The sequence below is a fragment of the Euphorbia lathyris genome, chromosome 6 (assembly GCF_963576675.1).
Source record: "Euphorbia lathyris chromosome 6, ddEupLath1.1, whole genome shotgun sequence".
NCBI lineage: Eukaryota > Viridiplantae > Streptophyta > Magnoliopsida > Malpighiales > Euphorbiaceae > Euphorbia > Euphorbia lathyris.
The window spans coordinates 65,077,841-65,149,929 of NC_088915.1; the positions used below are offsets into that span (position 1 = coordinate 65,077,841).

Genomic DNA, 72,089 nt, shown 5'->3' on the forward strand with positions numbered 1-72,089 from the left:
ACGAGAACAATGATATATTGAAAAAAAAATTTATCTAAAGTATGTAACAATAACTCATATGTTATCACTAAAGAAAAAAATTACAATATTAACATTATATTTTAAACTCTCGTTCATAAATTTTGTAAAAAATATTATATAGCTCGTGCAACGCGCGGGTATTCCGCTAGTTATAATAATTTTCGTGCACTTTTTACTTAAATTGCAACCATTTTCAGAATTCTATAATCTTATTCTTAAGCAGAATAAAAATAAATCGAAAATGAAAAATCACAATTTGTCATGACAAAAGCGAACAAGTGTTGTGGCAAGAGATTATTTTCACTATTTGGCAAGTCTAACATTCCAAACTTGTTGCTCAGCACCAAACCTGTTCATGGGCGATGACAAGTCGGGCTCGGGCCGGATTTAATCTTATTCAAGTCCAGCTCAACCAAGTCCGTATTATATTTACATCGGACTAGTTCAAAGTATAAACAAAAAAAATTGCAACAAATTAAATTCAATGAAAATGACAAAACTAATTTTATATAATCAAAAAATATTTAACAAAGTAATAAAAGTCAAATAAAGATAATAAATACATATATAAAATGTATAATATAAGAGCGGGTCTGGCTGAGTTAGGCTCGAGCTTTTGATACAAATCTCAAATTCAATCCATTTTACATAAAACTTAGCAAGTTTGGACCAGACTAAGCAGGTCATCCAACTCATGAACAGTTTGTAATGTTTCAAAGTAGAGAAAAAAAAGATTGTAACGTCTAAATAATAATAAATAATTTTTAATTTTTTAACAAATAATAAATATATATATTAAAAAATTAAATAAAAAGGAAAAAGTTAATTTCCAAAACTTGTAAAAGACATTCTGCAAAATATTAAGGATTTAAACACATTACCATTAGTTATATATTATGTATGTCCTTATCCTTAAGTTACAGCACATTAGCTATTCAATTGTAAATAGAATAGAACTCTTACAATCCTATTAACACTAGGATTATTCACAACGCCAACTAGGGTTAGGATCCTATGGCTATATATATACTTGTAACATTTGTAACTTTCACTCAAGCAAATACAAAGGTTTATATTTTCCTTCACCTTATAATCGTTAACATGGTATCAGTTGCCACGGCAAGCCCTTCCTCTTCCCCTTCCCCGCCACATGCTTCTGATGTACCCTCTGCTTCAATTCTCGCAGACTTTTCTGCATTCCCTTCCGTTGCTCCTCTTCAAAATTCTACTGCCCCTCTCTCTTTTTCCTCTATGCAAACAAATACTCAATTTACACTTATCACAGACACCGCATCATCCTTCCTCTCCCAACCTATGTCTCATCTCATTCAGTCAGTTCCGACAGCCACCACGGCACTGCCATCTTCAACCACACAGGTGCAATCTCTCACCGAATCTTATCCATTCCCTGCCCAAACCTTACTTCGACCTTCATATATCACACATGATTACCCTTCATCCTATCTCCCACCCCAAGCCACTATTGGTGCACCGGTTCCGACCTCCTCTATTCCGATCGGTGATAATTTTGGTCTTCCCCATCAGTACAGACCCGCTACAATTCCACCATATCCAAATTTCATACTTCCTCCCACTTCCAGGGGTGGCTATCAGCCAGCACAGCCCCAGTATCCTTCTCACACACCACATGAACCAGCTTTCATTCCCCAGATTGGGACATATACTGATTCTGTATCGCCTGCTAGTTAGTTTTCTTATCCAACCTCATCCTTCACATCCATTCCTGTCATTAGTGTCAAACTAACATCCAGAAACTATCGAACCTGGCACACCTATCTGGTTACAACTCTTGAGGCAATGCGGGTCTATGATGAAAACTGCATGTGGGTATTTCCACCACCTACTCAGTATATCCCACGATTTGCTGGTGCAGATCCAACTCAGTGTGCTGACTTTATGCTCAACCCGGCTTATGCAAACTGGGAACAACATGACCGCATTGCTCGTGCCACAATCTTGGGTTCTCTCAGTGAGGAAGTTGTAAGCACTGTAACCAATCTTACCTCTGCACGTGAGGTTTGGTATGCATTAGAACGTACATATGGTGCAGTATCTGAAAACAGACGTATTCAACTCACTCTTGAACTTAATTCACTTGAATGTCATGATATGAGTGTCTCGGCTTATCTTCAGAAAATTAAGCTCTTGTAGATGAACTTACATCAGCCGACAGTCCACCGTCCATCACTCAATTGATTGCTACCATCTATAAAAACATTAGGAAGGAGTATCATTCTGTCTTAACAGCTCTCAATGTCAGACGTGGAGATCCTGTTTACTGGTATGAATTATATGATAAGCTGACTCGGGAAGGACTATTACAGCACAGTGCAGATCCATCTCCCATGGCCAACTTTACTGTCAAAACCAATCCCTCTGACACTATGCTCAAACCAAAATGCAAACAGGGACACTGCTTCATCTGTCATGATACTCGACACTGGGCTGACAAATGCCCCCAGAAGAAAAATCGGGGTGCACTCCATAATGGGACGCCATCAAACAGAAGCTATCGCCCTCAGGCAAACATGAGCTGTATGGAGTTTCAGGGATACCCTCCTTTTGATGATGAAATCAGCCAGGCACAACTATGGTACCCTGATACAGGTGCCACTCATCATATGACCAACAATGCTCAGCAGATCAGAAATATGATTCTGTTCCAGGGTCATGACAATATTCAGTTTGGTAATGGACAAGGTTTGCCAATATCCCATATGGGATCTTCATCAATACATAAATTTAATCTTAAAGATGTCTTAGTTGTGCCTCGTTTAACTAAATCCTTGCTCTCTGTTCAACAATTTTCCCGTGACAACTCATGTTATTTTGAATTTTGGCCATCTTATTTTCTTATCAAGGACCAGGTCAGCAAGGAAATCCTCTTGCGAGGACCGAGTAGAAATGGACTATACATCATGTCGCGTGCTCTCAAGCAAGCTTTGGTTGGAGAACGGATTCCGTTTGCATAATGGCATGCTCGGCTTGGTCACTGTCATTCACAGACTATCTCCCGGATTGTCCGTCAACATCAGCTTCCTTCATCCAAGAGTACTCAGGCCTGTTCCTCTTGCCCAATGGGCAAATTATCCAAATCTCATTTAAATTCTGTTATTCGTTCTAGTACCTACATGTTTGAATCTATACATTCGGATGTTTGGGGTCCTTCCCCTATTTTATCAAATTTTGGACATCGTTTTTTTGTTATCTTCATTGATGAATTCACTCATTTTAGTTGGATTTATTGCTTAAAGCACAAAAGTGATGTTTATTCCATATTTCTTGAATTCTATGCTATGATTGTTCGTCAGTATCAGGCTAGGGTTAAAAACTTTTACTGAGATTTTGGTGGTGAATTTCAAAAACTTAAATCTTTTTTTGCCAAAGAAGGAATTTTGCATAAATTAGCATGTCCTCACACTCATGAACAAAACGAAATTTCTGAACGCTAATTAGACATATTATTGACACCGATTTAACTCTCCTAGCTCATGCTTCACTACCTTTAAAATATTGGAATTATGATGTCCTACATAGTGTGCACTTAATCAATCTTTTACCAACATCAGCTCTTGGTTTTGTGTCTCCATTTACCAAAGCTTTCAAAAAACATCCAAATTTTTCAACATTACGTATCTTCGGGTGTGGTATTCTACCTTTACTTCGTCCATACAATCGACACAAATTTGATTTTCGCTCACGAATGTGTGTTTATCTTGGGAATTCTCCAAATCATAATGGTCATCTTTGTCTTGATCCCGAGTCTAATCGTATTTATACTTGCAAACATGTTGTGTTCCGTGAAAATATATTTCCACTTCATGCCACTTTGACTATTGTGCATGCATCGGAATCCGTTCTGCCCACACCAAATATTGTTGTCTCGGTTCCGTCTCTGCTCGGGCCTTATCCAGGTACTTCTACTTCTATTTCTGGTCACAATCCAAAGAAATTATGCATGCATGCCCCTCACAAATACCCAATCAACAAATACCTGCTACTTCTACTTCTCCAATCAATTTACCTATTTTAGCCACCAACACTATTTCACACACAATCATTCCACCTTGTGATTCGGGTCCCACCTCCACTAATATTGCTTCCAAAAACCTTGCACCTAATTCTCCATTTTCTCGCCAATCACTCCCTGCTCCTGTTTTGAATTCCAACATCAATCAATTGGAACCCATCTCTCCTCCCTCACACTATATTAGACGCACCACTAATCTTTCTCCACCTTGTCCCATAAATAATTCCCTCATCATCCTTCCTCACTCACACACGCCTACTTCCCCTGACACAAATAATTTGCTAATCATTCCATATGCCACAAACACAAATTTGTCCCCTCATCCCTCATTCTCGCTTTCAATTCCTATGGACCCCACCTCATCTTCTACACCAGTAAATAACACATCTTCTCCCATTCCTGTGGACTCTTTTGGTCACAAAAATCTCATTCCTCCCTCTTCACATATACGGAAGTCACAATCTCCCTTTTCTCCAATTACCGATTATACCACTCCAACCATCAATTGCTCCACATCTTCTCAAAATTTGGAACCAATCAGACAACATCAGAGGCAACATCGCCATTCCTCAATTGATTCCAGAAATTTGGAACCAATCAGACAACATCAGATGCAGCTTCGCCATTCTTCACTTAATTCCAGAGGCAGATTTATGGCGCTTCAAGCTTCTGCTTCTCCTGACTACTCCAATCCCATATGTTTCACATCTGCTAATAAACATGAAAAATGGAGGGATGCTATGGCCTGTGAAATTCAAGCCTTAATTGACAATAATACTTGGGATCTGGTTCCTTGACCAAAAGACATAAACATTATTACCTCACGTTGTCTGTTTCGCACAAAGCTAAAAGCTAATGGAACCATTGAATGTCATAAGGCACGTCTTGTGGCTAGAGGCTTCAATCAACAATCAGGTCTCGACTACAAAGAAACCTTTAGCCCTGTAGTGAAAGCTACGACTGTTTGACTTATCTTTGCTCTTGCAGCTGCACACAAGTGGACCATCAATCAATTAGACGTTTCCAACGCCTTTCTTCATGGAAACTTGACAGAAACTATCTACATGGAGCAACCTTAAGGCTTTCGGGATAAAGACAAGCCTGATCATGTATGTCTACTTCGCAAATCATTGTATGGTCTTAAACAAGCACCTCGTGAATGGTTTCTTCGTCTCAAGACGTTTCTGGGTATAATTGGTTTTCTTATGTCTGGTGCTGACAATTCTCTTTTCATCAATCACACTACACATGACAAAACTTTCATTTTATGTTATGTGGATGACATTCTTGTCACTAGCACCAATTATTCTTTGATTCAACAAACCATTTTGTCCATTGAAAAGGAATTTCCAATACGGAATCTAGGGCGTGCTTCCTACTTCTTTGGTCTCGAGATTGTGTACTCAGATGACGGCATTCATCTCTCCCAAGAAAAATATGCTCGTGATATTCTTGAAAGAGTAAAAATGCTAGAATGCAAGCCTTGCTCTACACCAATGGCCACAACTCCCAATCTCTCTCGTGAACATGGGACTCAACTTCAATCTGGTGAACAGTATCGAAGCATTGTTGGTGCCCTTCAGTATTTAACACTCACTCGACCTGACATTGCTTTCTCAATCAACAAGTTGTGTCAATTTTTACATTGTCCAACGGATGAACATTGGAAAGGTGTAAAACGGGTACTGAGATACATCCATGGCTCTCAGAATTTTGGTATCACATTCTCAAGTTCACTAATTCAGGCTATACACTGTTATTCTGACAGTGGCTGGGGTGGGTGTCCTGATGATCGTCGTTCCACTGGTGCCTTTTGTATCTTCCTAGGCAAAAGCCTCATCTCATGGAATACACGAAAGCAACCAACCATTGCTCGTTCGTCAACTGAAAGTGAGTACAAAGCAGTTGCCAATGCCACGGCAAAACTTCTCTGGATTAAATCAGTACTTCAGGAACTTCGTTTCTCCATTCCCAGACCAGTGCGCCTATGGTGTGACAACGTCGGTGCAATTTATCTCACTGTTAACCCCGTATTTCATGCTCGCACCAAACATATAGAGCTGGATTACCACTTTGTTCATGAGCAAGTAGCCTCTGGTTTTCTGTCAGTTCGGTTCATTCCTACTGAAGATCAAGTTGCCGACATGCTTACAAAACCTCTGCCCAGTTCTCGATTCAACATCCTTCGCCAACGACTTACACTATGCTCCCGTCCTCGGCTTAAGGGGGGTATTAGTTATATATTATGTATATCCTTATCCTTAAGTTACAGCACATTAGCTATTCAATTGTAAATAGAATAGAACTCTTACAAATCCTATTAACACTAGGATTATTCACAACGCCAACTAGGGTTAGGATCCTATGGCTATATATACTTGTAACATCTGTAACTTTCACTCAAGCAAATACAAAGGTTTATATTTTCCTTCACCTTATAATCGTTAACAATTACATCCTACAAAACGAATTCTCAAATATTAAAAAATGAATTTCCAACTTTTTAAATTACGGAAACGTATCTCAAACGTTTCGTATAATGTTTTTCAAAACGTTTCGTATAATGTTTTTCAAATTGCTTTTGTGACGTGAAATGCTTTAAAGTTAAATTTTTCATACACAATATATATGTGAGTACTTGCAGAACAAAATTAGTCTCTGTCACATAACCTTTGCTGCATGAAGATATGATGCATTGTCTATGATAAAGTAAAGTCTAAAGACTATACCTCAAACTGTTATTTTTTATTTTTATATTACTCCCAGTTTGTTATAATGTAATGTGCATAAACTTATTTATTATTATTTATTTTCTTTTTTTAAAGAATGATAATTACGCCTTAATTTCTGACTTGTGTGAAACAAGAAGACTTGAGGCATGTTGACAATTAATAACATTATTATCTCCTATAAAGATCATGCTGTAATATAAAAAATGAAGATTGCTTTCCTACAAAGTTTGAGTTCTAATTGTCAACCGAGCAACATTCAACGTTGCATGTCTATGTAGCACTTTCTTCTGACTTTTGTGACAGCTGACTTACATAACTTTTGACATTCTTCATATAGAAAGAATAAAAGAAAACTGAAATATAGTATCGGGAACATTTGTTTTACATGCTATTTGCTGTTGGAAAAAAACTGATTAAGAAAAAACAGAAATTTTCTACTTTTGTAAAATGATATTTTTCAAGTCTAAAAGACAAACTAGAAATCCCTAACTAAATACCTCAAACTCTCCCTTTTAAAGTGAAAAGACAAATAGGAGCATGAACTAAGAATTTATTCTATCTTGTTAATTAGATGATAAAAGATAAAATATGTTTTAATAGGTAACTATTATTTAAATAACTCAAAATGAATGAGATTAATAATGTCAGACACCACTTTTAGTTTAGTAATGAATTTCTTCGTCCAAACCGTCTCCTTAGCTGCTTCTACCTCTGCAATGTAGTCTGATTTGTCCTTTGAGTTGAGTCTGCTACGGTACGCGAATGCCCCTTTGTCTTGAAGGGTGTACAATACAGGTTCATCCACCATGTGTTTAAATTCATCAATAAATGAAATTATCACAATTCGAACTCTCGACCGTTGATCTAAAAAGTCTCGACCGTTCAGTCCAATTATAAATCTCATATTAATTTCTCTATTAATATATCAGAGAAATATGTAGAACTCTTTTTTTTTTTTAAATGGATAACTTTAATTATTTTCTATTAAGAGAAAGAAAACACAAAAACAACTTCAATATGTGTCCAAATTACTACATTATTTAATTTTCTTAGAAGATGTTTTTTAATTTCATCTGAAATTGATGCCTACAATAAATAGGGAGAATAGGAAACAATTTGTGCAAATTTGTTTGAACATAGAAGATTTTTTATTATTAATTTAAGTTTGTGGCATTCATTGATTCACAACATGTGGATTTAATTGTAGACAGCCTTATCAGGAATTTTGGACGAAATGGCATTCCTTTCAAACTGGTTTTACCGGAGTTAATTTCTCATCTCTTATTTTGAAAGTATTGTAGACGCTACTAACTAAAGACCCATTTTTTTAGATTCTGAGAGAAGTATCCAACTAGAAATTTAAATGTTCTTTCTAACGTTAAATTACTTGGAACTCTCTTTGGTACATCACATAAAGTCCAGTCAAATATTTTCTGGAGAGATTCTTATGGTAATGGTTGGAACACCCAGGGGCGGAACTAGGGGGGTTGGGGTGGGCTCGAGCCCCTGCAGACCGCCGGAGAATTCAAAAAAAAAAAAAAAGAATTTTAGTAATATTTTGTAGAGAATTATATTGACTCTATGTAGTATTATTTCAATGTTTAAAGGCAGGTGACATAGTTAAGAATGCTTACCTTTATTTAAGAGGTCCTGTGAACATCAAACTAGGTGAATCATTTAAACATACTTTTTCTTAGAGACATTTAAACTTACGCATACTTTTTTCCTTAATTTTGTTTCAAACTTTTCTTTTTTTTAGAAAATTACAAAATAAAATTTACCTAGTTTAGTAAATAAATGTTGTACTTTTTATTGCAAAAAAAATAACAATGAATTCTTCATTTATCATCTCATCAAATCACGCATATCTTAGTTTTTCCAAAGTGTGAGTTTGAACACATTTTATTGTCATGTCATCAGATGTTTCATTGCCTCGTCGTGTTATTAAAGTCACAAAATCAACATGACACACTATTAAAATCAATTCATCATGTTATCAAACACTAACAAACTACACAAACAAATCACGTGGTTTTAACCATTGTAGTTTAAAAATTTATAAAAAGCTATCATATGATACGTCTCGTTAGCAAAAGCAGTTCGAATGGAAAATGACGTGAATTTTTATGATGTGGCAAATAAAGGCGCATAGTCTTGAGGGATATTTTTATCCAAAAAAAGTCATTTTTTAATATAAAAACATAAAAACTCGTCTATTTGAACTCTAACCCACTTCTCTACTTACAACCCTCTTTCTCTCTCAAATCAAACGAAATCATACCGTAATTTGATTTTGTACTGTAGAAATTCAGTATCTTGGCAAGTTCCTGAAAAAATCCATCTATTTTATACGAATAACAAACGAGAATCAAAAAAGCTCCGAGTTCAACAGTAAAACTTCAAGATCAACTCTTTCCATGCTTCATAAGATATGTAATCTGAACAAATTATTAATTGAATCTTCATCTAAAATCATTCTGTCCAACAGTTTGAGACCATTTTTTCCAAATTCATTTTGAGCCAACACATAAATCATTATGGAGACTTAATTGATGATTTTTGTTTAGTTCAATGATGTAATTGATAATTTTGTTAGTTTAAATTTCTAATTAATTTAAACTAACGAGTGTTATATCATAAAATATTAATGTGTAGTTAATTAATTAATTAATATTTTTTAGATAATTATATATATAAGCTTTTAAATCATAACAATGGATTTTTTTTATAGCATAACAATGGATTGTTAGATTCTAAATTATAAATTAGAAAAACCAAAATATACGAAATCACAACTCTGGTGTAATAGTAAAATTTCTCAATCCTTTCAGAGACTTTTGACCCATTCGACCAATTCCAAAATTATTATTCAATTGACGTGTAGGAATTGGTCGTTTCTTTCTTTCTTTCTCTCTTTCCACAGCCACAGCATCTAGAATATAATATTAAATTCTATATATCCATTTTCACAATACTCAAAACTAAACTGAAAAAACATGACGAAATGCTCTAAAGTGAAACCCCATCATCATCATCAACTGCCTTTCCCCATCATAATAATTTCAAGATTCTGTCTTGTTCATCTTTTATTCATCTCTTTCTTCCTCTTCCTTCCCTATGGAGCCAAATCCATCACTTCTAATGAACAACAACTCACCAAAATTGGTGCAATCATTGATTTCAATTCAAGAATTGGCCATGAAATCAAAATTGCTATGGAATTAGCACTTCTCAACTTCAACAATGAGTTAGGAAATCACAAGATATCCCTTCATTTTCAAAATCACCAAACCAACATCCTCCAAACTGCTAAATCTGGTATATATAGTTTGGTTTACAGTTGTTTGTTGTTCTTGTTCGCTATTTACTATTATACAACAGGGTTGGAATATTAATATATGATTGGACCTTAAACATCGTACTGATTATTTAATTTCTTCCCTTTACAGCTGAAAGATTGATTAAGGAGACAAGAGTGAAAGCAATCATTGGAATGGAGAGATGGGAAGAAGCAGCTTTAGTTGCAGAGATTGGAAGCCAAGCTGAAATTCCAGTTCTCTCACTTTCAGCACCAGCAATAACACCGCCATTAGCATCATCTCGTTGGCCATTCTTGGTAACCATGGCTTCCAATGATTCAGACCAAATGAGATGCATTGCGGACCTTAATCGTGCTTACAATTGGAGGAGAGTTGTTACAGTTCATGAAGATTATAGCTATGGCGGCGATTATGGAGAATTAACACTTTTATCTCAAGCTCTACAGGAAGTCGGATCGGAAATTGAGCACAGAATAGTTCTTCCGCCATTTTCTTCACTATCTAATCCCAAACAAGCTGTCAGAGATGAATTAGCAAAGCTAGAACAAGTGCAATCTCGGGTTTTTATAGTTCTTCAAACATCATTGCCATTGGTGATCCATTTGTTTACAGAAGCTAAGGAAATGGGATTTGTAGGGGAAGATACAGTGTGGCTATTGAAAGATACTGTTACAGGTTTTCTAGATTCGTTTGATACTTCTGTAATTTACTCAATGGAAGGTGCTCTTGGAATCAAGAGTTATTATTCTGAAACCAGTACTGATTACAGAAGTTTCTATTCACAATTCAGGCGGAATTTCCGGTCTAAGTATCCTGAAGAAGATAATTCTGAGCCCGGATTTTATGCTCTCCGAGCATATGACAGCATTGCTACTATCTCTAAGGCCGTCCAGAGAATGTTGTCTAGCAGCAGTCCAGAATCATTGTTGAATCATATAATTTCAAGTGATTTCAGTGGTTTAAGTGGTGAAATAGGCTTTAAAGAAGGGAAGCTATTGAATAGTCCTGAACTCAGAATAGTGAATGTAGTTGGAAAGAAGTATAAAGAGATAGACTTCTGGTCGCCCAGTTCCGGATTCATGAATGCAGATGGACCTGATTCCATTGGACTGCGAGGTCCTGTGAATTGGCCTGGGGATCTAAAGCGAGTTCCGAAAGGTTGGGCAATGCCTTCTGATGCGAAACCAATGATTATTGGTGTTCCGGGGAGAACCTCTTTTGAGAAATTTGTGAAAGTTGTGAATGCAAGTGAGGGCAGATATGATGGTTTTTGCATTCAACTTTTCTATAAGGTGTTAGAGATTTTGGATTATAACTTATCTTATAAATTTGTACCTTACAATGGCACCTATAATGACCTGGTCCATAATATGTATAACAAGGTAAAGACTTCATTTTTATTCACTGATTTAGCTTATGTAATTTTGGGTTGTTGTTTTATTTCTATAATCTGAGGCTGAAGGGGTTTTTTGCTTGTCTTTTGCACAAAATTAATTCAAGACTTATGATGCAATTGTGGGAGATATAACAATATTGGCAGAGAGATCAGAGAGAATGGAATTCACACAACCTTATGCAGAATCAGGATTGTCAATGATAGTTCCTGTGAAGTCGGAAGAGTCGGCTTGGATGTTTATGAAGCCTTTCACTTGGGAAATGTGGGTCGTTACAGGTTCCATCTTGATCTACACAATGTGCATAGTTTGGTTCCTGGAACACCAAACCAATCCTGAATTTAGAGGTCCTTTGAAGAATCAGATTGGAACAGCAGTCTTGTTCACTTTCTCTTCTCTATTCTTTGCTCATAGTAAGTGTTTCTTTCTCTATTTTATTTCGATTTTCCTGACAGGATTTTGTTGCACGGAAACACCTCTTCAGTTGTGTTTTGAATGAAATCTGAATTATTCTGATAGGATTCTATTTGCAATTGCAGGAGAGAAAATTTACAGCAATTTAACTCGGTTTGTACTTGTAGTGTGGCTATTTGTTGTGTTGATCTTGAATTCAAGCTATACTGCAAGTCTAACTTCAATGCTAACAATCCAACGGCTACAACCTAATGTTACCGATATTGATTGGTTAAAACGAAACAATCTACCAGTCGGATGTGATGGCGATTCGTTTGTAAGAAATTACTTGGAGAATGTGCTGGGATTCAAACCAGAGAACATACGAAATGTTATTAGTGAATATGATTATACTGGACTATTTCAAGAGAGAAGAATTTATGCTGCCTTTCTTGAACTCCCCTATCAGAAAGTTTTCAATAGTCATTACTGCAAGCAATATATTGCAACCGCAGCCACATATAGATTTGGAGGATTAGGCTTTGTAAGTAGTTTCCATGTCTTCATATATTGCCAAGTTTGTCAATATTTAGCATCCCGAAGACTCTGATCATTCTGATTTTGATCGTTTGAGTCCTCAGGAGCCTGATAATGCTTTTTGCCTATCTTTTTTTTTTACCTGAACTTCTGATTCAACAGGTATTTCAGAAAGGATCCCCAATTGCAGCAGATTTTTCCAAGGCCATACTGGAGCTATCAGAAGATGGGAAGCTAAAAAACTTGGAAGAAAAATGGTTTCATCCATCATCAGAATGTGAAGAGAATACCACTGGTGACAGAACTGAAAGCTTGAGGCTGAAAAGTTTCATGGGGCTCTTCCTTATATCCGCGGCTACTTCTACAATTTGCTTTCTAATTTTTCTAATTCGTTTGTTCAACAACTTTTGGCATCATCAGAAGGAAGAAGAAAATACGAGTATGTGGAAGAGGACAATAACTCTAGCAAAATATTTTTACCATGGAAAGACTTCAATTCTAGGAAGAGCTCCTGATATCCATGAATGGAACACTCCAAGATCGGAATCCTCCTGTTCTTCCATGAATCTTGAGGAGAATATTCCATCTTATTCTGTAGCTGATATTGAAGTTGTGAATATTCCTGAGAATCTTTCTAGTGATGATTCTACAGGTTCAACACTTATAGATATTCATATTCCAGATTCTGGTCATTCATAAGAAAGTGAAATTTGGATAGATGGGTACAAAATAGAAACTTTGGCTATTTAGAGAGTACATATTCAAACTTTTGTAAGCAAATGATAGATTTACTGATAACAAGGCAATTAATTTGTACATTCTATATATTTTTTTTTAACCTACATATATACTTTGTAGGTTAAATAAATTATCACAAAAGATATGTATAAGATGTTATTAATTGAAAATTTTCAGATTATTTATTCAAATAAATTGTTACTATAGACTTATTTAATTTGCCAACTTTTGTCAAAGAAAAAGGTATATAAATGTTATAATTAAATTTTAAATTCTATTTTCTCTATACATCTTGTAATTTTTATTTGACTACTATTTTCAATAAAATACATGGAAATATATCAGTAAAGAATACTGGTAAGTATATTCTTGGGTGACTAGTAGATCCTCGGTTTTCTTCGTGATGTTATGATGTACATTTTTCTTATTTTAATCCTATATTATTATCTGTTAATTAAACTCCAATATACAAGTGTCAACGGGGTTTTTGTTTCTTATTATTTGATAATATAGTTATTTAAAACTTATATGTAAAAATAATATCAAAGTCGTTGTAGTATAGTGGTAAGTATTCCCGCCTGTCACGCGGGTGACCCGGGTTCGATCCCCGGCAACGGCGATTTTTGGGGAAAAAAAATTAACGAAATTCTGTCGGTAATATATATTTAGTGACGGATATTTCCACCATGAAATATACTTTTTTTATATATTTTGACCCTCAATGTATAACCACCATATACATTTGATCCAATTTAGACGAAATTAGTGTATATATAAAAAGACTTGTTAAATGCTTGTGTTTGAAGATGGTTAATCGCAACATAACTATTATAATATTTCGTCAATCTGCTTAATTATTTCAATTTTCATATAATATTACAACATCAATCTTCTTAATTATTTCTACTGTTTTAAAACCTTGGAGAACTTAGTTAAGGAAGGCAGACTTAGAATCTGAAGATAGGAGAAGGTAGTGATTGTTTGGTTGACAACAATGCACCCAGTCCAAGCTAATTCCAGGAAGACCATAAAAGGAATAAATAAATCATCCAGACAGATAAAATCATCTTCCATTTCCCACTACAGTTCAAACAGGGGTATCTACTAATCACCGAAAAGAGTCATAAGAAAAATGTCTTAAAAACAAAAACTGTATACAAAGCTTTAGTTTTTTTTTTTTACAGAAACGCCTGAAACAATATCATTTGAACACCCATATTATTACCAAAAACACACCCATAGATTACAAAAAAGCATTCGGAACACCCATTTTGAAAATCCTGAATCAATCACTGGTTGCAAGCGGCAAGAGTTTGCCATCCACACATTAGTGCTACCATACAAAGCAATTATTGCTTTGCTACCACAGTTTCTAAGTTCTAACAACAAACCAACACATTCGACATATATAAAGATCATTCTCTTGAACTCAATGTTAAGTACCTAACAAAAATGAAATTACATAATATAATCTTTCTATAATGTAAAGAATATTCAGTGGCCAGTAACATAATACAGATCTATTAGCTTAAATTAATTCACGCTGGGAATACGAGATCCCCATTCGTACGACGAACAAGCTCCACATTAATAGTTTTTTTTTTTTGGGTGTTAGTCAACAATAAAATTCGAGAATGTATGTCAGCTCCCTCCATGTATGAGAAATCTCAATGCAACAAAAGTGAATTTTTTTTAATACATAATCAACTCCACTCGATCCACAGGTATACACTTCCAGATTCTGGTTATTATTTCCACTCTCAATCCACAGGCACAGATCTGCTCTTCCAGATCCTGGTTGTTGTCTTCGGGTGGATGCATCAAATTTACCAATAGTTTCTCCCTCTTCCTCTTCCCCGTCCACCCCACCCTCTTCCTCTCCCTCTGCCCCTTCCACCGCCCCTACCTCCATGAGATATACCTTCCAATGCTCTGTTAACTAGCTGATTTGGTAGCCCACCACCACCGCGGCCCTTTTTTGCGTTGTTGCCAGAGCCGTTAGCAGCAGCAGCTGCTGATCGTTTCCCTCTGCACAAATAAAAAAGTACATAAGGAACTATCCTATTAAAAGTATATAAGAAAAAACATAAAGATAAATACTGTATGCCAGTAGTTGGCATGGATCTTCTATAAGAAAATCCAATTTTTATGATATTAGTGCTTAATAAAATGAATAGACCAATGGTATTAAACATAGTCAGGCCAGCAGATAATAGAACTAAACAAAAATAATTATGATTCTCAGATAAAAAAAAATTAGGGATAAGGTACCAAAATAGGCTTATGGTTTTTGGGGAAGCATCAATTTAGGCTTCACTTACAAAATAGCATCAATATAGGCTTAATGTTTAAAAAAGGTACCAATTTAGGCCTCGTTAACGGAACGTGACACGTCATTCATATTAATACGTTAAGTTCTGATTTCTCTCTCCACATACAATTGATAGAACGTAACGGAGTAATATAAAGGAATTGTCACGTTCCGTTATCGAGGCCTAAATTGGTACCATTTTTTAAACATTAAGCATATAATGGTGCTATTTTGTAAATGGATCCTAAATTGATAATTCTCCAAAAACCATAGGGCTATTTTAGTACCTTATCCCAAAAAAATTAAACAGAAAAGAGAACAAAACTAAAGCATGGACATCCATCATAAAGCAGAGTGAGAATCTCTTGTACCCCGTAGCTGTCGCGGTGGAAGGCAATGAAGGTTTTACTGCTTCTTTCCAAGAGAGATTGACACTCTTATCTCCAATAAAAGAAGGTGTTTTTGAATGCAGAGGCTGGAAATTGTTAAAACAATGAGTATTAGTAAAATGTTGGTACATGAGTTCATATCTAATGAAATTTGAGTCTCGAAAATTGTGCTCTTCACCTTTGTCATTGCCAAAATGTTATTGCAAGTTCGCAAGCCAGTTGTTGTATTCTGTTTTTGAGTTTTCTGCAAATTTAGTGAGAAGTATCCTAATAAGATGCACATTATATGATTATAAGAAACTCCAAAATGTCAAATTCCATTGCCCAAGAATTCACTCACTATTGTATCCTTTGCTTCATCAGTCTTCGCAGCTGCCATTGCTTTATTGTGCTCGGCCATTCCCTGAGTTAATTTTTTAGACGTAGCCCTAGTTAGCTCTTCTACATTACTCAACCTGCATCATCCAAACAATAAATTGGAAAGCATATAAGAAAATGCAAATCAGAAAGGCATGACAGATAGAAACCTTTTCACGCAGCCAAGAAACCTGACCTACCAACAATCTAAAGTATTGTTTGGTAAAACTGAAATTAAGTGCTAAAAATATAAACACTGGATTTTAAGAGATAAATATTACAAATAAACAGTTTAATAGAACTGTATGGTAAATGCTAAAAATAAAGTACCGAATATAATGATATGAAAAGTCAAAATATATATTAAAGGTACAAAAATTAGCATTGATGAAAAATTTATGAGAAGTTACAAGGCAGAGATATTTTAAAGTAGAAAAGTCAGTTCTCATTCAAAATTTAAGAATAATTTCTTGATGATTTAAGTCAGTTCTACCTTAATTGAACCTTTTGAATCAGAGTGATCAAAAAAATTTAAAACAAATAAGCACCTAATTTTTTTAATGAAGTGCTTAATGGGGTTATCAAACAGCATCTAAGCCTCGTGTACTATTTCATAGAACATTACAACAACCTTTCCTCCATCCCATGTAACAGCCAAAAAGTTGGAAGTTCCGTTAAAGAAACCTTCATGAGACTCCATTTAATTTAACATAGAGAACCTCTATGACGAGCAGTACATTAGTTTGAGAATTTGCCTAGTGAATGAAGCAGCTTCAACGGTTCCTTGATCTAAATAGTCACAACTCGTACACAAACAGACTTGACTCAGTACTATCAACTGTATCCTCACACAAACAACTCAGACACCATTAAGCCAAAATCACAATAATTAATTGATCCAGTTTTACCAACTAGTTAAGTACAAAAATTCCCTTCCATTAAAAGAATCATGTCTTTGTGTCATTCTCAGACCAGAGGATCCAATTTCCAATACTAAACACGGTAATTGAGAATGTACTTTATATCTTTTAAAGGATCCTTGCCCACAACAAAGATTAAGAGCAGGACCTTTGCTTAACTTTATTATGAGAAGAATGCATTTTTTCACACTTATCTATCCATTGGCAACCTAAGTCAATAAGGTGTTACATACAAAAATTCTGTGACTCTTGACCAGAGACAATGCCCTATCACCAAATAAGCTCTGGAGATCAATTAACATTCACTAGTTAGCAGCCCCTAAAGTAACTAGCTGATCAAGGCTGAACTACGATAGATGATCCCATCGAAAAGATTTAACTAAACCACAAAGCAAATAACCTTCACAAATATCAATTTCCTCCTGAACCATAAATGATCAAGACTAATTTTACAATACTTCAGCTTAACTTATTCAGCAAGCAGAAAAGTAAACATCCTTCAAATATTATAATCCATGCGCAAGTAGATGAGGGTTTCTCTCTTTCTTGATGAACCAAGAATCTTTAATTTCCTCATATGAAACAACTAACCACTGCCGGAAAACCAGCAAATTAGTTTCTATAGGCAGCCCACAACGAAGGCAGTTATTATCACATATTTCAATACTCTCTTTTTTTCTCTCCAAATGCATATAAAGAGAGATGCAGTTTAATTTACATTCAAATCAACTGACAAAGGAGAGACAGAACTGCGTCATTTATATAATAATAATAAAAAATACCATCAAATTAGATATCTCATAGTTGACCCAGATTTATGTAATTAGAATTACAATGTATTTAACATGAGGTACAGAAGAATAAGAATCATTCAACACAAAATTGTTCAAGAAAATACTTAAGATGAAGTATCACCTCTCTGTGAAATCTTTATTTAGTTCAGAGAAGTCCTCTCCAAGCCTATCTGATGGCTGGCCAGTCACTATCTTGTAACCACATAAACAGTTCGTTGCATTCGGTGCCTTCACAATACAATACATTGCATGAACATCTGAACATAAAATACAATTATGTAGACTAAGGTCATCAAAGAATTACTACCTTATGAGCAAAATGGTGAAATGAGTATAACAAGCATTCAACATAAGTAAAATTCATCTCTTCTCCGGTCTTCTTCCGAGGCATGTAATTCTGCAGTGGAAAAGAATAAGTAAAAGTTACGTAATGAGGCACAGTTTATGCCACAAACCAAGATGCAAAATGTGTCTATATTATTCAAGAAAGAAGTCATCAATCAAACAAATAAATAAATAAAAAAGAAAACCAATTTGGTTATGCTAAATTGGTTCCATGTACCAACTAACAAAGCAGATGGGGGTCATATCCAAAACCCATTTCACAGAAAAAGATGAATAAATAAGACAAGAAAAATACTCCCAAAAATAGAAAAGGAATACCATATTTAAACTATGCTCCGATACAAACTAACTTCATTAATCAAGAAACACAATGTATACCTTTAACAGCTGGACAACAGAAGAAAGAATCTGGCGGGAATCCTGAGGCAAGCTGTAAGGCGAAATTTCTGCAAGTGCTTTGAGCAAATCAAGCTTTCGCTCCTCAGGAAGCTGGTGGAAAAAGAAGTCATTAAAATAGAAGAAAAAACAAATAAAAGTAGGCTTATATGTTGTATCTATTAAAGAACAGGTAATAAAATGGCCTCCAGAAAATAACCATACAGAAGAATAGAGGCATCCAGATCATAAATAAACATAACTCATCGAATTACCTTCTCAAAAACAGGTAAGATGAACTTGTTCAGATAACTTAGAAACCTGCTGCTAGATGCTCCTCTCTGTGCAAAGAATAAGAGTTCAAACTATCAATTCCGAGAAATACTGTACCAAGTATAAATTTTTTGGCCAAAAATCACAATCCCTACCACAAAAAAAGGAAGTGCCATATAGAGGCATGATATCAATCTGTCAATATGGTCAGCATCTTCAACCTGCATTTAATAACCAATAACATCATTTCCAAGGAATCAGCAGCAAGAGTTGACTCTTGCAACCGTACCATATAACAAATAGAAAGGAAACATATATCGTCCAAAAACGTAAATGACTAAAGAAATTGATTCAGAAAACTATTGCAGGAGATAAAAAAAACCCAATAAGTCAAGAGAATTCCCTGATCCAAAATAAAATAAAAAAATAGAACCATAATACATGTTCACGCAAGATGAAGATGGTGTGATCTTGTTAGCCTAACCTTCCACACTTTCCATACATAAACTTCAATTTTGCAACAACATATTCATTCTAGCAATATTGTATTTACTGAATGCCCAAGCACTATATATATATAGGAAAACCATTTGGCTAGACATCTGGCTCTTCCTAACATTCTGTTAGAATGTATGCCATCCGAGATAAAGATGATATCTGAGCTTTTGCTTTCATCAACTACACCAATATAATGAGCAGCAAATCATCCACAAAGACCAATTCATACAGAACTAGAAAACGTACAATTCCAAATTCCGTTGCAAAGCTATGAATCTCTAAGAAGAAAACAAACTATATGAAAATAGCATCTGATGATATGAAATTCAAGCTCACCAAAATACAGCCATTTTGGAACAAAAATGCAATAGTTCCACTCTTTTTTGCTGATAAACATATTGCACAGTTAAATCAGCAGAGAGATCAAAAATATTTAATTCATACACGATTTAATGCAGCAAAACAAACACTCACATTGAATTGAGCATCTAAATCAGCCTGCCCTTCAATAATTCCAATAAGTTCTTTCATGCGCTCAGGAGGAGCTTTATCTCCAAATATGCTCAAACTTCTCAGGAAGTCCATAAACATTCTAAACTCTGCCCCAGTTACATCTTCTAAGCCCTACAGAGGACCAAATCAAATGATTCATCAATCTTTCAGATATTAAACTAACACAAATCAATTCATGCAAAACAAATATGGAGAAGTAAATTGAATGAATATACCTTTTTAATCAAATCAGTTACATGTCGTTCCATTTCCTCCTGAGGTCTCAAAAGTTCAGCCTTAAGGGGGAAGACCTGTACATGCAGTCATTAATCCTCTATCCATCATTGAAAAAAAAAAGACAAAGACAATAAAAAATTATTAGGCATGAGGTCCCAACCTTGTCTCTTATGAAGCCAAGAACTTTCTCACGAAGATCATCTCCACTTTGTTCATCAGTACTGACAATGTGCTTGAATAAGGCAGTTAAAGAAGCTGCAAAGGGGGGAGAGAGAAAAAAAAACAAACTCTTGAGATATAACCATAAATGGGTGGGCAAAAAAAACATAGAGAACGATACATGCTCTGGTTATGGAAGTTAAAAATGCAATTCAATTAGCTGCACTAAAAATAAAATTGCAGCTTAATAGATGCACTAACTATAACACAGTATAATTCCCTTTTACTTATATTCAGTTTATCCTCAAGCTAACCCTAATAAGTTTAGGAGCATGCTTAAGTCTCCCTCTCTCTCTCTCTATATATATATATATATTTATACACATAAAAGCAACAGTGATTTTGTCAAGTTGGGACAAGGAAATTCACCCTTGACCTGGTCCACATATTTGCGTAGAGATTGAAACCATGACAACCCAAACTGTGGACTATGCGAGACAACAAGAACCTAAAAGAGGCAACATATGGAACTTAAGTTTGAGCATGCACAAGGTAAGCATAACAAAGCATATTAAATATGGTGCTACTTGAAAACAGAAGCAGCACATGCAAATGAGTGTTTAGGTCCAAATAAGGGTTATAGAGTTAAGAAAAGCCATCACTACATTGTTTCCGTAAACAATGGTTCGAGATTTTCAAAAGGAATAACCTAAAGAAAGTATTAATCATCCCTCATACTGGAAGGTCCAATTTATAATAAATAGTAGTTCTTTTTTATCTTTGTAGTGTATGGTTTAGGGTCTACTTTATACCTCTCTGTAATTTCTGTTCATTGATATTGCAATTTCGACAATCAGTTGGGGTTTGTCACAATGCCACTGCCTAATCCAAAACAAACACATGAATCATGATATCTATATACACAAAATTCCAAATAGTCTTACTGATCTCACAGCTTCATAGAATCAAGGAGCTTCAAGCAAGACTTCCAAATTAATATCCGTATATATCATGAGTAAGTACCATTATGATCATCTATCTTATTTTGTTGCTTGTAAGCAGGAAATTGTAGTTTCACCCCCTAAGACATTTACCACCAACACAGGTATAAGTTAGCATCATTTTAAATGCATGAATTTTTATAAGAACCATCTTTTAAAACAGAAATTACCCACAAACCCATGTAATGCAATTATTTGGAGATAAATACTAAATATATGTCATTCAATGTCCACGGCTGTGTATTATACATCTAAATAATTCACTAAGCAGATCACCTTTCACATCCTGCCTCATCAAGGACATAAGGGCTTTATGTACAGCATCCCGCTCCACAAATTCATCTAAAAACCATCATGAGAAGTAAATTAGATCCCTGGAAAAGAAGCAAATGTTCTGGAAAAGACAAACTAAATCTAACATACCAGATGAAAGAAGTTGCACAAGAATATCCACTATCTTAGAGAGATACTCCGGCGTATCCTTGCAGAATAAGGGCAGCCCTCTAATCGCTTGCACGCGGATCTGCAGTGACAATGTATACTTTAGTAATTCTTGTGCCAAAAGGAATAAGAAAACGGAAATGCTCCAAATGCAGAGATGGCAGCAAGCATAGTTGTTAAAGGTGCGCCTCAGTCAAGGCTCAGGGTCTTGAGCCTTGAACCTAGAAAATGAGGCTCTGTACAAAAGGCTCTCGCGTTGTGCGCCTTGCTCACGCATGGAGCCTGGTGCGCCTTGCGGTTTTTACTTTGGTTCTTATTACAGTTTTCTCTAAAATAACTGTTTGATTAATCTCAAGCGCTAATCTAACTTAAATAGATTAATGTTGGCCCTTAATTTAAATAAGAATATCAAGAGTCTCCATCATAGTTATTAAAGGCGCAAGGCGCACTAAGGCGCAAGGGGGGTCCTGGAGCCTTGGCGCAACTTAAGGCGCGCGCCCGAGCGACTCGAGGCGCACCAAAAAAATATTCAGAAATTCATAATACTAGTCACAAATAGTCAAATACCAACAATAAAACAATAAAATGCATGAGTTAAGTTCTAGTTAACTACTAAGGCATAATGTCCGCTGCGATATCTGTAGTAAAAACTTTCGATCTTTGTCTGTCTCTGTTTTTCTTTTATTTTTTGAACTTAAAAAACCCTAAAATACCCTAACCCTAAAACACCCTCAAAACCCTAAAATACCCTCAGCCCTAAAATACCCTAAATTACCCTAAGGTAGCCAAGGCGCACGCCTTACTGACCAAGGCGCTAAGGCTGGAGCCTTAGCCGAGGCGCGCCTTTAATAACTATGGTCTCCATCATAATCAAACATATAAAAAATACAGAAAGATTAGGAGAAGAAGTCACGTAAAGAAAGAAGTATCCTCCACTCCAGGCAAAAACAAACTTCCACATACACAGAGTGAAGAAGAAACAGAGTGATGATCTTGATGATGATGATTATTAGTTTTTGTTGTGTGTTCTTTTTGATTGAGAATAAATGGTTATTTTTTTAGTAGCATTAGTTATAGTTAGCTATTTTAGGTTAAGACGTTAAGTATATGTTAGTGTCTCTATGAAGTATGAACTTAATTTGGTGCTTTTGACATTTATGATTTAATATTATGTTTTTATGTGGTTTTGTTTTGTTTGTGTGGTCACAAGTGTTTTTTTTTTATGCTTAACTAATAAAAGAGTATATACTTGAGCCTAGGCTCCAGGACCCCTTGGAGCCTTCAAGGGCCTTGCGCCTTTAACAACTATGGCAGCAAGGATAATCTAGTCTTAGTTACTTAGCAAGACAATGTAGAAACAATTTTGAGTCACTCATGCACCTCCCATGAGATACAGAAAAAATTAATAACTTACCAACGTGTATAAACCCTAAACCTACTATTACCACAGAAAATCAAACATCAGTCAACGCAGACATAATTGTCTTTGTTGAGCTAACCATATGTAGCTGAACTGTTAAAGAAACGTATAAAATATAAATACGCATATGAGTGAATATATACAGACCCCAAGCTCCTCTTCCTCGATCAAATCAAGATGAGCATCGACTGCCTGGCTAGAGAGGTCAGGGAAGAACTTAAAAAACCTAGGAATGAGCTGAGCTGCCAATTGCTTTGCCTTAGTGCTCGTCTTTGCTGCATCAATAATCCCCTGGTAATCATTCACATTCTGCAAAAGGAAACCAAATAAATGAAATATATAAAAACAAAAAAGTTCAAAAATAAAAACAATTAGTTAAAAAAATTGCAAAAGTAAGAGAAAGACGGGAACCTGAGACTTATCCTTAGATTCACTGAGTCTTTCACCAAACTCGTAAAGCTTCTCGATATGCTTGGCGTCGTCGGCAGAATCACTCATTTGAAAATAATATATAATAATCCTCTTATGTCTGCAGAGCAGTGAAATTGAAGAAATTATTTAGACTGCATCTAAATATTTTGTAATTAGACTGAAGGTAAGGAAACGAAGAGATAATTAGCTTGAGATTGAAAAGGAAAGAAGACGTACAAGGATGCAACTCGGTTGAGACGAACTGAGTAAGAAGAGAGAGACGAAGAAGAAGAAGAGTGTAGATCAACGGTTATGGAAACACAGCTTTTTGGAAGGGGGAAACTCAGACCTAAACACTGCTAAAATATTTAATTTAATTAATTAATTTAGCGAACAAGGGAAGCGAGAGAGGGATTTCTTCTTCTCCGCGTTGGAGGGTTTATCTTCATGGACATGAACGACGACGCATTGTGGTTTTGTCTTATACGCATTTCCATCTTTGATCTTCAATTGGTTCGGGTTGGATTTTGGAATGGGTCGGGTTAAATTGAAACGTTTTCTTTTCTCTTTTTTAATCGAGAAATTTTCAATTTTAAAGTATTGGGCTGAACTATAGTAAATTTAGGCTTAATATATTATTTGTCCATGAATTTGTCCTTAAACTTTCAAAATATTTTAATAGTTTCTGAACTTACATAAAAAAATTCAGTTAGCTTCATGAATTTACATAAAATATAATCAATTAACCACTCGATTGCAAAAAAAAAAAATAATAATAAGTTAAATGCGGAAGATGTGTTGCACGCACCAAGTAATGTTATTACAGAATTCACGTAATAGATTAAAAAAAAAGTTCTTACTTGCTCAACTATAAAACTTATATTCTCTAATATTACAGCTGCATATATTGATCTTGGTCGTTTTACTTTTTTTAAGACGAGTGCAATAGATTTTCCACATTTAATTTACTTTTTTTCGCAACCGGGTGATTAATTCATTACATTTTACGCAAGTTCAAAATGCTAAATGAATATTGTATGCAAGCTCATAGGGCTATCAAGACACTTTGAAAGTTTAGAGGATCAATTAAATTTTTTGGACAAATTCATGGGACCAATGATGTATTAAACCTTTAGATGAAATATAGTCAAGAATCTTATTATTGCAATTATTATTATTATATTTATTTTGGATATAAAGGGTCATATATTAATTCAAGGAAAAAAGTCTACAAATAAATAAGATCTCAAATGATAGAGGGGTAATTTGTTATCATAATTGATAATGTGGAAGAAAATTATGACTACTTAAGAATCTGGACACTGATGAGAAGAGTTGAATGTTATGTTATGGATTAAAATAAGAAAATGACTGTCAAGACTTGTGTGAAAAGATATTTCTTCTTGTAAGATAAAAGAGAATTTGGGTAGGTCCCGACAAAACATACTCTAGCATTCAGGTCAGTTCGATTCTAAATAGAGAAAGCAAATAAGCTTAAAAAGAGAGGTCATGGGAGTTGTGGCCAGATTATAACTTTATGCGAGAGAGTTGGACCTCTTTATATAAGAGTGGACTCTCCTAGTCTAATAAGAGTGAAATGAACTCATTTATCCTATACGGAAAGGATGTCGAGAAAGCTGACATTCCTTATCAGAGGGTCGCCATCTACGCATGCTCAACACTCTTAAACCGGGTGAAATTTATGGACTTACATTATAGACGAACAAGCTTATAGAAGTCCGAATGTGGCATTCGATTACCGTGAAGGGATGATTTGATTAATTTTAGGACTGGTCTCCTATTTTCACTTATGTTATCAGAAGGCTCCCAATAAACCAAGTCTGGTTTTTTAAGGTTAAAGCATATGCTTTCTATTCTCCCAATTCACTTAAGGTTTTTCCTTCGATGAGAACGCGACATGTGTCAGATGTGTGCTCGGGAATGTAAAGCATTGTCATATACCTATAAAGGCAATGCGGGTGGGTGAGATTTCACTTCACCATTCTCATTTATTTTATTTTTGTTCTTTGCGACTCTAAGTTTCGTCAGTCTTTTTCATCTTCTCAAACAAGTAAGTTTTTCAAATTCCCTCTTCTTCCTTCTTACCTCTCCGAAATGGTAGAGAAAGTTTCTTTTTCGAAAGCTAGAAATAGGACCCCTAGGATTAACAAAATGTCCTCTGCCACAACCTCAGCTAAAATTACCAAATTGAAAGAGGAACACATAAGGATGAGGGACTATGATCACATTGTACCATCATGCACTCACATGGTGCACTATCACCGACATTTTAGTTTGCCATCTTCCTTATCCATATTATGAAAGAATTCTCTTACATGTTGTTGGAGCCAATCGTCACGTTCTGAATTACTTGGAGCTCTAACCTGTATAAATTCACCCTATTGGATGATTGAATTGATCTCCGTGTATTGAATCTGCAAACGGTTAGGTATTTCTTTGACAGGGGATTGTTTGGCAATATGATCTCTCTTGCCATCCAAATCAAGAGAGGAGATCAATTCTACTTCAACAGACTAAAGGAGTTCCAACATTTCTCTAATATGAAATAAAAATAAAAATATATATGTATATGCAAAATAAAATAAACTAGAGATTTCTATTACAAATCAAAATAAAGACAACAGAAATTTTGTATGAATCTATCACATACGTTAGACAATTTTTCCATAAATATATTTACCTAAAAATTTCCTTTTATCCATAAATTTACCTTCGGCCAACATTACAACTCGCAAAAAACCTTTTAATCGTGTTTATATTCGATTGTATTTGGTAAAGATTGGATGACCATGCAAATTTTTAACAATCAATGTTTTTATCGGATTTCAGTAAGAAATACAGTACCCTAAACACTTGAGTGTTAGAGTGATTTTCATATGATGTGCTTAAATTGGTTCAATTTTATTCAACACAATGAAAAATGTCTATTTAAAAAATAAGAGTACAAATCACAAAAACAAACCGTTTTGTTCTCAAGTAGTCCAAAATTTGAATATAGAATTTTCGTTTATTTTAAATTAAAATAATTCATGCTCTTAGTTAACTTATTCAACGATATAATTCTTTTTCAACTTTTCTTTGAGGAGAAGTAAAGCTTAAGTTCAGAGGTGTTGTAATCGTATCATTTTATAGTATATATTTAATTAGTATTTATTTCATGTTGTTTTGGTGTGGTTTCAGGTGTTTTCACAAGGTTTCGTTATAAATAACCAAAGTCGAGAGTGTCACATGATGATTCGGAAGTCCACGGAGCAATTTCAAGCTAACTTACAAGGCATCTTATCGAGTTTGTGTAACAGCTCATCGAGCTTGTGCTTCAACTCGAGGAGATGAAAATAGTTATAACTATTATTCATCCAAGTCTCTGCATCTCGATGAGATGCATAAGCAGCTCGACGAGATGAGTGCAGAAAGTCTGCTTAAACTTCCTCCACTCATGCGGTATCAACATCTCAATTGTAAAAAATCAGTGTTTAATTTCTCTAACTCGTAAACGAGAAGGTTTGCCAGTTAGGGACAACAGTAGACTTGGTTTTTGGTGATATCTGTGACTTATTGCTATAAAAGAAATCTTTGGGAGCTATTTGAAGACACACCAAGCTTAGGCTTACTCCCCCTATGCTATTTTTCTGATTCTTTCTTTAAGAATAAGTAGTATATGTTATTATTGTTGTAGTTTATGCTCATAGTTATAGTTTGTAATAATGTTCATCCAATAAAAAGTAAGTTTTCAATTCATCGAGAAATTTTCGTTCGACAATCGTCACTACGATTTCTTCTGATCCTTAATCTTATTTTATTGGCATGAACTCCATTATCTATCATTCTAAGAAGAGTTGTAATCTGTATGTGATAAAATCATCTTAACTAGAGCTAAAGTGGATCTTAACCTAAATTATATGGTAATTAACTTTTAACCTAATCAAGTTTCTTTCATTCACTTGAAAACTAATTATAATTCTTAATGATTGTTGGGGATGAACAAGTCCCAACTCAAATATAATTAATCGTTTATAATGACCGTGATTAAATTGATTAATCAAAATTTATAAAGTGGATCTAATGACCATTTAGTGTGGCGTATTGGTTTTTCAAAGTTTTTATAAAATTTAATGCTCATTTTGGTTAATTGTTTTAGTTGGACCAAGGTAAAATAATTAATCGGAAGTTTAGAACTAATAACTAGAAACCTCAGTATTAGTTTTACAAGAAAAATCGCCACCTCAAGTACGATAAAAGAACTTAAAAATGTTAAGTATTTTTACTATATAAAAGGTTAAGTATATAAAAGGTTAAGTGAAACTAAAAGTTCTAGCTTCCCATTGTAATCTCCCTTTCCATCATTTATGTAATTCTTATTTCATTTTGTTAAACTGGATTTCATCTGGTTACCTAACAATACTATTTTAGTCTTGTTACTTTGTACCTTATTCTACGTAATTTGGAAATATTTGGTGTTCATTTCATGTTTTTATCTTATACTTTATTTTAAGAGAAATGCTAGGTGTTTGGTGAAAAATCTGGAAATTTATAGCTTTTTGAAGCATTTTGAAGTATTTGCAAATTAGAGGCCAGTTTCAGTTAGGACGTAGGCACGTCATGTCTCACATTAAACTATAATCGGGAATCTGCCAACCAGTTTATGTTAAGGCGTGGGCACGTGGCTAGACGAATTTGTAAGAGAAAAGAAGATATTTCCAGCTTTGATTTGAGGATATTATCTTATTTAGTTGTATTTTATTTTAGTTAGGATTCGAATATGACTAAGAGATAAGGAAATAAATAACATTTAGTCTTTAATTAATATTTTCTTTTCTCTTCCAAATTCATTCAGTCACGTGCCCACGCCTTAACATAAACTGGATGACTGCTTCTAAATTATAACTTAATCTGAGACATGACGTGCTCACGCCTTAACTTAAACTAGTCTCTGGTTTGCAAATACTCCAAAATTCTCCAAAAAGCTATAAATTTCTCCAAGCACCTAAACTTTCTCTCAAAATAAAATATAAGATAAAAACATTAATGGAACACCAAATATTTTCAAATTACTTATAATAAGGTAGAGAGTAACAAGACTAAAATACTCTTGTCATTACCTCATAAATCTACCTATTGATCGTTTAAATAATAGAAAGTTAGTAAAAAGATTAGTAATTACGGTCATCATTCTCGTGAGAACGATACTTTACTTTCACTTTATTACTTGATACACGATAAATGTGTACTTATCTTCATAAGCATGTACACATAAAATACACATCAGATGGGATAAAAAGGCATGAGAGACAAAAAAAAAATAGCAGGCGATGTCCCTCTTTGTGACATTTGTTGCAGTCCGAATTCATGTAATATTTTAACAAAAAAAAGTAGGAGCAAGGAGCAATCGCAAACCTACTTCAAATAGTTATTCGTAAATAATTATTTTATTTGGTGCGCCTAGCATATTGTCTCGTACATCTTCATCGAGGACTACTAAATACTTCTCTAATCTATATAAGTTTTTTGGCTTGGGCGATCGAGGACTATAGTCAAACCTTTTTGCCTACGACCATATTTTCCTGCTTTTCCCTCGAGACCAATATTTTAAGTGGAGCCTCATGCGTGTCCCCTTCGGATCTAAACCATAATCAATTGTCGTTTTGGGTAAAATAACTATTAAAGAGTATTGATCAAAATTGGTACAACCAAAGCGGTTTCTCACAAGAAATACTATCTTTGGGAGCCGCTCCCTCTCTCATAAGTCACTTCTTCTGTCTCAAAACCAGATAATGACACCGATGCCTTTTGGGCTCTCAATGACATCTCCACTCAACTAAGCAATACACTAAAACTTTGTCACAGGAATGCTAAGAACCCCGAGAAACAAGACAAATAAAAATAAAATATATAAAAGTAAAGTATAACAAAGCCCAACCTCGTTCTTGGTATGACATCTTTTCAAAAAAAAAAAGAAAAGAAGATTGTCGGAACTTTTTCGATCTTCTTCCTAGGTGATTTCGACCTCTCAACCGAATAGCAAACGATCTCCGAGAAAAACAAGCCAAGTATAACATGACCGACGAAAGCAAATAGATTTAAAAGTCTTTTCTACATTCAAATATTGTTCATATTTATACTAAAAGATTAAGGAACCCAAACGGTATAAAACCCAAACATGGAGAATACCAGACATTCAATGCCTCAACAAAATATAGGGTCAAAAATACATGAATACCATAATTAAGTAGAAAATTACAACTAAGTCATATCACCAAACTTAATTCTTAATATGTCATTATTCTCCATATATTATGATTTTATATCATAATTTAAAAGTTTTACATTCCAATTCATTAATCATAAACCCTAAAAAATATATTTTAGACTTCTAATTTATAAATTCTAATTCTTAAAATATATTAAAAGTACTGATTTTACCAATTTTATATAATTCAAAATTATGACTTAACATAGTTGTAAAAATAGTTTTTAAAAGATGAATTTCTATGTAATTTTCCCCCTTCTGTTATGGATAAAGTCCAATAAGCACATAATTTTCACCTTGCCTGCATTAAGATTTAAAACTTGTCGTCAAAAAAAAGGCAATCAATCAGAAAAAAAAACTATGTAAATATCTGTTATGGATAAAGTCCAATAAGCACATATGGGCCCAAAACTCAAATGTAGAAAAGGAATGGAGGAGCTATCAGAGCCTAACAAGCAGAGGAGCCCAATCCCTCTAGGAAAGGGGTCGATGTATTATCACCATTTCACAAACTCTCCTAAACCGTTAAACATCTAGAAGACACTACTAAAATAATATGTAATGAGATGTGGAGAGTCATTAAGTTAGCTTACACAACTTCAAATTACTTCCCTGGATGCCCTTTTTTGGTAGCTAATTTTTTTAGTTCTTCTGAAAGTATTCATACACCTTCAGAAATTGTTATTGCCTATTGTCTTGTCGTCAGTTTAGCTCCTTTTCTCGTATTCGCGATTCTTTTATCAATAGATCTATGAATAGGATTACATATGTTCTTGCTCATGCAACTAAATCTTTGATATGCAGAGAAACTTGATTCAACTCTTGTCCATCTTTTATTTGAGTTGTATTTGGTGCAGATTTTAGTTGAAAGTTTTGATGATTACAGTTTAAAAAAAGGCATATATATATATGCTGAAACAGAGAAGTTCATTCAATGATAGTCACCAGCAATTACAGCACAAAATGAAAGGAAAAGAAAGAAAGATGGATATAAATCCAGGTCCCTATACATGACCAAGTGCTTATACTTCATACACAATATTCAGACAAACCAACTAGTCAATGTACATGCTAAATAAGATTCATAAATTCAATGTAATCATTTATTTCCCTTTTTTTTATAAATATCAGTAAGCTCAAAGCAAATGTTCATACAGGGAGTTACTTATTTGCAGAGGCAACTATCAATCCTCTCCAAGACTCCATGGAAGTTGTTACATGAGTCAAAATCCTGACATTTTCATGGATTAATCATAGAATAGGCATATCCAGGGCTCGCAAAACATCCTTGAATTCGAAATCCCGCGTTTCTTTGTTGAACCGTTCAACCAGTTTGTACCTCACATCATTCAGATAGAAAGATTGAGTAGCCTCTAAAAGACATTTAGCCTCTTCATCAGTAAGTTTGCTGGTAAAAACGATATCTCCACGGATGAGTACCAGATCTTTGGTATCTGCAAATTCAGTGTAAAAGGAGACAGTGAAGTAGGGTGCTGCTTGAGTTCCTCTTGCTTTGTAATCTTCAAGACCAGTGAAAATAATGTGTGGCATCTGTACTGCAAAAAAATGTTCAGATAAAAAGTTAAGCAAATAAAAAGTCACAGCAGAAAGCATATCTTTTACGCTTAATACATACTTAACCCGAAAAATCAACTGTCCTCTATACTTTGGAAACGTCTTATTTACCTCTGAACTTGCTTAAAGTTACCTATTGACTCCCTGAACTTTCTTAAAGTGACTTATAAGCCTCCCAGACTTGCTTACAATGATCTATTGGCCTTTGAACTTGCCTACAATGATACACACTTCAACTTGACCACAATCTCCCCTTGCTCTACCACGTGGACTTAGGAGGATCAATAAGTCATTTTAAGCAAGTTTAAGTGGGGGGGGGGGGGGGGTTAAATAGGATATTTCCAAAGTAAAGGGCAGTTGACTTCTCTGGACAAGTACATGGGAAACGTATTAGGCCTGTCTTTTATCTCCTTTACTAAGATCAAATAAAAGGGTTTGAAACTAGAATTCTGACCATCCTAGTGGATGCTGGATAGGCTTGATGTATCTTGTTAATGTTAATCAAGACGCTTAAAAATATGAAGGTCAGCTTGAAAGATCATACACAACTACAGTTACTACACACATGATAATCAGAATTTTCTGACCATTCACGGTGACAGCAATTAGTCTGTTCTCCCATTCATTCAGTTAATAAAACTATTAAAATATGTAGAACGTGAAAATTGTTCCACAATCTACAAATTTCTTCCCTAAATCAAGAGTACACAATTGTGTGATAGCCCATCAAACTGCTCACGGATCCAGAACAGAAGGACACATGACAGTACAATGAGAATGTTCATATCAATGCGTGGCTTAAAAAGATATGAATAACCAATGAACCTAATTAAAGAGAAACCTTTGCTGTTTACTAGAAAATCAAATGTTATAGAACTGCAAGCTCTAAGTCTCTAAGATTAGTAGTAAAAGCATGCATACAACTCAGAAACCTAACCTTGAGCAAACATTGTTGTATAGCCACTTCCTCTCCATATAGGGATTACAAAGTAGCGGCTGCAAAGTAAGTACGAAAAGTTAAAGTAAAAACAAGACAAAACTCCCACACAACACAAGAGCTATATTATTGAATTACCAATCGTTTGCTCTTTGCACCAACAACTGATACAATTTGGCTTTCATAGATGCACCAATATGACCTCTTCCCAAGTGATACTGGCATAACAAAAATTTCACCAATAACTAGACAATCAATGCTTCAAAATAATAGCATTCTATTGCTTCAGATTATATAACATCTTTCTTATGTAGGACTAAAAAAAAAGTGAACCTTATAGTGCCAATATGCTTAATCAAGATCCTTCTCAAATATCCAACCATGATAACTATGAACTATATATCATCCTATATGAACACACAGCTATACACATATTCAGAATTAGAACCATATAAATGGCAGGGGACATCATTAATTGCTAAATAGAAAATCAATTGCAAGGAATTAGTGATTAAATTACATACAAAATAAAAGGAAAAGATCCAAGAGATGATATAGGGCTTTAACGATCATTCTACACAGAACATAAAACATCCAAAATTCATAGTTCAACCAAGTTCAACACCAAGAAAATCAAATGAGCTACTCATCAGACACATACATATTTCCACAACTAGAATTCACATAACCTAACAAATGAGATTTCTAATCCAGGTAGGAAACAATAATCACTTTCTGTTAAGAATCTGTACATAGATCAATTTGAAATGAAGTGAAGCATCTTAAGAAATCATCGGACAATTCAAAATTCATAGCATTAATAACGAGCCACAGACAGATCATATAAATACAATCAAAGAATAAGGAAATTGATACTTTACATCGTCCCATATAGAAGCGAGGTCCTCAGAGGACTTATCCTTGGCCCGATTAATATCCATTATGGAATCAAGGGGTTTTGGCTGTAACGGAGTGAACCCGCTAGCAAATTTCGAAGTTCTGAAACAACCAAGAGCACTCCATTTGAGGAAATGAGGTGGAATGGCGGGCTCCTGTTTCCGTAGGTAGTGGGTGATCGTGTTGACAGAGCAGGAAGTGAAAGAACGCTGGTTTGAAGCATTGGTGGAGAGAATCGACAACGATAAGATTCTTGAGAGTCTTGACGACATCCGAAGCATAGTATAAATGTTGAGGTATCAGATGAAGGATCAAGTTGAGCTGTGAACAATTAAGGTATCTAGTGCAGAAGGGAATTCAGAGTGGCTTCTGAGTTCGTTCAAGACTTTTATCAAACACTTATAGTGCAACAGGAAACTGCCTCGCCTTTAGCTAAATCCTCATGTGCTATGTTCAATTTTACAAGTTGTTTGAAAACGCAGCGTTTTCAAATTTCGGAATTTCCATATTAATACTCGGAAGGCAAAAAGGCCGAAAACTCTCACATATGGGCTTACTGCCTATGTCCACTTTCTGCAACAAGCCCATGAGCAGTAGCTAGCAAAACAAAGAAGGGAAAATTACACAAAAATTCATCTTTGAAAAACTATTTACAACTATATCAAATCATAATTTTGAATTATGTCAAACTAGTACAATCCGTACTTTTAATATATTTTAAGGATTATAATTTATAAATTAGAAGTCTAGAATATATTTTCTAGGGTTTATGATTTATGAATTGCAGTCTAATTTTTTAAATTATGGTATAAAATCATAACATATAGAGAATAATGACATATTAAGAATTAAGTTTGGTGATATAACTTAGTTGTAATTTTGTAGTTAATTATGATATTCATGTATTTGACCCAACAAAGAATTATATACAAAATAGACCCAATACATTTCTAGTTCCATAGAGTTGTCCATAAAATTCAACTATCTTCTTGTATTTTTGAAAACGTTCTATTTATTATGAATTGGGTTAAAGTAATTTATTAACTTCCTAAAATTCATATGGCAGAGTAAAAAAGATTTTTGTGAAATTAAAATACGAACATTTTAAATAAGTTTAAAAGCTAATTGATCATTGTAAGCAAGTTCAGGTAATCAAAATGTTAATTTAAGAAAGTTCAAAGAGTCAACATTTCATTTTAAGCAAGTTGGGCAGACCAAAAGATTTTTTTTTTTTAAAAGTTCAAAGAGCTAACCAGTTAATTTAAGTAAACTCAAGGAGTAAATAAGAAGTTTTGAAAGTATAGACATCGATTAAATTTTTTTTTTTGGGTACCTACAAAGAGGTAGAGATGTATTATGCCAACAAAATACTTTAAAATCTATAACAACTCATAAAAAAAAATGGTAAAATGCATTGATGGTTATTGAAGTTTGGGGTCTATGTCGAATAAAGGTTAATGAACTTCATTTTATTTCTATAAAGTTCATTGAACTTTTCTTTTTATTTCAGTAAAGTCATTTTGATCGTTTCGGACAAAAAGTCACTAAACTAGTGACATGATAATCACTTTAGAAAAATATATTATAACTGGAACTAGAACAACCTAGTGCTTATTTATACATTTGCAACGGGCTTTGTTCTCATCGGATACAAATTTTCATATAATATAATGGGTATTCACCCAACACTTTACTTAAAATTACGTTTATAATAGTAGTAGTTCTCTCACATTACAACTAGTCATGTCAGCCAACCTAATATGTTCGACCTATTTGTATTGGTTTGATTGAGACTTGTTACAAATACTCGTATTAATTAACTTTTGTAATGGAGATTCAAAATAAACTGATACAAATATATGGAAAGATCAAACCACCCACAACTCAATCGTAAAACAAATGTTGCAACCAATTTGTAACTACACAATAATGTTATTTGATTTAATGTACATCAATGCATAAACTAATGCAACAAATATAACACTTCAAACGAAAAAAATTAACTTTATTAATTTTTTCAGAATTAAGGAAAGATGATACAACTAGTAATAATAATAAAAAGATAGGAAAATTATAGCACAATATTTCATCCCGCGGTAATGGTTTTCCTTAGTTGAAGTAATCTATGTTTCCTTGTTTCCAACAGAAACAACATGTGATTTTCCTTAATTATCCCGACTTTCATTGTAGAATATGGTGTAAGTATCAACAACTTCATCTAGACTTTTGAACGATCGGTTAATACTACCTCTAACTCCAACAATATAATTTGTACATTCCTCTCATGAAGAATATATTTTAGATTTTTTTTTTCTTTGAATGCAACATGAAACTTGCTTTGTTTCTTTTTGTTCGTCTTCTTCGTGTTCTTCTGCTTTATATTATTCTAAAAAAAGAAAAGGTTAAAACCATCATCTGTAAATTTTGAAGTTTCATAAGTATGACTCTTGATATATTTAGTCAACTTTTTTTCTATATTTGGAACCAGGACTCCGGATGACTTGGAGTTCAAACATATCAGTAAAAAAAATTCAAAACGTCAAAAAAAAAATCAAAATTAATTGTGCGGTTGACAGTAAATTTTCAAAGTTCAGCCATTAGGGCTGGGCAAAATTTTTTTAGCCTCCAACGCATTAAAACTGTAAAAATGTTATCATTTTTTTTAGAAACTAGCATTGAACTAATAGAAAATTAAACATGTTTACTTTTTTTTAATGGTAAAGACATAATAAAAATGAATATTAAATATGTTTACTTTTTTTTAATGGTAAAGACATATTAAAAATGAATTCAAAAGTGTTATCAAAATAAAAATAAAGAGTCTATTTAAATTAGACCTCCGCATGGGACGTTGAGCCGCCCGGCCCGAGCCTAGACCTATTTAGTCGGGCTTGGACACATAAAATTGGTGTCAGGCCCGGCCCACACCCGAATAAGTACCCGTCGGGACTGGCCCGGCCTGACCCGTTCTCTCTCTCTCTATATATATATATATTTATAAATTATATATAATATTTACCTACCCTCATATACATATACTCTGCAATCCATTTCCTCCTAACCCTAAATGCTGTAATTTTATTTCGAATTTAACTATTAGTTTATTATAATTTTCTAAGACTTATTAATTATTATGTTTATTATTTTTTATTAAAAAAAGTTAGTATTTCATTTTAATTGAAATTTTTTTAATATAGATATGGGCTTGGGCAGGCGGGCTTGGGATTCTTTTTTTAGGCCCGAGCCCGACTCTAATTAGTGTGAGTTTGGGCTTGTCAGGTTTTATTAAAAGCCCAACAGGTCCGGTCCGAGCCCGGCCCATGCCGAGGTCTAATTTAAATTAATTAATAATGGTAACATGTTTTTATAATTATTGAAAAATAAAATTAAAATAAATAAAAACTTTTTAAAAGAAAATGAGGTTGAACATAGGATCTCTAAAATAAAAGTAAGCATCCTTAATTATCTCATCTACCTTTAAACATTATAATAATACTACACAGAGTCAATATAATTCTCTCGAACATATTACCAGACATTATTACTAAAAAAAAAAATCAGTATGTTCATAAGTATGACTCTTGGTATATTTAGTCATCTTCTTTTCTATATTTGGGTTAAGGGAATGTTTACACCCCAAAAAGTATGTTTTGCATTCTTGAGAAAAAACAATTATTACAAGAGAGAAAATATTTTGAGAAAATTAGCAAATTACAATATACAGTTAATAAATTCTTATTTATTCAAGACACCATTTTTATGTCAATTAATTGTGACGAGCAATTACATAAATAAAAATTTGAGCTTGAATTTTCTAAAACAAAAAAAACAAACAAAAAAAGGCTTGGATTGGATGAGCATCAGTTATTACAATTTACAATACACAAGCATGCAGTCGTACGTTACACAATTAAGGCTGCTGCAGAAATGCCAAAATTAAAGCATAAGTGAATTAACTACATACATTTATGTCCATCACACAAGCAAGCAATATACCACTCAATTAACTCTTCAAATAAAGTGGGTGCCCACTAATCTCCACACAGATATTCTTTTTTTGAGTGGTTGGACCGGCAACCAGTCTGGATTTGATAATATTTTTTTTTTTATAGGTAAAATATAAAATTAGTATATAAATATTCAGAGAGAGGGCGAGCCTTGGCGCAACGGTAAAACGTTGTTGCCGTGTGACCAGAGGTCACGGGTTCGAGTCTTAAGAGCGGCCTCTTGCCAATTGGCAAGGGAAGGCTTGCCCCTAATACACCCTTGTGGTGGGACCCCTCCCTGGACCCTCGCTCAGCGGGGACGCGTAATGCGACCGGGCCGTCCTTTTTTTTTTTTTTTATATAAATATTCAGAGAGAACATATTTAGACCCTATAATTAAAAATTGAACAAAAACAAAATCTTAGAAGTTAGAAGAGATTAGTGGATAAATAAGATAATTATAATATTATTTATAATAGACTTAATACTTTAAAAGCCTCTGAACTTGGTTCAAAGAATTGGTAGATAACCCCTTGACTTGCTTAAATGACATGAGTAACGTGACAGAAGAAACAATCTAGACAAAATAAAAGTTATTGTTGGGGACTAATTATTTTTTTTTTTTTTTGTGTTTTAGTATAGGTTATAATTTTTATTCTATAGTTATTTTATTTTAATTAAATTCATTTTGCAACAAAATAAAAATGTGATAAAAAAATAGAAAATAATATCAAAAGATTATTATAAAAAAAAGAAAACAGAAATAACAAGAAAAGAAAAAGAAATAATAAAAATCAGAGGCAAATTTGCACCATTTTTCAGTAACCCGTCCAGCAACTTCGACGATGAAAACGGACCCCGAAAGAGTAAGATATCAGACAGCTATTATTTTTTTCAGAAAGCTCGGGATGTTAGCTTTCCGGAATGTCAAAAACGGAGCAAAACGGAGCTAAAACGAAGCCGGTAGAATTTTTGAAAGACAAGCAGTGCTGAAAAACGGGTTGAATATATCTACCTATTTGATGAACGTATTTCACGCCATTTCCTCCATTTTTCCAACTCCCAATTCTGCCATTTTATTTCTTCAACTTATGGGAAGGTAATGAGATCATGGGTGAGAAGTATTAGGGTCACTAACATGGGATTTGTTACTCAAAATCCTATAAATTGAGCTCAAATCCTTCATTCCAAACCCCACTCAAAAATCAATCAAACACAGAACTTAATTTTTCTCTCAAATCATCTGCCAAAAATCGGCCTTTTTATCAATCCTTAGATTCGTAGAAATCGTTCTTTAGCATCTAATTAGTCTAAACAAGGTCTCAATTCCCAGAATTAGTTCTTTAATCTTCCGTTCCTCAGAAAAGCTTCCAATTTTCAGAAACTTCAAATCGGAAATTCTCTTAGTTTAATCAACCAATCTTCAAATCGTTTCTTGCAATCTCTTAGTTAAGTCAGTAAAATCATCACACAATCCTCGGTTCAAGCTTTCTTAGTCTAAATCAAATTTCACCATTGTTATGTTCTTCAAAGCTTCAAACATTTTCCGTGAAATCAAGATCACCGAAACCCCATTTTCGAGTCATTCTTAGTTTACACACCTATTCCAAATCATGTTTACAAACTTTTTATTAATCCCAATCAATTAAAAAGACTCAGAAACAAGCTTTTGAGTTTTTCATCATTGAAAAATTCATCAAACAACTTTTCTGGTGAGCCGTTTTCCAAATTTTATTTCGAGTTCGTTAGTCGATCATCTTATCCCACATTAATTTTAATCTCTTTATTGACATCAATTCTCGAATTCTTAATTTTTATTTCGTAAAAAACGACATCCTACAGCCTTCAAAATTGCTCTTAAAGTACCCTCCACGATACAGAATCAAGATTTTGGTTTTTCAACCATCAAACAACTATTCTGTCAGGCCCGTTTTCAATAATTTATTCTGACTCCATTACTCGATGTTTTTCTAAAATTCCAGTTCCAGACCATTCCCTTGCACACTATGTTTAAATATTAGCATTCGTTTCGCTCCAATCCAACTTCTACAGCTCCCGAAATTGAGTCAGAAAGTCCCAAGAAATCACTGTTTTTGTTCCACAAAGTGCGGTTGATTTATTAGCTTGGTGGTAAATTTCCGTTTAAGTCCCTGAACTCTCCGAATTGCTTCGAATTTATCCAGAATTACCCGGACAACGCAACAGCCCCCGAGCCAATTTTTCAGAGTTCCAATCCTAAATTTCACGCATCCCAACGACATCAAAGAGATCAGTTTAATTTTATTTCATCCCGTACATATTTTTTTTCTGACTTATTTACATTTCTAGATTTAAAGTTATTATTTCCTTTTAAGTTGTAATTTTCATACTTTATTATTATTTGTAATACAAAAAACATTGAAAAATATTTACAAAATCAATAAAAATATAAAAGAAAATTAAAAAATTCATATCTTTGTGTTGTTTTATTGCCTTTATTTTTGGTACTTATCTTAAATTTTTTTTTTTCCGACCGACCTGTCAAATAACGTCGGGGCCCAAGATCGTTGTTTTTATTTTCAGTCCTTGTAACGGTCGTCAATCGCTTTTCGTTTAGAATTCAAGTAATTTAGCGCATTTTATTTATTTACTTTATTCAATTACCATTTTACCCTTTGAGAACTAGCTTCTCTGGCACGCTCGCATTATTTTTTACCATTTTTAATCCTCGCACTCGCGTATCAAGGTTGAAAATTGGAATATTTCGAAAATATCGCCAACAGTTATATTATTAAGCAAGTTTATATGATAACAGATTATTATAAGTAAATTTATGGGTCAATATATTAACCACGGGGAAGCCTTCTGCCCGCCTCTAGATTCGCCATCGACTAATATCCAAGTGTAACTAAAATTAGTGTTAAATATTGCACGGATTATTGGATTTGCCATTAATAAAATCAGAAATTGTTCTGTTTAGAATGTTAATTTTATGTGTGGTGTACCTAATCCTTATTGATATTTTCATGGGTTACTTTATTTTAAAGAGTTTATGTAATCCACTTGAATATTAAAATAAAATAAAGGCTTAATAGTTACCCAGCTTCCTAAATTTGTAACTTTTTTTCACCTGGCCCCCTCAATTTAGGGGACAATCTTTCAACCCTCTCAACTCTCCAAAAACATCACATACAACCCCTTACACCCTTATGTTCGGTCAAAATATTGATCCGTATAGAAAACGCACTTGACTGTTAACCACACAATTGTCACGTGTCACTTTTTTATTAAAATTTTCCATTCTTGCATAAGAATTCTGATCGAAATCCATCTGTGTTAGTTGCTCGCCGAGCAGGGGTCTCAATGGAAAAATCTAATAAAAAATGACACGTGGCATTAGTGTAGTCAACAGTCAAGCGCGTTTTCTACACGAGTCAATATTTTCGCCGAACATAGGGTTGTATGTGATGTTTTTGGAGAGTTTAGGGGGTTGAGAGGTTGTCCCCTAAGTTGAGGGGGCCAGGTGAAAAAAAGTTACAAATTTAGGGGGTTGGGTGCCTATTGAGCCTAAAATAAAATATATATGTGGTATATAATTTTATATATGTGGTATATAATTTGTTGTCATATTTTAGTATACAACTTTTAATTTTACATATAAAACTATATAATCTTTTGGTGACCACCGGTAATAATGATCAGTCAACACGTCACGTTGGTAATTTGACCTCTCTAAAAATCAAAATTGCCGACGTGACGCTCTAACTTTGCGTTGACCGGTCAAATTTTGATTTTAGGGAGGTCAAATTGCTAATGTGACGCGTTGATCGGTCATAATTACCGACTGAACACTTTAATAGGAATCACCAAAATATTATACAGTTTTGTATATAAAATTGAAGGTTATACAACAAATTTTGAAATAGGATAAAAATTGTATACCACGTATATAATTTATCTATGAGTTACCGTGTTATGTGCATTTATACGCACATAACATGTTAAGTTAAGTGGATTCTTTGTAGGCAAAAAGCATAATTAAGCCCCTAAACTTTACATGTTTTAAGGATCAAGTCTCTGATCAATTATTTTTCCACATTGAGCCCTTGATCATTGATTTTGTTATGGATTTGGCCCTTATTTAACTTTTCCGTCGAGTTTAGGAGATGAGAAAATCGTTTTGGCGATTCTAATGTTGAAAATCACAAAATGGGAGAGGAAAAAATCGAGTTTGGAAGAATATTATAGAAATTAATTTTTATAATTTCATTTTAGTTATTAATTTTTATCACTCCTAATCAAAAAATTCTTGTTTTTATTTGTCCATGTCAACAAGCCGAATCGCCCTAACAATGTATGCATTCCAAACTCGACGAAAAAGTTAAATAAAGACTTAATCCATAATAGAATTAATGATCAAGGGTTCAATGTGGAAAAATAAATGATCAGGAGCTTAATCCTTAAAACAGCCAAAGTTTAGGGGCTTAATTTTTTTTTTTTACCTTCTTTGTATAAATCATATTTTCTCGGAAAATTGAGAAAGCCGGACTGGAATGAATGTAATAATATTTGTTAGCCAATGAGGGTTGGTCCGAGTGGTAAGGCGTTGAACCTCTGCTTGACAGGTTTGAGGTTCGATTCCCAACTCCGTCAAAATTTAGCTCTCATTGGTAGGTGATCTGTAAATTCCACTGTAAACCCTCGTCGAGGTCTGTGGTTTGCCCTACCTAAACTTTTGTTCACCGAAAAAAAGATATTTGTTGGGCCCTCCTCCGCGTTTTACTGGGTTCAGTGAAGAAGACACAAGTGAAATGAGGCTGTGATTTGAAAGTAGTTGTGGAAAAGGTACGGTTGAGATTTGATGTAATGATGCCTCATCTTTTGCACATGCTCTGCATTTAACAAGTTACAAATCTGTTGAGGAAGTGGGACTCACTCTTTTCCACCCTCAATTACTCAGCTTTCCATTTTAATACTCCTCAAGGACTTGGCTGTGGTACTAGTATTTCTTACCCTTTCATACCTTTGCCTTTCACTTAATGATTTCTTTAATTATGCAAACTTTATGTATTTAATTCAAGGAATATTCAAACCAAGAACAAAGATAAACATTATGAGAATTGTGGGTTTTTCAATTTTTTTTACTAATTATGTTTTAAATATTTCATCTCGGATATATTGAAGATAGGTTTGGTTTAACTGTTGTTTGTTGTTGCTGTTTGAAAAATGTATTTTTCCAAAAAGCACATTACCGATGTGGTTACCGTCAGGGGCGGATCCAAAGGGGGCGGGGAGGGTCGGCCGACCCTCCGGTCCTTCGGAACACCCTTGAGGAATAGTGGTTCAGCCCCGAGCAGTCCCCAAGATAGTTAAAATTAGTAGTTATAATATAGGACGTGGTAAATTTACATAAAATTAAGTTTGCATAGTTGGTTTTAGTGGTAAGTAAATGAACTTCCACATCCAATTGGTCCCATGTTCGAATCTCCCTGGTATTTTTACACCTTATCCTTACTTTTTATTGAAGCTTAGTTGTTTTGCACCTTAACGTTTCCAATTAAGATCAAATTTACTCTTACATTATTAAAAATTTGAAAATTTTGATTTGACTACTGTGAATCAAAGCCTTAAATCGTTATTAAGAAAAAAAATCATGTAATGGAGCCCCTCCGAACTTTGAGCTCTGGCTCCGCCACTGGTTACCGTCAATGATAGATTTGTATAAATTAAATAGTGATGCTGCTTTCTCAATTGATTCCTATGTTGATAGTTTCAGTATGGTGGTTAGAGACTGTCATGGTTATGTTTCAATGTTTGGAGGAGGTCCTATTGGTTTCACAATTTCAGCGTTGCACGCAGAGCTCCTTGCGATTCTTTGTTCTTTACGTGTGGTTCGTGATTGTGGTTATCAAACAACTATGGTTGCATCTGACTCAATTTCTGCAAATCAACTACTTAAAGGAGATTATGTTCAATCAAATTGGTTAGGTGTTATTCTTGATGATATCCTTGATGTGGCACGTGCTTTTGTGTCAATCGAGTTTGTATTTGAGAGGCGACAAGCGAATTCTGTGGCACATGGTTTAGCAGCTTGGGCACGCTCTCTCTCTCTCTCTCAATTGGAAATTCTCATCGAAGATTTCCATCTTTGTGTTGCATATTGTGTTCAGAAAGATATTGTTTCTTTTGCTTAATATAAGTTTGCGTTTTCATTAAAAAAAAAAAACAGGAGTTGTCTAACCAAACATCTAAATCTCTTTATTTTAAAGTGAAAAGATAAACATGAGGAGAAAAATGAGCAACCAAACACATCCTGAGTTTGTAACTAATCATAGTTGAATCGGTATATGTTTAGTTTTTTTTTAGTTTTTTTTTTAGCTTTTTTTTTTATATTTTCTTTGTAAAACTTAGGTGGTGTTTTATAAAACAAAAAATTAAGTTTTGATAAATGAGTACTGAATTTTTAGTATTGAATTATAAATGTTTAAAATATTAAATAATGTAATTGTTTAATAAATATTTAAAAATAAGTACTAAATTTAAAAATATTATTTGATAATATCAACTTTAATTTTTAAATTAAACATTAAACCAATAAACATTTTTTAGAAGAATGATAATTGTTTCATTTATAAAAAAAAATAGTTCATCTCGATATAAGTAATTAAAAAATTACAATCCAGAAATATAGATCGTGAAGGGCCGGCTCTGGACCTAGGCCCGGGGTGCGGCCGCCCAGGACCCAAGGCTAAAAGGGGTCCAAATTTTTTAATTTTATTGAATATATACTATTTTTTTAGTTATAAATTTAGTTATAATACCCAATAGGTCTAAAAATTGACCAAATAATATGATCTTTTAGGTTAAAAATGGGCCTAAATTTCTATTTTTAGAAATTTAAGTACATTTTTTTTATTAAGGGCCCATTATCTCTTATTTCGCCTGGGGCCCCAAAATGTCAGGACCGACCCAGATCGTGATAGAGTAATAACAGACAATTATTGAAACAGTTTTTAGCATAGCAACGAAAAACGCGTTTATGTTTCTCTAGAAAGACTTCATCATCTTTTAATGGACTATATTTATGTGATGATAGATAAAATTAAATGTGTTATTGATGGAAAAATAAATATAAAATAGGCATTACACCTATTTAGGTCCCCAAACTAAAGTTTCAAAGTCAATTACGATCCTAAACTATCAAAATCATCAATTTGGTTCCTGAACTAAGCAAAAATCATCAACTTAGTCCTTATCTTATCCTTAAATCAGAAAGTGTGACTATTTGATATAGATTGTAATAGCATTTGTGTTGGTTCAAAATGAACTTAAGGAAAAGAGTTAAAACTGTTCAACTGAATAATTTTCAATAAGAATTTAATTGATGATTTTTATTTAAAATGGAACTCAATTAATAATTTTGGTTAATTCAAAGACTCTAATCGATGACTTTGATAGTTTAAAATTAAGTTTTAGTTTATCAGCCAAACGGGTAGTATGACTAGAAAATAAGAGGCTTGATAGAAAAACAGAAAAAAAAAAAAATAGTAGGGACATTTTCCCCCCAACAAAGAGTGATTAATGAGGATGATTTGTCCCACCTTTTGATGACAAAAACAATAATTTAGTTATGAATGAACACTCATAAATGATTAATACTTCCATCATCCATGCTTCCGTGATTTGATTCATTTTATAAGCTCTATTAAATTAGGTAATTTTCGAATAAAAACAGCAGCAGAAATTGTTTAATTCAAACAAACTGTTGTTTGTCAGTTTAGTTTATAGGAAATGGGCTTCACGGGCATTCAAACTCCTTTTCCTACACGGCGATCTTTTCCATACATCACTTAACTTCCACTTCTCCCTTTTTTTTTTTTTATATTCCCAACTACTGTTGGAATCTTTGTCCTAACCTAACCTAAACTAAACTAAACTCCACCATATCATATCATATACCCCCAAAACATGCCCTCTTCTTCTTCACCTATGTTCACCTGTTTAGTAGTTGTTATATTTTTAGGTACAAATCCTTCAAATTCCGTAGCCAAAACCGCTCGTCTTCCACGCCAATTATCAGCCAATTACTACGCAAGAACCTGCCCGCAGCTCGAGCAACTCGTCGGCTCTGTTACTTCCCAGCAGTTGAAAGAAACGCCTATTTCAGGGCCAGCCACCATTCGGCTTTTCTTCCATGACTGCTTCGTTGAAGTAAGTAATTTCATTTCTCGCAGAGCTACATTGCTTAGATTTTTTAATTAAAAAGATTGATTGAATGAAGGGGTGTGATGCGTCCATTTTGATATCAACGAAGGGTGGAACCAGAGAATTAGCAGAGAAAGATGCGGAGGATAATAAGGACTTGAGAGCAGAGGGATTTGATAGTATCAGAAAAGCTAAGGCACTTGTGGAAACTAAGTGTCCTGGTGTTGTTTCTTGTGCAGATATTCTTGCAATTTCAGCCAGAGATTTTATCCACCTGGTAATTTACATCTCTCTTTTTTCCTGACTTAAACCCGGAAAAAAACATTTTAAGAAAATTATTCTCAATCTGGTAATGATAAATAATTTCCATTCTCTGTTGTAACGGTACAAATTTGTACCGTTACGATGGACGGTTTTTAATTAGCTCATCCAATTTTTTTTGGGTGAACCCTTAAAATATTAAAATAGGTCTACGGTTTTTATAAAAGTATCAATTTAGGTTCTACATACCAAATACCATAAATATAGGCTTAACGTTTAAAAAATGTACCAATGTAAACCTCGATGGTGGAACGAGACACGTCATTGATATTACTCCGTTAAGTTCTGGCAATTGTACGTAGAGGGAGAAATCAAAACTTAACGGAGTAATATCAATGATGTGTCTTGTTCCGCTATCGATGTCTAAATTGGTACATTTTTTAAACGTTAAACCTCTATTGGTGCTATTTTGTACATTGAGCCAAGAGTGATACTTCACCAAAAACCAAGTACATTATCCCTTTATTTTATGCATTTAATTACTCAAATGTTACATTAAAGGGTTGCATAAAGATGTGAATGAAATGCATGTCCAATAATGAATAGTTAAATGTTTTATGGGCCAAATTTGCAATTGAATATAAGTAACAAGAAAGGACATTTTTCATTTCCGTTACCCTTCATTATCAGTTAGGCAGTTGTATATTCTGTGGGGCTATAATGGATCCAAAGTAGAAAGATAGGGAGGAAGATAGTTTTTGTCATTTTTGACAAATATATTTATTGGATAGAAATCATAATTCCATGTGCCTTATTTGTCTTTATAATCATAAACGTTATTTGAACAGCTAAGATTAATTTGTCCTCATCATTAACATCAATGTAAGAGTCAAAATTAATCAATTCCATCCTCATTACCATAGGATTAACTCTAGCTATATTATATAGGATATATGATATGGTCCCAGTACAGCAAGGACAATAACATTGTAATTTTGATTGTTTTTTTAATCTTTCTTGTGCTACTAATTGCCTCTCCTATACTTCCAGTAATCTTGGTTAATTAATATTGGCATAGAAAAAAGATTTTGCTTTTTTAGTTTTTAAAAAAAGTTTTAAAAATGGTTAATTAATTATAAACAATTAAGAGCGATTTAAGTAGTTAAAGGCCTCAAGTTGTTTAAATTAGAGATCTCGAGTTTGAATTATAACATAGCAGAAAGTTTTAATAGGAATATGATTAATTATATAAAATGTTAATTAAGTAGTGTAATTAGAAATAGAAGAAATTACATATAAAATCAAATTTTTATTTTTATTTACAATTATGAAAATCGTTTTTATGTATTTTATCATTATATGATTTTAAATCTTAAAATATCATAATATTATAACTTTACCCTTACAAATACGGGGTAGGCATGTTGATGGGCTATTGACCCACCCAAATCTGCTCACAGATTGAGTTTAAACATGCTTATTTCACATTTATTCTAGTCATTTTTTAAGATTGAAATTTGTTTCAAAAGCCTGAGTTGTCTGATAGGGTTTGCCCTTATATTATTTATATTATATATATATATATATATTTTTATCTATATTTGATTATTTTTTATTAATTAAGATTATATTTGTGGTTTATTAAATTAATTAAATAAATTTTAATTTATTGCATTTTTATTGTTTATAATTATAGTTTAATTTTAAATTTAATTTTTAGTTTATTTATGTAATACAATTAAATATTAGTTGGTGGATTGGACGATGTATGAGAATTACTTCTCGTAGCCGATATGAATATAGTGCAGACTAGGTTGGATTTAGACAAGATAGTTAAATATAAACTTGTTCATCGACCAGGTACCCACCTAACTTGCGTTTAATGTGCCGGGTTTGAGCAAGAAAAATTACATCAGGCCTAGTCCTACCTAAGCCCACCAAAGTTTGTCTATTTTTAGAACGGGTTTGTAATTTATACAAATAAGATGGGCTGGCCGGGATCGGCCGAGTGTATTAATATTAAATACTATATTTATGTTTTATGTATTTAAATTTAAATTTTTATTATTAAAATTATATATCTTTTCTAGGAGGTTTATCTGAGTTGGATTTGGAATTTAATTTTTAAACCCGAACTACAGTCAAATCTGGTTAACCTAAACCCGGTACGACCTAATCCATCAACAAGTCTAAATTATAAAGTGCACTAATAAACTCATGGCATACATATACAGTTAGGAGGACCTTATTACCAAGTAAAGAAAGGAAGATGGGATGGGAGAATATCAATGGCATCAAGAGTACCCAACAATCTCCCTCGTGCAAATTCAACCGTTGATCAGCTAATCAAAATCTTCAACTCCAAAGGATTAACAACAGAAGATCTAGTAGTCCTTTCAGGCGCACATACAATAGGTTTTGCTCATTGTAAGCAATTCTTAAACCGCCTCTACAATTATCATGGAACCAAGCAACCAGACCCAGCCATTGACCCAAGGCTACTAAAGGCACTCAAAATGTCATGCCCACAATTTGGTGGGAATGATGACATTGTGGCACCTTTTGATGTTACTACTCCTTTTTTGTTTGACCATGCTTATTATGGCAATTTAGAGGCTAAGTTGGGCTTGTTGGCTACTGATCAAGCCCTGTTTCTGGACCCAAGGACTAGGCCTGTGGTTCAGCAACTTGGGAAGGATAAGCAGAAGTTTTTTCAAGCATTTGCACTAGCAATGGATAAAATGGGCTCAATTGGGGTTAAGAGGGGAAGAAAACATGGTGAAAAGAGGAAAGATTGTAGTGTGCATTCTTTTTAATTTTCTTTTTCTTTTTCTTTTTGCCTTTTTATTCTTTTATGATTTTTTTTTTAAAAAAGGAGAGTTACTTACATTATTACCATTAAACTTCGTTTTATTACATAAAAATTTCTAAACTTTACATCACTGTTCGAAACGAAGGCCGCCTAGACCGTCTAGGCATCGCCTAGGCGGTCGAAATCGAGAATCCGCCCTGATTTACTACAATTAGTCCCTCTAGGCGTTTTATTGATTTCTAGGCGATTTTCAACCGCTTGGGCTCCGCTTAAGCCGCTTCGACACCGCCTAGACTACCTAGGTACCGCCTAAACGACAATGAACGAAAACATTTTTAACTGTGAATTTATTTTTTTGCTTTGTTATAATTCACTTTTAAGTTGTTTCAATGATATTGTTGTTGAAATATTGATGTTTGCACAATTTTAAGATACATGTTACAAATATATGTGTTTTTTTACATTAAATAATTTTATATTATGATTTTTAGATAGTATAATATATATTTTAATTGAATTTATACAATAATTTGTTGATTAATAAATAAAAAATACAAAAATACAAATCCGATTAATCCCCGATTAATCTCCGACTAATCACCGATTAATCCTCAAGGGCCCTGTCCGCCCAATTAGCCCCTAGCGCTTTTTACAACCTTGCATCATACTATATTCATTTTTTTAAGAAGGAAGGCAGAGCCCAAAGAAACAACAAAAGCAAAAATTAAATCCTTCTCTTCGTGGCTCGTCCATCACGGTCCTTGTTGAGAAGGTCCTGGAGGCCTATAGGAGGCACAACACACTCATGATAACCAAAGAGCATTTTCCTGTGAAATTTATCATCCAGTCAGCGATCTGATTTCCCTCCCGATAAATATGCGAGAATGAAACCTCACAATCTCTATCTATTAGGCATTGACACCTCACAATAAGTCCTGCATATTGAGCGTGGGTAACCCCATTATCCTGAATTGCTTGCACAACATCTTTCAAATCAGTTTCAACCACCACCTTTCGGAAACCCTTCTCCCAAGCCAGCCATAACCCATGAACAACCCCCCATAGCTTGGCAGAAAAGGTCGTTCCAATTCTCAAATTGACCATAAACCCACCTAGCCAAGAATCCCCGTGACCCCGCAAAATGCCTCCAGCTGATGCAAGTCCCATGTTCCTTTTGCTGGCACCGTCTGAATTGAGCTTAATCCATGGAGGATCCGACGGCTTCCACTTCACCCAAAACTCCATACCCTGCTTTAATCAGAGGATTTTCTCTCCATCAATCGTTTTCTTGAACTCCTTCGCCCTTGCAACAATAAATTCTGATTTATCCATGGGGAGATTCTCTTCACCAAGCAATCCCACGCAATTGATGATGGTTCAGTAGATTGTTAGATAGCCATGATCTCCGATCCCAACAAAAGAAATCCAGAACGGCATCAGCAGGGAGAAGAGCAAGCCAGATGGTGCGTGCCTCAAAGTAGTCCTGTAAGACATGCAGAATTATCTTTGGTTCCCCCACACTCCTCATAGTCAGCAGAGTCACAAAAGTGTCGTGCGACATGGTTCATATTACACAAAATGGTATTATACCGTACCAGCCACAGGTACACACGAATTCGCTCCGATATTTCTGATTTCCAAATCAAAGGCCACTATTCATCAGCCTCATTTGAGATACTTGAATCCTGTATGCAGGTAAATCCAGACTTTGCCATATACTTTCCTCGTGCATCCCGGGTCCAACACTAGTTGTCGCTAACTTTATAATCAATTTGGATATGGAATGCACGGAGGCGGAGCAGCATATTCTCTAGGAGAAGCGAATTTAGGCAATCCCAATCCCAAGCGCCATTTACCCAGAACTTTGAAACTGCTTTAGCACACAAGTTAGATGGTATTGCAGCTTTACCTAAATCTCGAAGTGGATAGCCGCTGCACTAATAATCATCCCAGAACCTGGTCGATTTCCCATTGATAACCGCCCGACACTGCCCCTAGTGGATGACTGTTTGGCCTACCATTATACTCCTCCAATTAACCGATGCCGCAGGTTTATTCTGAAACATGTCCAACTCATTTCTATTAGCACAATATTTAGCCAACACGGACCCAAAGCCGTTGAGGATCAGTTAGGACAGTCCATGCTAATTTAGTTAGCATGGCCAAATTTGCCTCTTTCATTTTTCTTATCTCGAGCCCACCATGGTTGCGGGGTTGCGAGGTATTTGCCCAGTTTACCAAATGTTGTCTTCTCTAAGTTAGAGATGAACCCCATAAGAAGTCACGATTATACCTGTCAAGTTTATTGCAGATACATGTTGGAAGTGCCACAGTTTGCATAGCATAAGATGGAATAGAAGAGGTAACAGACTTGATTAAAGTGATTCAGCCAGCTAATGATAAGCAGCGCCCTTTCCATCCTTCAAGGCAGTTACTGACTTTATCCAATAATTCCTGATAGGTTTCTCTGTTAATTCTCTGGTGGATCAGAGACATCCCCAGATAGTTGCCCAAATTAGCGGTGTAGGTTGTAACGACCCGGTCCGGAGTGGGTGGCGCCGGGGTAAGAAGGCCTGAGCAAGGAGCGGCCCTAAGGGATGGCGATGGGGACAGGAATGAACTGAATCCCACATCGGAAATGGAGAGGGAGTGATTGGGGCTTATTAGTAAGATGTGAATCCAATACATGCAGACGCGTTTTAAAGCCGTGAGGCCTAATGTGTTGGAATTAGGCCAGAGCGGACAATATCTACATGGTATTGGACCAGGGTGTTACAATTGGTATCAGAGACGACTCTCCATGTACGATGTGTGGTTCGGGGACGAACCAGGCGGAAGCTGGTGGGCCTGTAACGACCCGGTCCGGAGTGGGTGGCGCCGGGGTAAGAAGGCCTGAGCAAGGAGCGGCCCTAAGGGATGGCGATGGGGACAGGAATGAACTGAATCCCACATCGGAAATGGAGAGGGAGTGATTGAGGCTTATTAGTAAGATGTGAATCCAATACATGCAGACGCGTTTTAAAGCCGTGAGGCCTAATGTGTTGGAATTAGGCCAGAGCGGACAATATCTACATGGTATTGCGGACAATATCTACATGGTATTGGACCAGGGTGTTACATAGGTCATCCCGAGAATCTCACTAATATTCTTCTTGGCTGTGGCATCCACATTAGCTGAGAAAAAGACTTTTGATTTTTTATAGCTCACCTTTTGTCCCGAGCACTCCCTAAAAAAGTTAACGATATGTTTAATGGAGGTAGCTTGAGACTCAGAAGCCTCTACAAACAGAACAATATCATCAGTAAAGAACATGTGGGTTAAAGGGGGGCCAGTACAAGAAAGTTTCACAGGATGCCAACTCTTGCAAATCACTGCATCATCAATCATATGCTTCAGTCATTCCAGGCAAAGAACAGACAGATACAGAGAAAGCGGGTCCCCCTATCTGAGTCCTCATGAGGGAGTAAAGCTAGAGAGTTTTTCACCATTCTAAAGAACCTGCATCGAGGAAGCCGCAACACACTTCATAATAAGATCAATCCAGTTATATTCAAGACCAACCAACATAAGAGTGTCTCTGAGGAATTGCAAGCTGATTCTGTCATAAGCTTTTTCAAGGTCTAATTTCAGAATCAGGCTACCTTTTCTTCCCTGTTTATTATTAAAGGAATGAATAGCTTCTTGAACCATGATAATGTTATTAGAAATATTGTGTCCAGAGATAAAGCTAGTCTGAGTAGGGCTAACGACACATGATAAAATAGGTTTGATCCGTTTCACAATGCATTTGGTAATAACTTTGTAAATCACATTACAGAGGCTAATGGGGCGAAAATGAGTGGCTGATTCAGGGAAAGGGATCTTTGGGATAAGAGTGATTAAGGTTGAATTTATATTTGGATCGAAATTACCTAAGTTAAGAGCATTCAGAACTAAATCACAGACCTGTTCGCCTAGCTCTGGCCAGAGACATTGGTAAAATCCAGCATTAAAGCCATCCGGCCTGGGCACCTTCAAAGGGGCCATATCAAAAATTGTTGCCCTGACCTCCTCCTGTATAAACACATCTGATAATCTTCGTTTGAGTCGACCATGTATCTTCGGGAAGCTGGACATAGTAAAAAGGCAACCCCTCAATGGGATTTCCTCCGTATATACTTCACTGAAGTGGTCAGAAATCATTTTTTTCACAGTATTAGAGTGCCAAATCCAATTCCCATCTTTGTTACACAGGCCTTCAATCTTATTCCTTCTTCTACGGACCAGAGTTGAAAGATGAAAAATGTCGTATTTCTATCCCCATGGAAGACCCAGTTGACCCGTGATTTCTGAAGCCAAAATATCTCTTCCTGGTGTAGTATCTCATCGAGTTTTACTTGTAGCTTAACCTCCAGCCGTAACAGACCTGCCATTTTTCTGACATCAATGGCTCGTTGAACTCCTTCCAATCTTCGAAACATACGCTGTTTGTGGGATCCAATGTGACCAAACATACTGGCTTTCCACTCTTGAATTTGCGGGGTAAAGGATTCAAGAGCAGAAGGAATATTATTGTTAGTAACCCAGATAGAGTCAAAAAATTCCTTGAAATTATCATGGAGCAGCCATGCATTCTAGAATCTAAATGGTTTTGGCCTAGTGCTAGCTGCAATACCCAGTGTATCAAGCATAATAGGACAATGGTCAGAACGGTGTCTAGGCAGGTGGTGTAGAATTGCTTCAGGGATGCCCCGTCTTCAATTCATAGAGAGAAAGCCTCTATCGAGATGACAGGCAACACGGGTTCTAGGTGAAGAGCCCCTGAACCAAGTAAAGCACGGACCCTGGAACCCTAAATCAATCAATTCCATCTTATTAATCCAGTCAGCAAAGAAAGAGCAACGATTTAGAGTTCTACAGGATCCTTCCTATTTCTCCTCAGCGGCTTTGATGTTGTTAAAATCCCCAATTAATAGCCAGGGGAGAAAATAGTCTCTTTCAAATTGAGAATATCTTCCATAAATTGTCTCTTGAAACTCATCTAGGGGCGAATGTAAGAAAAGGAAACGTTAAATCTGACACCCCCTTGGTTGCCAACCTTGATTAGAACTTCTCCATGTATAAATTGATTCGCCTTTTGGGAGACGGAGAACTCAATTTTGTCTCATTGCCAGAAAACCCAAATTCCTCCACTAAACCCCTCCATTTCAACAATATCCACATCAGAAAAACAATGTTTTTTGCATCAGTCGGAAGCACGGGTACCAGGCAGTCTTGTCTCAAGGAGAATAAACATGGCAGGATCCTTCTTTAAGACAAGGTGCCGACAAGCTCTAAAAAACTCAATGCCTCCGGCACCAAAACAGTTCCAGGATATGATCCACATAACAGAAAAATAGAAGTTACCCCAACAGTGATCATTGTGAGGAAGGCACCACATCATCTGATCTTGGGGATGTCCCTTTTCCTGATATTTTTCCATTTTCGGAGAGGCTTACGCCAGAGCTCGTTGGATTGCCGCTGGAACCAGCAAGGTTGGAATTTAACCCCTGCTTATTAGCCCTCAAAGCTCCAAATATTACTTGAGTGCTAGTTTTCTCAGCAACAGGTCCACCTTGACCCTGTGACGGATCCGCTCGACTTCTTTTCGCCCTGCTATTTGTTCTCTCATCTCCTCTAAGGACTACATTCTGGTCGCTTGGGTTTTGATTTAGGATGTCAAAAGGGTTTCTGATGGTAATCCTAACATTTCTCGTCGATTTGGTAACATGTGTGATATTATTCTTTGTGTGTTTTAGCAGCTGGAAGCCTTCAGGCTCCACTAACAGGTCCTTCTCTTTTGAAATGTTTTGTCTGATCTCTTTCGATTTTGCAGTATGATTTCCTTCCGAGCCTTCCAAATTATCTCTATTCTTTAATTCACCCAAAACCACTCTATCTGCTCTTGGAGTGTACTTGCGCCTTGGTACCATCATCCATAGGCCATACTCGTTCTCCTTGCCATTGGTATCAACCTCGAGAGTTGTCGTAGTATCAGTAGAGTTAGCCATATTATTCTCTAGGGCTGTTTGGTCGCTTCTCCCACATTTAGAACCATCCTGGTGTATATTTGGTGACACAAGTTGTTTTGATATGACCATATTTGGCGTAGTTGGTATATTCTATATGCAGGCCCTCATATTCAATCAAGTATGTAACATGATTGACTTCAAACTCAGCTACCAAAGGTTTCTATAAGTCTATTTCAACGCACACTAGCGTGAACCTGCCTTTTGAAACCTTCAGAGTGTTTTTGTCCACTTTTATCGCTTTTCCAAAGGAGTTTGCAATTGCTGATAGGAAGTCAACATCATACATTTGAATAGGGAGGTCTGGAAACCGGACCCAAACCATAGTAGAGGCTATAGTGGCTTGGCAACCTGAAAATCAGGAGTCCAAGTTTGCCCAGATAAATAGTGTCCATGTACTACCTAGGGGCCATCCTTTATAACTCGTTCTCTATCTTGCAGGTCTTTGAAATGTACTATGTGAAATCCATAGCGAACGTCCATTATTTCAACAGTTCCTTTTGGTTTCCACAGTTCATTTTTGAAGCACTATGTATCCCATGTTTCTGCCAAGGACTTTGACTATCAATGCTGTATTCCAAGGGGCAGCCCAGGTATCGAGTAACTATGTGGATACCACAAAGCTGGGTTTCATCGGGTTTGCCAAAGAGACCGTAAGGAGGCCCTCGACCATAAGGTCTTTCAAGATCACAGGTTCTTCAGGCGTAGGCTTACCAATTAAGGAGTCTTTGTACGAAGGAAACTCCCCCATATCCATGAAGGAGGGACCATCCCCGCCATTAATCTCCGGCGGTTCAGGCGGTGTCGTGACCATCAAGGTATTTAGGGTTTCGCCCAAGGGAATCGCAGAATTATATTTATTTTTACTCCTTTAGTTTTTGCTGGTTTAATTAGTTTATATTATTTGGATTTCAAATTATTCTCTACGAATTTAAAATTTCAAGAAGTATATGTTTCATCTGTTTATGATTTGTTTTGCTCTTTGTAGTCATTTTCTTGTCTATATGGATTATATATTAGACATAACATTGTGTAAGGTTTTATTCCTTACTTTTTTTATTGTATTTATAATTTTCTTATCAATAAACTGATGTACTCGTTTTCATTAAAAAAAAGAGTTTACATTACCGATATATATTTTGATGCAATTTAACTTATTTTAAAAAATATAAGAAGAGACACAAGTGCTAATGGAGTCCTATATATTTTCATTTCGAAAATGTTATTTGTAAACTATTACTTCTTAAACCTTAAATATCTATTATTATTATTATTATTAAAAATCCTCAAATATTTATTTATAAAATAATAATAATAATTACGAATTAAAGTTGATGTGTCATTCTCTAAAAATAAAAAGACGAATAAATAATAATTTTATATATCCAATATTTGATGCTTATAATATACATTTGTGAAATTAAAGGTGGGAGGTTGTAATTTAAATTTATCCTCTTACAACAATAAAATAAATAATTATATAACATAACATCAAATTAGATAAATATATTAATAAAGTATGATAGTGTTTAATTAATCTTAACATATTTGAAACTTTATTTTCATATATTGTTAAACACTTTAGTTTTCGTATTGTATAACACCCTTTAATTAGTTCTTATATATTATTTTAATTAGATAAAATACCTAATTTATTTTATCATATTATATATATTAAAATGGATATATTAATATAAATAAAATAAAAGTATAAAGTTGGACAAATAGGATCTGGTGGTCTATCCGATAATTTCATAAGTCCTGACATATAATAGACAATTTTAGCTAGTTCGTGAGTCACACCATTCACATAATGATCAACAAACTTAATATTGACGTCGTTAAAAGAAGAAAGCAAAGATCTGCAATCTTCTAAAATATAATCATATGCTGACAAAAAAGGAGCGTGTCTAAGATGATCAACCACTAATGTTGTATCAGTCTCAACCAAACAATTATGCAAGCCGTAATTTTTTAACCTACTAAAAATCTCTTTAATCTTCACAACCTCTCCATCTCTAGCCAAATAATTACCCAATAATAACTTCAATAAAGCCTATAGAAAGCACTATCACAATCACACAACGCATCCCTCAAACAAAGTACACCTGATCGCTTTAGGAATATTGCAGGAGGCTTAGCTCAATGCAAAACATAATCAGACCTGTAATCGGTCCCTTATTGACATAAATTGTGAGATTTGATTTGAGTTGAGCGTCTCGTCACTCCTTCATACCCAAATAAATAAGGCCAAACATAATATCTGGTGAATTCATAAGCGATTTCGAAACAAAACCATTTCTTCCCGACCATAGACTCCACACAACCATGGCCCAGACACAAAAGTGATCAAAACTTAAAGGAGAAAAAACACGACACATCCAATCAAAAAATTTAACTGCATTCCTATCCAGCAACCTCCCAAACCCGGAGCCTGTCAAACATTAATAGAATATATACACCCACAAACCATATACAAAAGACATTCAACTTCCACACCACATAAATCACACAGTGGATTAATATTAACATACCTCTTAACAAGAGCTTCAGTTGTAAGAATAACTTCATTTTAGGCCCTCCAAATCAAATTTTAAACCTTAGATGGAACTTTCAGGACCAATAACTACTTCCAAAACTCAACTAGTTGCATCAGGTTGTAAGTTGCAATGTAATCTACACACACTATGTACTAAAAAATTACTGTCATGCTCAAACCTCCAAACGAACCATCTTGATCAATTGAAAAAGACAAAGGAATGCTAAGAATATTAGTTTGATCCTCAAAATTAAACACATCTCTAATAACATCTACATCCCACCTTCTTTCTCCTATAGTGAAAAGCGAAGAAACACCGATCATAGCAATCGAATGAGGAATTTTAGTGGTTAGTTTTCCATTTGGTGCCTCTAACGACCAAAGATCCATCCTGGTCTGTAAATTGTTACCGCTAATAATACACCTTTTACATCCCTCAAGGAGAAGACGTTTTGCTTCTATTAAGTTGCTTTCAAGAAAAACTAGCATTATGACCTCTAGAAGAATTAAAAAACTACAATCATTGAATCAAGATCTGTAATGAATCTCGGGTACTGTTTCCCTAACATAGCAAGGTTAAACTCCCTAATCTTCTTAAAACTCAAACTACCAATAAATTTAGGTAAACATAACATCTCCCACCTTAGCCTATGAATGCCCTAGCCACCATTACACCACCATAACGCGTTAAACATTTTCTTAAGATCTTGATAAAGACCCAAAGGTAGTAAAAATAACATTCATCGCATAATTAGACATTGTTTGAGCCATAGTCTTAAGGAGAATCTCTTTACCTGCTCTAGAAAAAAATTTGGAATTTCAGGACTATAATCAACTCCATATACGATCTTTAATAAATCAGAGCACTTCTTCATCCTGGAACCACCTAATGATGGCAAACCCAAGTATCTTCCATGATTATCAGTCTCCTCCACCTCCAAAACATGACAAATGATATTACGTACATCCTCCGACATATTCTGATTGTAGAAAACAGCCAACTTCTAAAAATTAACAACTTGTCATGAGGCATCATATCATATTAATACACTATAGTTATTATTATTATTATTTAAAAAAATATTAGCCAAGAAAATCACTGTATTTATAGAGAGTATTCTTCAACCAAAACAGAATGGACAAAGAAGTAAAACTATTAACATTTAAACAACCTTGCCTAGAAATAATATGACAGTCTCGTTCGTTAATCGAGAAATAGAAACAACTTTAAAGTTTGGTATCGTAGCAATAATAATTCTACAATCTTGGACAATTTCTCCAAATAAAAAATGTCAGTCTTTTTAAATTTAACACTATCAGCTACAGCCTTCATGTAGACTTCGAAGACCATAAAAATAATAGTTATTATTAATATCACTTATTTAATTTATAAATGTTAAGAGCATAAACGTACATGTTCATTATAACATATATTATTATATTTACGTAATTCTAGTAGAATCAATATAAATATGTTTATTTGTTTATTTGGAATGAATTTAAATATGAAAGTTGAATTACAACTGTCTACAACTCTAAATTTATGAAAATATTGATATTTTCTTCTATGTGTGATTTGTTATTTTATTTGAGGTATTCCTTTATAAATTTTGCATCCATTTGTGAATTGTTATATTCTATATATGGATTATATAGGCTTTATTCTGAATTTATATAAGATATTATTTAAGAAAAATCTTTATAATAGTATCTTTTTTTTTGTCTTTATATATACATATAGTTGATTCTATGGTCACTTTATTTTTTACAAAGTAACCACTACTATGTATATTTTTACCATTGGATGATCGATATATATATATATATCATAGTAAGATATTAAAACATTTGGCAATGTTAAATTATGTGTTTATAACAAAGAATACCACAGTTAAAATTATTTTTAAATAAAATTTATTAGTGATAAATTGTGTAGATTATTTCAGTGGCCAAATGTTGCTCTTTTTCTTTTTATTTGATTGCTTCATGTAAAACAAGGGAGGCACCAATGACCGATAGGCAACTCTCTGATACGTAAATTAGGATCTTCTCAAAGAATGGCAAAACAAGTAGACTAGAGTAAATGTGTCTAATATACCTAAGATTCTTTGAACTCCCACTTATATAGTCCTATGATAATCATAATTAGTATAAGAAGACTTAAACTATCAAATTCTGGCTTTAGGAACTAATATACTTAACAAAATAGGAAGCTATACAATAGGAATACCACCATCTAGGAATTCTTATCTAAACATGACTTTTAAAGTGTATAACATAAAATTACCCTACACAGTTTCTGATCCAAATCCATCGATAGTCGATAGCAGTCCTAACTTCAATCGCATGTAGGGATGGTGTTGTCCTAAAAAGTGAACACTAGCAAGTGCACTAGGTACAAGTAATAAAGTGATAAGTAAGATATCGTCTCCACGAGGATAGAACAAGTAAATATAAATACTTATAAGGATGAGAACAGTCAAGTTTAAAGAGTAACTGATCAATTAAATTGAGTTGGTGTTGATTTGATAAGTTAAAAAGATAAAGCAAGTTAAAAAGAAGTTTAATTACAAATTTGGGAAGAACAGGTATACAGCATGCATAGAAATGGTAGTGAACAGGCACTTCGCTCCTTGTTCATTAAGTAGAAACAGCTTTGGCTTAAGGTATCTTTCACGAAAATCGATTGAGTCAAGTGTCCCTTGTTCCCAACGTTCTTTAAAAAAAATTAAAATAAGTCTCCTTGAGATTAATATATCTTTAAGCCTTAAGAACAGGAAAGCATTTAATTTAAACAATTAAAACCCTTAACATATAATCAATTACGTCTCTGTTTCATGATTAAATGTGTTCAATGAAAGTTCATCTTTGCAAAGAGAGTCTCCTCATGATTGCTCTACTCAAAAACAGGTTAGCTACTCCTATTTAACGTTAATTACTCATTGAACAACCAAGCTAATTATACTTAATGAATTTAGAGGGAAGTAAACCTGCTCCTTTACCTGTTCCTGGACAGCTACATACCTGTTGATAGATTTACTCACTCATAATTGAATGAGGCAAGACAAAATAATAATGAAAGAACAAACAATGAATTGAAATAACTAGAAACACAATTACACACTAAGGATTCAGATCTAAAATCTGAATGAATCAAAAACATAAAAGAAGGCTCTTTAAATAGCTTAAAAAACCGTCAGAAATCATTTTTCTAGATACATTAAAATATTGAAGATATGGTCTGCCAGACTGTTCTGACAGACAGAGAGCAGTCTGTTGAACAGTCAGACAGCCCATGCTTTATTATTTTCTTCCACAATCATGGCTGTTCTGCAGCAAATTCAATTTCTCCTTCAGGAAGGATCTCTAATAAATCAGGGAAGAGTGATAATCCACATTTTTTGGGTTCATCTTTCATCTGAACAGTTGTTCTCACTCATTCCTGGTTGTTCTTCTCCTTATGCACAGCATGAGCTCTTCCACTGAACATGCAGTGACCCTTGAACAAGCAGAATATGTTTTTCTCCAAATACATCTTTGTTCCTTGGTTCTCCATTTTGGTCTTTTTGTTCCTCCAAAATATCAATTTCACTCCAACTAAGCACAAGTGAGCTACCAAGGTCCTCTTTCTTCAATTTATAGAAAAATCACTAAGAATTCCCATTAATAGCTTAATTATCCAATTAAATCATGAGAATTAAGGGGTAAAAATAAGTATAATATACACATATCAGATGGCAATAATGATGGGTTTTAAGGTTATCCTACACTATGTGATCTTAACGTGATGACTCCAACACTGTGTACTAGAGTATGTGAAAGTTATGTGATCCAAAAAAATTATCTATGACATGTATGAGAAGTGTATGAGATTTACCGCATATATCCACGACAACTTTGGCAGGTAACAGGTACATGCTACATGTTACCCTACCCACTATATTTATAAAACATATAAATATTTTTATATGTAGGTAGTGATATTTGATCCCACAACTTATTATCGTTGTATCCAAATAAATTGTTTATTTTTATTTTTAGTGTTTTTAATTCTTATTAATGTAAGTGATTAAAAATTACTAGGAATTAAATTTGTATTTTTACATGAAAGGGTAGTTTAGTCTTTTCTATTTTTAGAATCTCGTTATATATAAGGATCTATTACATAATTAGACTTCACTTCTTTTCATTATTCTCTTTCTTGCGTAACGTCTATATTCTTGCTCTTCTCCTTTATAATATTTTTTCTCCATTCTATAAATCAAATTCTTGATTCATAAATTCTATTACCTTATTAGAGCATTTACGTGCATCATTGTGAATTTTCAATTCATCTGGTTTCTTTGGAGGAATTTTTGTTTTCTCTTAAATCAGAATTTGATTTCAAGTTCTTCATCCTTATCGTTTGACGATATGAATCATTGGCTACAGTTGTATAAACAAGCATCATGGTTGATCCTTCTTTGAATGCTTCAAGTTGTTATTATATGCATCCAGGCAAAAATCATAGTTTAATGTTGGTTGCGCAACTACTCAATGGTAATAATTACCATTATTGGAGTCGAGAATTTCCCAGAGCCCTAAGAGCAAAGAACGAGATGACTTTCATTGATGAAACTTTGGAAATTCATGCTATAACAAATCTGAATCGGTTTTCCTAGGAGCGTTATCATATGATGATTTTCTCAGGGATTAGTAGGTCAGTTATTCCTTCAATTGCACAAAGTGTTCAATGGTTTGATAATCACATAGAAGCCAAGTTTAAGAGGAAAATTGGCTAAATAGGCCCTGAGTAAGGGTGAACAAGCTCGAGAAAGAGAAAGAGAAAGAGAAACGGTACTTCCACTTGTTTATTGTCTCTCAATCAACGAAGAACAAAAATGGAAAGACGAAAGAGGTAAACATTACAAGCTCATTACTCCTTAATTTGTGACTTGCTTTGACTTTGAAAACGTTTCAATTACAAAAATTAATAATTACCCAAAACTTAATTTCAAATCTCATACTAGTTTAAATTTGTAGAATACACATAAAACCATCGATTGATTTACCAATCACCCTTCCAAATTTTGCTTCTCCCGAACCCAATTGCCTGAATTCACCATTTTTTGTTTTGTTTTGAGCGTTAGGGTTTAGAGAATATACCTTCAGGGCTTTTGGGTTAGGCTTAAGTTTTTCTTTCTTTGGGAGGTGTAGAGATGGACCCTGATAAACCTGAGCTTGAGGAAAGGGAGATTCCCAAGTATTGTGAGGGTGACTGCTCCAACAATATTAATATGGACCCTGATATTGCTCTTTCTTACATTGTAAGGGTTATTTTACGATGACGTTCAATGAACTTTATAACTTGAATCAGAAAGTAACTATTATCACCATATTATTTTAAACTTAACTTGAGTGTTTCAACATATAATTCTACGTGAGCACTTGAGCAATTAATGAGTTTAATATGCAAAATGCATTGGTTTATGACTTAAATATTGATTCAGTTGGTTATACTCTTGCTTTAGGTATAACAATTAAAATGAATTATTTGTCAGTTTTAAAAAAACATGAAAGTAGAAAATGATGATTGTCAAGCTATAAGTTTGTCATAATTTTTATGGGAGGGAAATGCTTCAAAGAACATGCATTTGCAGAATGACTATTTTAATTAAGTTTGCATTAAAATTTATACTCGAGATATATAATCATTTAAATAAAAGTTATAGAGGGCTAGATTTTGTTGCAGTTGATTTAATTGACAATTATTTGAATAAAAGTTATACTTGAGATATTATTCTTAACTAAATTCTTTGTGGATTACGATCATTCGATTGTAGAGGGCTAGATTTGTTGCAGTTGATTTAATTGACCATTTATTACAATGATTTGTCAATTTGAATAATGATTTGTCAATTTGAATAAGGTCTGCACTTGTCATATCTTTCATGTATTATCATGCTTCTTTTTAAGCAAGTCAATCATAGTTTCTTTATTTTTCTAAAGGATGAGAAGATTCAAAATGTGTTGGGCCATTTTCAAAAGGATTTTGAGGGTGAGGTTTCTAAAGAGGAATTGGGTAAGTGACTCCAAATGAAAGTTGTTCAAGATTCATAGAAGTAATGGTGGGATATTTTTATATATGATAATGATTGGTGGACATTTTTCCTTTCAGCGGCTAAATATGGTGGTTATGGCTCATTTTTGCATAACTATGCACCATCTCCTCTAAGAAGCTCTGTTTAGTCTCATCCAAAGACTCAACAGAGAAATTGTAGCACATAAAAAATTGCAGAAGAATGTGCTACTAACATTCTTAAGGTAAGTCTTTTTGCTTATTTGACATTTTGTTCACAATATCTTATGAGAAATCAAGGTTAATTGATGAACTAAAAGTTATATGGTTATGCTCGTATTGGAAACAGATAATCACTCCCTTTCCAGTTCCTCGGGGTGCCATAATATCACATCTTCATAAAAATTTCCTTTGCTTGAAGGAAAAGGAAAGATTCTCCAGGGATGTTAAACCTATCCCATTCCTCCAAGAATGACTTTCATTGATGACTTAAATATTGATTCAGTTGGTTATACTCTTGCTTTAGGTATAACAATTAAAATGAATTATTTGTTAGTTTTAAAGAAAACATGAAAGTAGAAAATGATGATTGTCAAGCTATAAGTTTGTCATATTTTTTATGGGAGGGAAATGCTTCGTAGAACATGCATTTGCAGAATGACTATTTTAATTAAGTTTGCATTAAAATTTATACTCGAGATATATAATCATTTAAATAAAAGTTATAGAGGGCTAGATTTTGTTGTGGTTGATTTAATTGACAATTATTTGAATAAAAGTTATACTTGAGATATTATTCTTAATTAAATTCTTTGTGGGTTACGATCATTCGATTGTAGAGGGCTAGATTTGTTGCAGTTGATTATTTAATTGACCTTTTATTACAATGATTTGTCAATTTGAATAAGGTCCGCACTTGTCATATCTTTCATGTATTATCATGCTTCTTTTTAAGCAAGTCAATCATAGTTTCTTTATTTTTCTAAAGGATGAGAAGATTCAAAATGTGTTGGGCCATTTTCAAAAGGATTTTGAGGGTGAGGTTTCTAAAGAGGAATTGGGTAAGTGACTCCAAATGAAAGTTGTTCAAGATCCATAGAAGTAATGGTGGGATATTTTTATATATGATAATGATTGGTGGACATTTTTCTTTCAGCGGCTAAATATGGTGGTTATGGCTCATTTTTGCATAACTATGCACCATCTCCTCCAAGAAGCTCTGTTTAGTCTCATCCAAAGACTCAACAGAGAAATTGTAGCACATAAAAAACTGCAGAAGAATGTGCTACTAACATTCTTAAGGTAAGTCTTTTTGCTTATTTGACATTTTGTTCACAATATCTTATGAGAAATCAAGGTTAATTGATGAACTAAAAGTTATATGGTTATGCTCGTATTGGAAATAGATAATCACTCCCTTTCCAGTTCCTGGGGGTGCCATAATATCACCTCTTCATAAAAATTTCCTTTGCTTGAAGGAAAAGGAAAGATTCTCCAGGGATGTTAAACCTATCCCATTCCTCCAAGAATGACTTTCATTGATGAAACTTTGGAAATTCATGCTAAAACAAATCCGAATCGGTTTTCGTAGGAGCGTTTTCATATGATGATTTTCTCAGGGATTAGTAGGTCAATTATTCCTTCAATTGCACAAAGTGTTCAATGGTTTGATATTTATGTTGATGCTCAGAATAACTTGGAAAAACATTTTGGCCAATTTTATTAAGATTTCTGAACTATAGGAGCAATTGTATACTTTTCCTTAAGGATCTTTAACTATTACGGACTATTATACACAACAAATGACTTTATGGGAAGAACTTATTAATTTTCCACCTCTATATGTTTGTACGTGTAATACTGCTTGTAATTGTGCTAGTTTGTTGGTTAAGGCTAAGGCATATCAAGATGAGGATTATGTGATTAGATTTCTAAAAGCTGTGAACATGGAATATATAAATGCTAGGTCAGATATATTTATGATGAAACATTTGTCTGATATTACTTTAGCTTTGTCCTTAGTTTTACAATAAGAAATGCAAATTCTATGATAAATGGCAGTTTTATGATAACAAAAGGGAAGGTCCTAAATGTAGCCATTGTGACAAAACTTGACCACATAGTGCATCAATGTTATAGAAAACATGGGTTTCCACCAAATTTTAAATTCACAAAGAACAAGAAAGGAAATACTACTAAGAATGCTATTGTTAAATAATCAAGTTAGCCTATTTTCGTTCCTTGTTTGGTTGCCTAGTCTTCCCTAGGAGGTCATGTGGGTAGCATCACATTGTCTACAGCTTATTATACATGATGGGTATTCTGGATGCTGGTGATGTTAATCAGGATAAAACTGGTAATGTTTATGTGGTAGGGACGATAATGGGGCGGGAAAAAACCAAAAACCTTTGGGGTCCGAACCGACCGGGTCGGGGGAAAACCGAAAATTTTGGGTATGGGGTTGGAGGCGGGTTTAGTCACGAACATTGAAATTGGTCGGGGTTGGTATTACTATCCCCGAACCGCGGGGATCCGCAAACCGCCCCCGAAAAACCGACCGTAAAATCTCCGAAAAATCCCCAAATAATAAATAAAAGACTATATATATATCTAAGATAATTAGTATTTAAATGTGATTAAAAAAGTAATAAGTATTGTGATAAGTTAACTAATACTATTATCTACATGTATAACAATTTAATTTAGTTTTATTACTGTTCTTGGTATATCAAGTGTATTTAGATATATCAGTATTGAATGTTGAGTTTTTTTTTATTATATTAGTACTTTAATTTTGTTTTATTGTTACTCTTGGTATATCACATGTATTTAGATATATCAGTACTGAATACTGAGTTTTTTTTATTATATCAGTACTTTTTATATTTTATAATTTCGTTTTATCGCTGCTCTAAACTGATATTTTATACCAGTAACACGTGGTGAATTTTAAATTTACGGATTGAGTAATTTTTTAATTTGAGAAATTTTTTAAATTTTATTTGGATTGGGGATTCCCCAAAACCCGTGTAGAACCGTGTGGGCAAGTGTGGGTGGCAAAAACTCCCCGAATATTTTTTGGAAATTTCCCGAAATCGCCCTCGAAAATATTAGTGACAGAATGAGGGATGCAAAACCGCCACGCCCCGCCCCGCCCCGTTGCCACCCCTATTTTTTTACATTTTGAATTCATTCACTACTTCTAATTTGTTGAATTTAAAAGTTAGTTGGATTTTGGATAGTGGTGTTATAGATCACATAACTAATGACATTGTTTTGTTTAGTACTATTACGAAAGTTAATAAAATGGTGGTTAAATTGTCTAATAATCAGCAAATTATTGTCACTAAGATAGGCACCATGCAGGTTAATTCTACATTTATCTTGTACAATGTTTTCTTTATTCATAGTTTCAAGTTCAATATTTTATTTGTTAGTATGATTGTTGAGTGTCATTTTGATGTTGATGTGTGCAATATTCAAGACACTCAGCATCAACACATGATTGGTTGAGCTAAGCTCAACAATGACTTCTACATTCTACCACATGAAAATTCAATATATTTTTCTATTAGTCATGTTTCATCTCTTTTTGTTCCTTATAATAAACCTAAACCTTTTCTGCTAAGGAATTATGGCACTATAGGCAGTGGCGGATCCAGGATTTGAGGGAGGGAGGGGGGGCAAAACTCTATGTAAAATAAATTTAGACAAAATAACATTAATTGAAAAAAAATATACTTTAGTACATAATTGCTATTCGATACAAAATGTCTTAAAATTAAAAAAAATTCTAATGCTAAGTAGATCGACGATTACGAGGTGGCAATTGACATCTACGATCTATCATAGCTTGAAAACGATCCAAAATATCTTCAATCAAGAATGCCAAATCAATTCAATCAATTTGTCCATTAACCTAAAATTAAGAACAAACTATCAATCAATATTCAATCAATTTGTCCATCAACCTAAAATTAAGAACAAACTATGCTCTCAATCAATATAAATTTCATACTGAATCCAAGGGCAAAAGCAGGGGCAAATGTTAAGAACAAACTAATTGAGACAAATTGAATAAACTATCAATTAAGAACAAACTATGCTATTGATTGAATCAATATGGGGCATATCCGCCCCTGGCTCTTTGTGAGGCAGCTGATCAATCAAATAAAGCATAGTTTGTTCTCAATATAAATTTCATATTGAATCCTAAAATTAAGAACTATGGGCAAAGTTAAACTAATTGATTGAATAAACTATCAATTAAGAACAAATTATCAATCAATTAAGACAAATTGATTGAATATTGATTAACCTAAAATTAAAATTCAAGGGCAAAAATAAAACTAACCTGAAATTGATTGATGGATTGAAGATGGTGGCCGGCCGGAGAAGGAAGACGGCGGCCGGAGAAGAGGGGTGTCGTCACTTCCTGGAGGAGAGGAGGGTGTCGTCGTCGCTTGCTTGCTAGATGGAGGAGAGGAGAGGGGCGTCGTCTACGGTCTGTTAAGGAGAGGAGAAGAATCGGAGTCTCCTGCGTCTGCTGCTTCTTTTATCAATTAAAAAGCATAAACCAAAACGATGTCGTTTTGGTTTGCAACCAAAACGACGTCGTTTTGGGAAAAAATTCCCGGATGAAGGGGGGAAAATGCTCCATTTGACCCCCCTAAATTCGCCCCTGACTATAGGTTAGGGCATTTTCCTTTCTCAAAATTAGATAAAATAAGTGATATTTCTTGTATTTTTACATATGATAAATATGAACATATAGACTATAATGTTTATCCTTTAGCTAAAATGAAAAGACTTTCTTTTCCTATTAGTGTTACTCAAACTGCTTCAACATTTGAGTTAGTACATTTAGACATTTGGGGACCTTTACCGACTGAGTTTATTGCTGGTTATAAATACTTTCTCAGTGTGATATATGATTATAGTAGATACACATGGATATATCTTCTAAAAAATAAATCACAGGCAACCAAATGTGTTGAAGGGTTTTATTAGTATGTTAAATTGCATTTTGAAAAGAAATTAAAGTTTTTTTGGAGTGATAATGCACCTGAATTGCAAATTACTAGTTTTTACTTAGAGATGGGTATTTACATCAATTTTTGTTCATGTCCTTATACTCATCAACAAAACAATATTGTTGGAAAGAAACATCAATATTGGGTGACTGTTGTTAGAGCTTTGAGGTTTCAGTCCTCTTTACCATTTTCTTTTTGGGCTGATTGTATTTTGCATACAGTTTCTTTTATTAATATGATGCCTACTCCAGTTTTCTTAAATAAAACTCCTTAATCTCTTTTGAATGGTAAAACTTATATGTATGAAAATTCGTGGATTTTTTTGTTGCTTAGTGCATATTGTTAACTGACAATCTAGAAAAATCAAATTTGATCCCAAAAATATTTCTTGTGTATTTGTTGGTTTTGAACCATTGGTAAAATAGTATAAGGTCTAAAATTTGGAAACACATTCTTACACTGTTTCAAGAGATGTTAAATTTATTGAACATCAATTTCCTTTTCATAATGGTGTCCTTTTTTAGTCTCTTGAGCAAAATCAATTTTTAACTTCAGATTTTTTAGTTTCCTAAAAAAAAAAGTTCATATTTTTTTAACTAGTGTCTTTCCAAATGATGAATATGTATATGAGTAGTCACTCTTTATGCCAATTATGGATTCTATGGTCAATAGGCAAGCATGTACTTCAATAGACGTACTTTTTGAACAAAATTATACATTACCTATTCTAGTTTCAAATGATACTTTGGTTATGAATGATCATATTGAAAATGATGATTCTAATAATGAGTTTATTATTGACCATTTTAGTTCCATTGTTAAGGGATATGCACATGTAGAAGATATAGATTGTTCAGACACTTTTTCACATATTGTTAAACTTAGTATTGTGAGATTAGTGCTGGCTTTAACTGTGTTTCAAAATTGGTTTTTACACTAGTGTGATGTGAATAATGTTTTTTTTTTTGCAGGTGAATTAATCTAAGAAGTTGACATGCAGCCACCTCCATGTTTATCTCTACCAAAACCTAATTTAAGTTATATATTACAAAGATCTTTGTACATAAAACAAGCTAGTAGACAATGGTTTTCAAGGCTATCTGTTTTTCTTTTTAAGCATGGTTATACTCTATTCAATTATTTCATATCAAATAAAACTCGTTAAAAAAAACTAATGAAACAAATAATACCACATAAGCAACTTAAATGGCATGTCAAATGTCTGATAGAAACTCAAACACCAAGATGAAAATAGAAATGTGAAATACTGATTTATATGGATATATAGAAGGAAAATAATGATAAACAATGGATGGAACCATAGTTGTTAAATCGAGATTCGACTCGTGAATCGAATCGAATCGTAAGATTCAGATCAAATTCAAAATGCTATAAAAATAAAATATTAACCATATTTAACTTTAAATATTAGTCAAAAAATGCAATATTAATATCTAAATAGAAATTATATCAAGTTATAAAAGAAATTAGAGATAGACAGAACATAGAAAATAGAAAATAGAAAGAATAGAGAGTAGAAGATGATAATAATAAATAAATAGAAAAGAAGAGGGATGGTTTTGAAATTTGTAAAGTGAAGAGTCATCTTCTTCAAAACTTCTTATGTTGTATGTTTTTTAGTTGTTAAAAATTGATTTTTTTTAAATGGTGGCTTGAATCGACCGACTCAAGTGAATCGGCTGAATCGGTTGTACTTGACCGATTCATGAAGCTTCTGAGTCATACCATGGATATGACTCGGATTCTTCATGAATCGAATCAAATCGAATCGTACGAGTCGACTTGTGACTCGTATGATTCTAACAACTATGGATGGAACTAATGCCCTAACCCCCATAGAAGAAACCTTCATCTCTACTAAGTAGAGCCACTGCAATAGCAGCAAAACAATAACCTAAAATGACTCACTTTTCTTTCTCAATAACCCTCCCTTATATACTAATAACTCATACCCTAAATACATGTACTAATATCTTATACTCGAAATGCAGTTATCTCATACACCTCACCCCTTTTAGAATATTCCTACTACGGAATAGCCTATTCTCTATCAGTATCCACTCCTTCAAACAGTCTTATCCTCAAGACTAAAGTCAAGAGAAATGTTTGTTGAATGTAAATCCCTTCAATCAACCATTGAAACATTGTTGCATCTTTAAGCAACACCTTTGGCACTCCTCTATGGTTCCAAATAATGAAGCAATTAGCAAAAGCAAACTGAAACGGAAACGGAAACTTCTCGCCTCGGCTGATTTTTGATAGTATTGCAAACGAGCACATTAGTTCTCCTTCCCACTTTGTAGCCTCTTCAACCTTACCTTAAGAATAATGAATTGAACTTTGAGTGCTATTGAGAATTAGAGATATGGGAGGTTCTGAAGATGAACCTTTCTTTTTGGTTACTTCTAGCACATGTCATATTCAATTCATTTTTGGACTGGATTCCAAGTATGCCTCACTTGACATGGTGTCGACACTTCTTCCATCCTCAACATCTCCCTTTGGCTTTCTCTAATAAAATTTTGTCAACATCAGCTATTTCGACATCAATTATTTCCATGTGCACTTCATCGCTCCATAGCATAGAAGTATGAGTCAGCAACCCATATTTGTTTTGGATATTCTACTTGCCTCTTTGAATGCAAACATGGCCAAATTGATATAACCCGGGTTGAAAATCCGGATTCTCATATGGAGCGAATACGTCTACCAGATGGACCTGTTACTCGGGCACGTGCTAAGCAGTTTGAAGAGGAGCTCCAAACATATGTGGTGCAAATGTTAGATATGTCGGACCAAATTGACACAGATGGAATTCAAGAAGCTATAACTTTTTCATACCTCTCGGGTTATTCGGAAAGCGGACACATCAAAGAAACCGAACATGGACTAAACAAAACAAGCGGTGAAATTGAGTCAAAAATCACCATATGAATTTTAACCATTTGGATTTATTGGGAAAATAAAATCAATTCAATATGAATTGATTTAATTATTTCAATGGTCAAAATGACAATTTCAACACAATGTGAACCTAATCAATTTCATGAGAATTGAGTCTTGTTTTCTCATTTGCATTATTGTCAAATTATGTGTATTGATTTTCTTTGTCTTAATGGTTTGACTAAATAAAGTACTTAAATGCCCTTGTATTATTATTGTTATCAAAGATATGTAAGGGCAATTCAAGTAATTATTTGTATTTGCTTTACCTATTTAAAGGTGAGCTTTTTCATATGTAAGACACAAGTTTCATCTTAATAAAAATATTTCTCTTAAAGAGTTGTGAGTGGTTTCCCTTGTGTTCTTTGGGGCACTACTTTGAACAGTTCGGGATTAAATCCTTAATTTTTGGAGACTGGGATTGGGTCTTTACAACCTAGTTTTGTAAGGGTTCTTTTCTGTCCGACCCTGATTCGTTAGCTTTCCTAGGGATCAAATCTAGTTGTCGGGTTTTCGAGGCACTGTTCCTCGTGGGTTCGCATCAGTTTGGTATCAGAGCCGAGCTCTAACTTTTCAGGTTTTATCTATCCGTAAAATTCTTTGACTTTTTATTTTATTTTATTTATTTTTTTCTCTATCAAAAGTTTAAAAAAAAATTATTGCAAAAAAAAAAAAAAGAAATTCGTATAGTGCAGGAAAAAAAAAACCTATCCTTCCTGCAACATTTAGAAGATCAATAGCATTTTGTTTTTTTAGGTCCATCTCTATCTATTATACTATTTGATTTTTTTTTTTGTAAATTAAAAAAAAAATATCAACATAGGAATAGTAAAAATCGAAAAGTGCATTGAAAAAAAAACTATGCACAAAAAAAAAATTGAAAGTTGATATAAAAAAAAATACAGAAACTTTTATTTT

At 34.1% G+C, this 72,089-nt stretch overlaps 4 protein-coding genes and 1 non-coding gene across 6 annotated transcripts; 3 read left to right on the forward strand and 2 right to left on the reverse strand.

Annotated features, from left to right (window-relative positions):
• Positions 1-9,791: 9,791 nt before the first annotated feature.
• On the forward strand, positions 9,792-13,358 carry LOC136232118 (glutamate receptor 2.9-like). The gene is made up of 5 exons (XM_066021152.1): positions 9,792-10,122; positions 10,254-11,506; positions 11,625-11,931; positions 12,058-12,455; positions 12,611-13,358. Exons 1-5 carry the CDS (start codon positions 9,801-9,803, stop codon positions 13,145-13,147), a joined length of 2,817 nt encoding a protein of 938 aa, XP_065877224.1. The 5' UTR covers positions 9,792-9,800; the 3' UTR covers positions 13,148-13,358.
• A 375-nt stretch (positions 13,359-13,733) lies between these two features.
• On the forward strand, positions 13,734-13,805 carry TRNAD-GUC (transfer RNA aspartic acid (anticodon GUC)). The gene has a single exon. It is a non-coding gene; the product is annotated as a tRNA-Asp (tRNA).
• Positions 13,806-14,591: 786 nt separating this feature from the next.
• Positions 14,592-24,036, reverse strand: LOC136232119 (apoptosis inhibitor 5-like protein API5). Its single transcript, XM_066021154.1, has 17 exons — positions 23,847-24,036; positions 23,610-23,727; positions 23,346-23,507; positions 21,761-21,860; positions 21,614-21,679; positions 20,338-20,432; positions 20,177-20,251; positions 19,923-20,072; positions 19,106-19,171; positions 18,953-19,018; positions 18,681-18,791; positions 18,265-18,354; positions 18,079-18,185; positions 16,227-16,341; positions 16,065-16,130; positions 15,869-15,972; positions 14,592-15,214 (listed from the first exon to the last, which is right to left on the reverse strand). Exons 2-17 carry the CDS (start codon positions 23,694-23,696, stop codon positions 15,013-15,015), a joined length of 1,662 nt encoding a protein of 553 aa, XP_065877226.1. The 5' UTR covers positions 23,697-23,727; positions 23,847-24,036; the 3' UTR covers positions 14,592-15,012.
• A 6,747-nt stretch (positions 24,037-30,783) lies between these two features.
• On the reverse strand, positions 30,784-33,753 carry LOC136231849 (uncharacterized). Its single transcript, XM_066020822.1, has 4 exons — positions 33,271-33,753; positions 32,528-32,607; positions 32,390-32,448; positions 30,784-31,433 (listed from the first exon to the last, which is right to left on the reverse strand). The coding sequence occupies exons 1-4, from the start codon at positions 33,565-33,567 to the stop codon at positions 31,129-31,131; spliced, it is 741 nt and encodes a 246-aa protein (XP_065876894.1). The 5' UTR covers positions 33,568-33,753; the 3' UTR covers positions 30,784-31,128.
• An 11,305-nt stretch (positions 33,754-45,058) lies between these two features.
• LOC136233411 (peroxidase 19) lies at positions 45,059-48,943 on the forward strand. Of its 2 annotated transcripts, none has more exons than XM_066023056.1 (3): positions 45,059-45,462; positions 45,533-45,733; positions 47,952-48,943. In XM_066023056.1, the coding sequence occupies exons 1-3, from the start codon at positions 45,220-45,222 to the stop codon at positions 48,531-48,533; spliced, it is 1,026 nt and encodes a 341-aa protein (XP_065879128.1). In that variant the 5' UTR covers positions 45,059-45,219; the 3' UTR covers positions 48,534-48,943. The 2 variants fall into 2 exon arrangements, with proteins under 2 accessions (XP_065879128.1, XP_065879129.1); XM_066023057.1 differs by having other exon boundaries at positions 45,566-45,733.
• Positions 48,944-72,089: the final 23,146 nt, after the last annotated feature.

Excerpts from the sequence above, each read along its gene's own strand:
- LOC136232118 (XM_066021152.1), top strand. The coding sequence starts at position 9,801 with ATGACGAAATGCTCTAAAGTGAAACCCCATCATCATCATCAACTGCCT. Across the intron at positions 10,123-10,253 it reads CCTCCAAACTGCTAAATCTG|CTGAAAGATTGATTAAGGAG; the intron begins GTATATATAGTT and ends TTCCCTTTACAG. Across the intron at positions 12,456-12,610 it reads GATTTGGAGGATTAGGCTTT|GTATTTCAGAAAGGATCCCC; the intron begins GTAAGTAGTTTC and ends CTGATTCAACAG.
- LOC136233411 (XM_066023056.1), top strand. The coding sequence starts at position 45,220 with ATGCCCTCTTCTTCTTCACCTATGTTCACCTGTTTAGTAGTTGTTATA. Across the intron at positions 45,463-45,532 it reads TCCATGACTGCTTCGTTGAA|GGGTGTGATGCGTCCATTTT; the intron begins GTAAGTAATTTC and ends GATTGAATGAAG. Across the intron at positions 45,734-47,951 it reads CCAGAGATTTTATCCACCTG|TTAGGAGGACCTTATTACCA; the intron begins GTAATTTACATC and ends ATACATATACAG.
- LOC136231849 (XM_066020822.1), bottom strand. The coding sequence starts at position 33,567 with ATGCTTCGGATGTCGTCAAGACTCTCAAGAATCTTATCGTTGTCGATT. Across the intron at positions 32,449-32,527 it reads GTGCAAAGAGCAAACGATTG|CCGCTACTTTGTAATCCCTA; the intron begins GTAATTCAATAA and ends CTTACTTTGCAG. Across the intron at positions 31,434-32,389 it reads TACAACAATGTTTGCTCAAG|TACAGATGCCACACATTATT; the intron begins GTTAGGTTTCTG and ends ATTTTTTTGCAG.
- LOC136232119 (XM_066021154.1), bottom strand. The coding sequence starts at position 23,696 with ATGAGTGATTCTGCCGACGACGCCAAGCATATCGAGAAGCTTTACGAG. Across the intron at positions 20,433-21,613 it reads GATGAGGCAGGATGTGAAAG|CTTCTTTAACTGCCTTATTC; the intron begins GTGATCTGCTTA and ends CCCCCTTTGCAG. Across the intron at positions 16,342-18,078 it reads AATAAAGATTTCACAGAGAG|GTTGAGTAATGTAGAAGAGC; the intron begins GTGATACTTCAT and ends TGGATGATGCAG.